The sequence below is a fragment of the Amblyomma maculatum genome, chromosome 8 (genome assembly GCF_055883805.1).
Source record: "Amblyomma maculatum isolate TAMU_Amacu chromosome 8, ASM5588380v1, whole genome shotgun sequence".
NCBI classification, from domain to species: Eukaryota; Metazoa; Arthropoda; class Arachnida; order Ixodida; family Ixodidae; genus Amblyomma; species Amblyomma maculatum.
In genome coordinates, this window is record NC_139351.1 from 96241142 (window position 1) to 96312352 (window position 71211).

At 44.8% G+C, this 71211-nt stretch overlaps 2 protein-coding genes across 3 annotated transcripts; one reads left to right on the forward strand and one right to left on the reverse strand.

Annotated features, from left to right (window-relative positions):
* Positions 1–7238: 7238 nt before the first annotated feature.
* On the forward strand, positions 7239–57542 carry aux (cyclin-G-associated kinase). 2 transcript variants are annotated; one of them, XM_084576895.1, is made up of 26 exons: positions 7239–7656; positions 13814–13875; positions 14122–14181; positions 16176–16290; positions 16619–16758; positions 19943–20068; positions 22167–22256; positions 25494–25629; positions 28377–28571; positions 29642–29837; positions 30149–30201; positions 30784–31055; positions 31488–31621; positions 32879–32995; positions 33661–33741; positions 35122–35224; positions 35376–35455; positions 37108–37292; positions 37888–38009; positions 38823–39077; positions 39465–39701; positions 43308–43560; positions 44202–44522; positions 50086–50237; positions 50695–50868; positions 51461–57542. In XM_084576895.1, exons 1-26 carry the CDS (start codon positions 7512–7514, stop codon positions 51554–51556), a joined length of 3900 nt encoding a protein of 1299 aa, XP_084433021.1. In that variant the 5' UTR covers positions 7239–7511; the 3' UTR covers positions 51557–57542. The 2 variants fall into 2 exon arrangements, with proteins under 2 accessions (XP_084433021.1, XP_084433022.1); XM_084576896.1 differs by lacking the exons at positions 7239–7656; positions 13814–13875; positions 14122–14181; ... (3 more) ...; positions 22167–22256; positions 25494–25629 and adding an exon at positions 26670–26885.
* A 5970-nt stretch (positions 57543–63512) lies between these two features.
* On the reverse strand, positions 63513–67239 carry LOC146181891 (uncharacterized). The gene is made up of 2 exons (XM_084575570.1): positions 66148–67239; positions 63513–65166 (listed from the first exon to the last, which is right to left on the reverse strand). The coding sequence occupies exons 1-2, from the start codon at positions 66492–66494 to the stop codon at positions 65025–65027; spliced, it is 489 nt and encodes a 162-aa protein (XP_084431696.1). The 5' UTR covers positions 66495–67239; the 3' UTR covers positions 63513–65024.
* Between the last annotated feature and the right edge of the window lie 3972 nt (positions 67240–71211).

The window sequence follows — 71211 nt, forward strand, 5'->3', positions numbered from 1 at the left end:
AGTGTCATCTGGAAGAAATTTATTGAGGAAAACTGGCAGCTTCTCTTTAATCTCATCAATGTTCAGCACAGATAACTTAAATTTTATTCTCCCTTCTTTTGCAGGAGGAGGCCAGCCTGCTTTTTCTAGTTTAGACCTGCAAGACTAGTTACGGTTGATCGAGCGAGTGCGCAGGATAGTAGCGGCTCCCGGCATCCCGTCCTGTGGAGGCCACCCGCAGAGGACTCGATCATCTCCTCACCAGCTCCCGAACATTAGTTTTCAATAAATACTTTTTCCTCCTTTACCTCTCCAAGGGAAGAGCTGTCACGGCCAAAGATATTTTGAGAAATTAATTATTGGAGTAGATTCTTATGCTCCAGTTGGCCGGTATTTTATGCCATTCTGTCTATTTTTGCATGCAGTTTTAACGCGGACATTTTTTTTTTTTTGTGTAGACTATATTTTTACAGTAAAGCCTAAAAAGAATCGAAAATGCTGTTTCTACAACCGTGCATGCTAGTTTGGTTATGCACTTTGTATGTTTTCAAGACGGTGTGTTTGTGTAAAGCTCAGCTAGCATGTTGCGCCTCTGATGGAAATTTAAATTCCAACCTGCTGTTCAGTGCTTTGTTGTGTTAATGATAGTACCGCAGAAAACAGGAAACTTAAATACCTGTTGCATATCCGGTTGTTTGCTTCCTTTTATGTAACGGAAATTTCTGTGACACATAACGCTTGCTGAACTTTACACGAATGTTACTGGCAATTTTTACACCGTTTGGGGGGCTGTGCGAGCAAGTTCCGGGAAACGTCCGAATATCTTAAGAACTTCCGGGAAACGTCCGAACTTAAGAGCATATTTACAATGTCATGTCAAAACAGAAGATAGACTCATACTGGCTGGGGATTTTAACTTACCTAATATTGATTGGCAATATTTTTCATCACGCTCTGCCCATAATGCTGATTCTACCATGCTCGACATTGTGTTCACATTTGACTTGTTGCAAGTAGTAAATAATTTTACGAGGGTGTAAGGAGCCATAGGATCCATTCTTGATCTATTTTTTGTAAGTGGTGCTATCCGTAATCTCATAACCTGTGATGTCACAAATGGGATATCTGATCACAAAGCTGTACTTCTGAGCTTGTCAAATGTGTACCCAGATCGCCAGAATAATGTGCATTTCTTTCCCAATTTTTCGCGTGCTGATGATGAGTCTATTCTGGATGTGCTTGATTTATGTTTTGATAGTTTTAGAAACAGTACTGCTAGCGTGAATGACCTATGGCTGTCGTTTAAAAATATTGTCTCCGACTGTATTGACCGTTTTGTTCCCAAAATTGCAAAAAAAAATCTGTTTACCGTAACCCATGGATCTCTCGGGAGAAGTTGCGCTTACAGCGAAGACTTAAAAGGTCAAAAAAGAAATCAAATAGAAACTTATCATTAAAACCAATCGTGGAAGAAATTTCCGAACAACTTAAGCAGAAAGTAATTTGCGACAAAGAAAAATATTACGGAACGTTCCTGCCTTCGTTCATTAGAACGTCTCCTGAGAAGTTCTGGCGCCAAATCACGCCAAAGTCTTCCTCCACGAATGAATTTATTGTAGACGGCAAATGTGTACATAATGAGGCGGTGATTTGTTCTGCGTTCAACAAATTCTTCCAATCGGTATTCACACAAGACAATGGTTGTGTCCCCAACTTTTCAGTATCGCTCCCTGCCATAACTGATGTTGTCATTTCAGAGACCGGTGTTTTTAATTTGCTCCTGGATCTTGACGTGAAAAAATCTTCAGGCCCCGATAAGATACCAAACGCATTTTTGAAACGGTATGCAGAGTGGTGCGCGAAATACTTGTGAATTGTATACACTAGATCTTTACGTGATGGTTCTTTACCGGATGACTGGCGGACAGCCGAGATTAAACCTTTGCACAAAATCGGCAAAAAAGCACACATTGAGAATTATCGGCCTATATCCCTGACGTCCACATCATGTAAAATTTTAGAACACATAATTCATAAACATATATTAGGTTTCTTGGAAGAGCACAAAGTACTTACAAATGTTCAACATGTTTTCAGGCGTGGGTTTTCTACAATTACACAATTAGTTGAGACAGTACACGATTTCGCTCAATCGATTAATCAGGGAAAACAAACCGATGCCATATTCATGGATTTTCGCAAAGCATTTGACAAGGTGTCGCATAACAAACTAATTCATAAACTAAGCTATTATATAAAAAACGACCAGATACTTATATGGATCACAGCCTACCTTTCAAACAGATGTCAATTTGTCACCCTAAACCATACTTCTTCTAACAGTGCCCAGGTTGTGTCCGGCGTCCCCCAGGGATCCGTTTTGGGACCACTTTTATTTTTGCTATTTATTAATGATATTGTGTCTGGCCTTTCTGTCCGCGTGAAGCTTTACGCAGATGATTGTATATTGTACAAAGAGGTTTCTTCAGTTGATGACCAGGTGTGTTTGAATAATGATCTAGGAAAGGTGATTGTGTGGTGCAACGATTGGCAGATGTGTATTAACAGTGAGAAAACCGTTTTCATGAGAATTACACACAAGAAAAGTCCTCTTCATTTTGTGTACGGTACTAACAACACATCATTATTGGAGGTAACAGAATATTAATATTTGGGCTTATGGATTACTAACAACCTTTCATGGACAAAACACATAGACACGGTTGTAGCTAATTCACTGCGCAAACTTTTTTTCTTGAGGCGCTCACTGAAGTCATCTCCGCTGTCCGCCTATTAGCTTACAACTCCCTCATCCGTCCACTGTTAGATTATGCCGTAATTATATGGGACCCTTTCACCTTAACTAACATTCATAAACTTGAGCGCATACAGCATAAGGTCGTTAGGTTTGTATTTAATTCATATGGCCGTGCGTCTGTCAGGAGCTTGTGAAGCGTAGTGGATTACCTTCTGTGACTGAGCGCAATCGTATCTGCCGATTAAAGTTTCTTTTCCAGCTCGTAAAAGGTCATTATAATATTAACACTTCCAATTATATTACTTACTCTTCAGGTTATAATACGAGACAAAAGCATGCACTAACAATAACCCCTGTGAACGCGCGAAATAACTGTTTTAAATATTCTTTTTTTTCCGAGGACAATTACGGAATGGAATAAACTTAATAGCGAGACTGTAACTCAAAGTTCTTTACTAATGTTTGAAAAGTGCCTGCAAATTTTATGAATTTGAGTGCGTTTTTATGCTTGTATTTCTTTTTGTTTTTCCCACCCTGCTATGATCTGTACCAGATCGCAGTACCTATAAATAAATAAATAAATAAAAAAAATCTGCCTCCGGGAGTTCGTCGGATGTCCGTGGGACGTTATCCGGAGTCACAAACGGTAGTACGACGGACATCCGCGGTACGTATGTCGAACATGAACGGATTTCCGTCGGACATCCGAATCTCTGAACAAGGACGTCCGTCGATCATCCGTAGCAAGTATATGGCAGTCTGGGGTTCTTCCATGCATGCGTTACTGGGAAAGCGAGATAAAGCATCTGCGAGGAACATTTTTTTGCGTCACGATGATGGGGTAACGTTGCAACGTCAGTCGCATGCGTTGCAAGCGTAGCGGGCCACGGTGCAATGGTTTACTGAATACGGCCTCCAATGGCGGATGGTCTGTCTCAACTGTTACTCCATGCTGTCCATATAGATAATCATGAAACTTGGTGTAGACGTGCCCTATCGCGACTAGCTTCCTTTTCTATCTCAGCATATCTTTTCTGGGCATCTATGAGTGAGCGTGACGAAAGCGCATTGGGGTGCACGGCCCCGCGTCTGGTCATGCGCATATTTGCTCAGCTCTGCTACAGCACCAAGCTGTCAAGAATTAGGCAGTTGGAAGCGACAGTTGCATTCGTACTTTCCCGGTTCGGGCTGTTTTGAAGCTATATTCACAACCAAACTTAGCTATACTAACAACCAAACTATATTAACCACTTTCAATCTGTACGACATTTATTGCTACGCAATATACGTTCTATAGGCGTGAGTGAACCTTGTTTTGTGCCGAAAAGGCTGATGCCGTAGCGATTTTCCGGTAGAAGCGTACACATTGCAGAAATAAAACAGACCTATAACTCTACTAATGAAGCTGTGTTCAAGAGAACGGTCTGGGCGCGGAGTGCGGGAGCAGCGGCCCGGACATCAAATGCGCTTGCAATTCGTAGGCAAGGTATTACAAAAAAAAAAAAAAAAAAAAAAAAAACTAAACAGCACGGAATCAGCCTGCTGAAGTAATTAATGAGTTCAAACCAGCGTTTCTGGTGGGGCACATATGCATGAGAGCCATATTGTTTTTTACCTGCACCAGCTGATAGCAAAAATGATCAGGAATATAATTTTGCTACACTAAAGTAAATGATGTTGGTACAAAAATAATGACCTTATTCTGAGGCGAGCGAGATAAACACCAATTTCCAGCAGGATTATTGAACCGGAAATCTTTTCCAACTGGAACCTTCTTGTTTTCAGCTAAAAATAAAATCCAACTGGAGGGGTTCCAGCTGGAATCTCATCCACATCCAGCCGAAAAACGGCAATTCAGTGCTTAAAGGGCCACTGTCCAGGGAAGGCCCTTTTAAGCAAAGGATCCCAGTGTTTCGATCAGGTACCGGAGATAGCCTGTGCAAAATGCTACAGTGACACGCGCGCCTTAAAGCATCGAAAATACAATTCAAGGCTCGGTCATGCTCTCCTCCGGGAAGCCAGCCTCCCCGTTTCCTGCGCTGGCCCGACGAGCCACAGTAATGACGTACGTACCGCGAACGATGTCCATTGGTCCGTCTCGCTGACTGACGGGAGCAGGATGGGTGTCTACCGCTCGCAGCGCGCTTTTCCCTCGCCACGGCCCGACTGAATCCAGCGGCGCGCGCTCCCTCGACCGTTTTTTTTTCTTTCGCGCTCGCGGAGAGCCACGCCCCACCTCCCGCCAAACGCGGAGGAGGAAGGGGAATTTGTCTTGCGGAGGCTAGACGACCTCGGGCAGGAGAGTGAAAAACCTTTGCGAGGGAACGGAAGGAGAGAGGCATGACAGAATCGGGTGATTGCGGTGGCTGTAACTGCGTTATTAGTTACTCTTTTCAAAAACATTTTGCGGCCTTGCGTTCTAGGGGCGAAGTTTCACAGTCACCGGAGAAGAAAATATTTTCGACCGGAGGGTGGACAGTGGGCCTTTAAACAGGATAAGTGTTTTTCCAGTCGACATGGCTGCCTGGTAGAAAGCCTACCGAGCTAGTGTCCTTTACCTGCCGAAAATGCTACGAGAATGCTATGAGATATCAATAACATCATACATGCGTGGTTTCAAGCCTACCGAGCTAGTGTCCTTTACCTGCCGAAAATGCTACGAGAATGCTATGAGATATCAATAACATCATACATGCGTGGTTTCTCATACTAAATCGTACAAACCTCATATAATCTTATATAAATGGCATTCAACGTATGAGAAACATGACATTGTATGACATTTGTATGAGTTTGGTATGATAAAATTTGTATGAAGTCATTGTGATTCACTTTTTTCCTCTAGGGTTTTCATATGGGAATTGAGTCTCCCACAAAATGGCTGCAACATTATGAGTCCGCTTACTGGTAAACATGGGCGCTCTTCTTTTGTTGCATGCTAGTGAATCGGCGGAAGATCGACCATCCTCACAGCAACGAATAGAAAAAGCCAACTCCAGCTCTGGGCGAAGTTCGGAAAGCGACCACTAGGAGTAAGGAAGCATTTATGGTCGTATATAGCCCTGCATTACTGCAGGAGCAAAGAGTAGTTGGAAAATTATTTTCTCAAAAAAAAAAAAAAAAAAAAACAGCACTAGCTGACGTTAAGAGCAAATTTCGGAATTAAGAACTGCTTGAACAAAAGCGTCAAAAGAATTTGTAGCATAATAAAAATGGCGAATTTATGGATAATAGGTTTAAATATTTTAACAGATTGGTAAAACGTATAATAAAAGGAACTACGCTACCGAGCATGGTTGCACGTGCGCCGTCAACCGGGTTTCAAAGGGGACGCTTCTAACATACGCCATTAATCATCCACAAGAATCAATGGAGCCATATTTGTCCTGACAAGGCGTCTTTATCACACAGTCACACTCTGATTTTATGCTGTCAAAGCAAAGCGCGCCTGTCACGAAAGTTGAAATAAATTTTTATCTCATCAACAGACATCCTGCGTTTATCAATAAGCATGTTTACTAAGCAGCGATCCATTTCTTCCATTCATCATTCCTTCTTAACCAGTCGTCAGCCTTGAAGTTTCCTTCCATGCGTTATCCCTACCAAAACGGGCACTCTTCACAATGACACAGAAAGGACGAACGCGGAAAATATGCGCAGTCCAAGCCTCGTACTCCGGCCAGAAATTTCCCGAGAAAATGAAATTTGGGGTGTACCTTCCTGGAGAGAGGGGGGGGGGGGGGGGGGGGAGCTCCTTTACATCCTTTCCAAATGAATACAGCTAGCACAGGACCGGGTTATATGGCGCCTCCAGAAAAACAAGGGTTGTGTACGGTCAGAACTCCTCAATGATCCAAAAGCTCTGGTGCACGGTAAGGGTCGTGTACGGATTCAGTTGTGTATCTTTGGTCGGTAATATGGGGCGCGCTTAGATGCGACGGAGTTTACACGCTGTACTTCGTCGTAGGCATTCGTATCTGGCGCTTCTTTTCTTCCGCCATCAAGTTAAACCGACAACTGCACAGCTAATGCCATCTTTTGGTAAAACAAAAAACTAAAATGCATATTGTTTTTCTTTTTTTTTTTTTATAGTACAAAGTAGACACACAGACCTGACGGAACATTTTGTCGCGGTCATTACAAATGTTCAGGCAGTAATTGTTTGCAGCCCGCAAAGTTGTCAAAGCAGCGCCGGACGTGACTGAGTGGCGGACCGCAGTCAGAGCTTTTAAACCCCACCAGTAACAAAACTCCTCAGAAGTTTGAAGCAATATTTGACGCGTTTTCCCAAGAAATATTTTTACCTAAGAGATAGTAGCGGCACCTGTGGGTTCAAAACCAAACTTTTCTTGTCCGTCTTTGTTACTTCCGTGGAAGCATTCTTAGCGTACTGTTCGTCTCATAGTAAGCGCTACAACCATTTAACGGTCAAATCGTGATTTTTAGTTGTTGCTGAGTTTTGAGCATAATTTGTCTTAACTATTTTAATTAGAGGACTCCAGACTGCAGTTGGAGTGACGTCACTGAGTCAACATGGCGCCCAGCCGTGAATGAAAGCGTCCCTCTGTCGCACGGTCCGCGGTCGATATGTGATCCGCCGTCGTTTTCTCGCCGGAGATCCTACGACCAACACCTTCGCCGTTTCTAGAAGGCGCAGACGCGTCATGCTCTGAGACGGACATCTCCGCCAGGGAGAAAGAAGCGTCGTAGCAAGAAGTACAAGCCGAAAAGACGCCGCCGCTCTGCAGCTCCGACGCCCCTTGTCGTCGGGAGCATGACGGACCTCTTCAAGTCGGCGCTCGGCTACTTCGCCAGCGGCGGCTCCTCGTCTTCCAACGCTCGCGAAGACCACGAATTCGTTGGCCAAGTGGTCGAACTCGGTCAGCAGAAGCTGCGAGTCAAGCGAGTGCTCGCCGAAGGTCAGTATATATGGTTTCAAAGCTCTGTCTTTTTCCGTATGTATTCTTTAGAACTATTATCCGTCTTTTCTTTATGTGCCATCGGCTGGCCAGGCTGTGGTGCGCGGTGTCGGTTTTTGTTGTCGTTCTCTTGTCTCGACGTCGCCTCTTTCTCGGTGGCCCGGAGACGAAAGAAAGCCGCGGAGCTCGTTAAGCCCAGGCGCAGCGTTTTGCGCTGTCTCCGGATTCTTTATTGCTCGCTGCTCCCATCCGACAGCCGCGACTTGGAAACGTCAGTACGTCGGGTGCCAAGGAAGCAGCTGTTTACTGCGAGGCGGGCAGGCAGCGCAGCGGTTGTCAAGCGCGAAGCGACGACGTTTCCCCCATCATGATCGGGCACACACGGATAACCCACACCACCACCCCCTTGTCTATTTTTCCTTGGAGCGTTCTCTGTTACGATTTCTCGGTGTCTGCTGCTGGACTTCGCGGGGTTTCTTGTCATCGTTCGCTCGCCGCACCGTTTTCTGGGCGAACGCATTAGATAGAAAGACACGGTCGTGATTCAGCGGCGCGCGGGCTGCGAATATTCAGCTGGCCCGGTAACCAAAGCAGATCGAGGCACAGATCTCGTCGTTGGAAAGGGTGGTCGAGAGTTTCGATTACGAACGCGAGCAGCAACCAGAGGCGTGAGCGGCAGCTTTTTTTTTTTTTCCTCCTCTTTGTTTCGTTTTTCTCCTGTCTGGCATTCGTTTCAGACTGCGCGTAACGCCCCGCTTCGTTAGGGAAAAAAAAAAAAAAAAAGCATGTATGCCGTTCGTCTTGTGGATATATCTATGCGCTATACCTACAGCACGCTTTTGCTTTTGCGTGTATATCATTCGCACCCATCTGTTGCCGTATGGGTGCAAAAAGCGCGGTTCCGCATTCCCACATAATATATTTACATTGGGCTTGCACTGCGTTTGTTGCGGAAACGCAGTTATAGCGAGCGCTGCTTCCCAGCTACTGGAAGGATGAAAGGAACGGAACGTGTGTCAGCTAAATGGATATGTTTGACCTTCGTGGGAGCTTTTATCCTGCCTCTCTCCCTCTCTGTGTGTGTGTGTGTTTTAGAAAGGAAGGGGCCTGCATTCTTTTCATTTTCGTTGTTACAGAAAGGTGTTGTTTGCATCTGCGTTCCTGTGTGCAGCTGAAATGTTCACACAAGATTATGTTGCTTTGAGAGCATGCTTTTTTAGGTGTCCTGTCAGGTGCGTCGTGGAGCACTCTTTGACCGCTGTTGTATGTCGCATGCGGTGATTCGTGGCGCTTGGGCCAACCTCAGTTTGCATGACCTCATATTTGGTGTTGATTCTTGTTACCACAGTATATGCAATGTGGACCAACACAAGTTGCAAGTAAGCAGAAGTTATTGACTGATATACACACAGGGTATATGCTCAGAGTTTTTTCAGAAAACACAACACACTGTGGGTTCTACTTGTGTGTTTCATGATTGCCTTCAGCCCTAAAACGGTATCTTATCATTCATGCACTTTCATGCAGAGAAGGGTTTACATCTTTAGCTTCAAAAAGCTATACTGAGCCCGGTAATGAGAAATGTCGCAACTACATGCCAGTATGCGCTGTTCGAGTGCTGTAGATAAATGTGTGGATGTTTCTTTGCGCGGACAAACCGTCTATTTATGCCATGCATCTCTTGCCTGTGAATTTATTGCAAGAAGAGACTGCAAGAAACAGCGGCATTGCAGTGAATCGCACACTGAACATGAAAAGGTTTGTAAAAAAATGGCATTTGAGATCGTGCCTTTGTTGACGCTTAGTTCTTCTAAGTTGGTTGTGTAGGCTTGGCGTGTGTTTTCTTGCCAACATTATTTATCCCGCACAAAACAGGAGAGACAGCGCAGATTGGTTGGCACATACAGTCTGCATCGCTCTTTTTGCAGACACCGCGGGCAGCGAATTTCTGTTAACAAAGATTGGCAGCTCGAGGCAGCTTCTATCTTTTAGACGCTTGAGGGGGAGTAGATAAGCTTTTTGGCCAGAATTCATTGGCAGCTTTATATCTTTGCTTTTCATTGCGTGTGGAACACTTCTTGAATGCTCTACATAAGGGCGACACAGAAAATACATGCTTAGCATGGTGGTGCCTTGCGTAATTTATTCATGTAGCCTCTAGCAGTGTGATTTGAAGTTGCAAACGTGCAGTCACCACGTTGAAAGCACGCAACAAAACTATATATTTCGGAAGATGCTGCTTCCTAAGTAATCAGTGCTACTACTCGAGTTCAGGGGTTTCCTGCACCTTCCAAATAAGTTTTCATGCACCAGAAGCTCGAGATGGGCCAACCATAAATTACTTTACAAAGAGTACCATCAAGCAGCATCTGAGGTGACGGTCCTATGCGTCGGCTAAGTGGCTTTGATTTTAAGCTGCTGATCTCGAGTTCATAGTATTAATTTCCAGCTTCGGTGGCTGCAAGGTGGTCACAAATGCACAAATGCTAATGTGTTGTATGACGCCAGTGCACGTTTAAGGGACAAGCTACTGCTGGAGACGAGTATAATAATATGAGGATATCCTGGCGGATCTCCCTACTTTGTGGCAGTAACAAGGACAGAACTTGCAATTTAGGCAGGAATTTATATTTTAAATTTATTAAAGTCGGGGGACCGAATTGCGCTCCGATCACATGCCAAGAACTCGCAAATCTGTCACAAACCAGTCGACAAGCTCTGCTGGTATTGCTCTGTTCGGACTGTCGGGGCTATCGACCAATAAGAACGGGGGCCGATTCACAGGTTTTTGAGTTTTTGTGATGTGATTGTAGTGTCATTCGGGCTCAGCTCTGAGTGGATGGGGCTGCCATGCTGTGTCCTTTTGTTGCGGCAAACGTAGCCTCCTGGAGCGTATGTGAAGTCGATATAGTACATTTCATGACTATGCCACCGCGACGTACAGCCAGTTGTTTTCGGTCATATCTACAGAAGGCAACCTGCTTTTCTCTCTTTCAATGAATTACAGCTACTTTTATTATTTAATCTTACTTGGTTCAATTTTAAGATAATTTCAAAAAAAGAAGTAACACAGCCAAGGACTTTGCTATACATGTAGCAGCGCTGCAAATTGCTACAGGAAAAAACACAGTTGTTTGTATCTGTGGTGGTTATTACCGGGATTGTTTAGTTTATTTTTTCTTATTTAGAACTGTCTTATTCCCCAATCACACGGGCACAGGCTGAACTACTTTCAACTGCCTTCACCCATGGCCGTCTATCTTGAGGAAGGTGCGTGCTGTGTCACATGGCAGTAGTTTAGGAAAGGACGTGAGGAAGCTTCTAGTAAAAGGAGATCGGTCGTCTCCCTTGAAGGGTGAAGGGACACTCTTGTTTCCAATGCGTTTTACTTTTGAGTCACTACTGCGTCACTGCATGCACGCTTGCATGTGTAGATGGCGGGCAGAACAGTAGCACGGCATGGTTGTCACTCGTTATACGATCAAACTACACCAAAACATGAGCACGCTGATGACAACTCTGACGGAACGAGGGAAGAGAGTGGTGCCGAGTTGCAAACGCCGCACTGGTGTCTAGCAGAGAACATGGTCGTTGTTTTTAGAAAATGTTTTTTTTTTTTTTAAATGATATGCCTAGATAATTGCATTTTGTGAAGAAAAAGGAAGTTTAAAACTATATCAGTTGTTTTGAACATTATTTATTTGCTTGTACAAAATAAACAGTGCCTAATGGCTCTCTGGCGGCTTCTCTGAGAAGCTTGTTGCAGGCCGTGTGACGTGATGACAACTCTTTTAAAGTGAAACTCCCTATGACTCCCTTTCGTCTTTTAGGCCAAGGAAATTCAAGGTAGTTCTGAGTTGTCCGCATGACGAGGATCTTAGTACTGCCAATTATAGGTTTATCAAAATCAATATCTTAGTGTCCTGCTGTGTGGGCGGCGGCGTGGAGGTCATCAAGTCCGTAGAGTTGCAAAGATTGCGAAAAGTTACTGTACTATTTTTAGATCATGTCCACAATTTCGGGGTTTGCAGACGCTATAGGCCATATAGAAAATGAGGCTACCATATAGGAAAATTCGGTTTTAAATGGTTCTGCTGTGTTTCTCAGCTCCACATCCAGGTATTTGCTAATTTGGGGATGAAGCTTTCGAATAATGCAAAGAAAAAAAAAATGTATGAAAAAGTTTGTAGGCTGTCTTTCTAAAGAACCCCAGGTGGTCTAAATTATTCCGAAGCCCTCCAACACTGCATCCTTCATTGGTCATGTGTCGCTTTGGGATGTTAAGCACTAGTTACCATTGTTTAATTTGTACCTGTATGCCTGTGCTTGGGTGGATTCTAATGAGTAATTACTCCTTGATTACAAATTATATTCTACCTTCGCGGCTTCCCTCAGAACGTTTCTGCATGTACGCATAGTCTCTTTCGGCTTTCCTTTTCACTTTTGCGAGCAGTTGCGATTTTGGGCATGTCTTTCTTGGTTATGTCTTGATGGTTTGTTTGCAGCACAGGAAGTGTTTCACATCTAATTGGCCTGGCTTATCCTGTCTTGGGCTGCTATTATTATCGCACTCTTGTTCATACTTTGAGAGGCTCTTATCAGAAAGCAACATTAGGTCCGTGACCTTCCTTCACGAAGTGCAGGTTTAATAATATCTCATGCTCTGGCTTAGGAATGCAGCTTGGTGAAGCGGGCTTCTTTTGTGATGGCTTTCAATATCTTCAGCACTCCAATATAAACTGCCTCTTTATGCCCCCACCTTTGCAGGAAGCTTGACAGATAAGCGGTTTGGTAATACGTCTCATGGCCACCAACATCCGGTTAGGTGTTGCGTTAGTGCACGCTAGTTTTATGATTTACAGACATGTCTTTCTTACAACTTCTTGTTGCAAGAGGTATTTGGCCTTGAAATATGCTGTAGTGGAGAGCTGCCGACAACTTCGGTGATTTTTTTTTTCTCTAATGGGGCCCAGTGTGCGCGAGAATTAGAATAATATATTATTTGACATTTTTTCTATACCTTGTCTGGCTCCTGATGCTGACAGTGGTTAAATTGCATTTGTAGCTGCCCTGTATTGAATAGTATGGTAGTTTTTATCTGAGTTCCTTAATTTTCTTTTTTTAATACACACAGTTACTTTTAAAATTTTGTGTTGGGGGTGAGAATGAAGAGCACTCTTTTCGATGCATGGCAGTTCTAATTGATGAGGCTACGACCACTACTAAGAATTTTAGGAACCGACGGCTTTTAAACAGATATTTTTTTGCTGCAGTGTAGCAGTTATATTTTGACTGATTAGTGTGGTAATTAGTGTTTTCACGTCCTCATTGGAAACCGAAGAAGAAAAAAAGATATTACTAACATCTGCAGGGGCTCGGTCACTAGTTGCCGCGTCAAAAATGTACCCACAGGACCATTTAAAGTTTGCCAAGACATAGGGGCTACCATTTTGTAATTGCAAAGGAGCAGATTTGACTAAGTGGAGCTTTTTTAAGTTGAAAAGAGTTAAAAGATGCGTGTTGCCATCACCTCAAGTGCACCATGGTGATATCAAGGGAGAGTTCTGAATGGATAGAAAAAAAAAAAGGAGTGAAGGATTGCGCACTGGATATTAGAGATTACTTTTGCATTGTCACTGTTGTGCACATATATGGCTCAAAGCAGACAAACATCAGCCAGACTCGGGAAATGAAGGAAGCAATCCCCGACCCCTTACATCATAACCAACATCATGAGTTTGAAACCGACTTGCAGAGAAGTTATTCCAGGTTTAACCCTTCCTTTCTCAACATTAAAAAAAAGCATTTTTTGTCTTCTGAACTCTCAGATGTAACTGGGTGTTTGGGGGTAACCATCAAAGAAATATAAGTAAAAAGGTAATTCAATAAGTTACTCGAAGGAATGAGTAAAGATAGTATACTTACTCACCCAGCCTTCGAACTTGAGTATTTTATGAAGGCTTGGTTGAAGGCTGTAAAGAGGGATGAAGTTTTACAAGCTTTAGACTGGTGGTAAGTGATTTCTGTACCCTTGCTTCTGTGGAGGAGGACTATAATAAACGTTTACAGTAGTCTTTGGGCAGTGCATGGCTACTTGACCAATTTGTTTTCTGTTTTTTTGTTTAGTCCCTCGTAATACTCCTTTGTGTCCATGCAGGAGGGTTCGGCTTTGTGTTTGCGGCGCAAGACTTGGCGACGAGCAGGGAATATGCACTCAAGGTAATGACCTGGAGTTGTGCTCTCTCTTGACCTTGGCCAATTTACTGCTTCCTGTATGCAACGTCTTCCCCTTCCTGCCCACGTCTACAGACATCACGATTGAGAGGAAGTGGCATGTCACCCTGTTAACTGATGGCGCGAGCTTGCTTCCTGTTGCTTATGTCACATCCGTGTGAGCTTGTTTCCCGTTGCTTATGTCACATTCGTGTGATAGTTTCTTTTCTTTCATAATTTTTCTTTTTGCAGCGAATGTTTGCTGGAGATGAGGAAGCAAGCAGGTCCATCCTACAGGAAGTAAACGTCCTCGTATCCTTTGCTGTATTTGTTCTAGTATCAGGGTTGTGCAGGATGTCTGTGTTGTCGACTAATTGTTTGTGGATGAAGCGGTGGTAATTATAGCATATGTATTCGTGGCCATCATTGCAGTTTTGTCGTAAAATAAGAAAATTATTTGAAAGCAATGGAGGAAGTGCTAAGTTGCATGCTTTTACTTTGGTTACTCAAGCTTGTAACATAGTTCGCAAAGGTCCACATGCTTTTTTGGCTCAGCCTGTGGTATTGCCAGATGTTGTGGTAATTATTGCCTCGAAAAACTTATTGTGTTGTTCTTTCACATGCTATTGAACATTGGGGATCTGTGATGGTGATAATTGATAATGATATAGTAATAATAATAATCTAAATGACCTGCTGGTTATTTTGCAGTGCAATCATGAAGGCCATGCCTCTTGGAAGACTTAGGTTATCACGGCCGCTATTTCTGTTATTTTTTCACCATCGAGAAACTGACATGATTCTTTGTGTCTCTGGATGAGGACCATCACTATGATTAGCTCTCTATGGCTGGCCGGTATTGTTTTTGAGGCGCTACCATAAGGTGTCCTGCAGTGCTTATGGTCTAGAGATTTGAAAGAGTAGAGGACATCACAGTGTGTTTATTGTACATAGCCAATACAGACTCAGAAACAAGGTGACAAACCTTTCAGCACTCATGTCTCCAGAAATGTTTAGGTGGCTCAATTTGGCTGCTTGTATGGCATCATCTCACTCTTGTTGGCAGCGTGTGCAATCAGTTTGCTTTCGGTAATTTCTCCTTGCGGTTTTATATCTGGGACTGTTACAAGTTTGTGGCCATGTTTACAGCTCTTTTTGTTTTCTGTAACGTGGAAATTTGCTGATAGAAGCAGAGGCATAATTGCAAATGAATTTGTAGATGCTTAAACTGATTAGATAAGTTTATATTCCTATGATAATAATGGCGGAGAGTCATTTAGCATTTTTCAGGTTCCTGTTGCTTTGTTTGGACAGGTTATTTGGTGTTTTGTCTTTGAGAGCATTGCGACATCCTTTGGTTTTATTTGGTTAATGGGGTTTAACATCGCAAAGCTACCCATTCTACGAGGGATGCTGTAATGGAGGGTTTCGGATAATTTCGACAACCTTGGGGGCTCTCAGCGTGCATTGACATTGCACGGTACATGAGGGTCTTGGATTTCACCTCCAACGGAACGTAGCCGCCGCAGCCGAGTTCTGGGTGCCCCTGTTCAGTAGTTAAGTTCCCTGACCACTAAGCCACTGCGTAATAGTGAATGTGATGTCTTTCTGCTTAAACGTATGCAAAAATTTAGAGGACGATATTTAGCACATAGGGTTTCATGTTAATGGAAGGTCCATGTTCAAAATAACCATTATGTCCATCATTAGAGTGTGTCTGCTATGGGAGTATTGTACGTTTACGATCAACGTGAATCTCAAGGTCTTGGTACTGAATTCTAGCTGTAGCCACCTTCAGCCACATTTCGATGGGGGCGCAGTGCGAAAGGCGCTCATATGTGGTGTGATACCAGTGCTTATTGAACAGCCCCAGAATGCCCAAATCAGTCCATAGCTCTCGACTGCGGTGTCTCTCATAGTCCATGTGTTGCCTTGGGGCATTAGACACAATGTATACTTTAGGCCACTATTAATATGAATGGGATCAGTTTCATGCCAACCAACTGAAACCATTTGACTTATTTCGGGAATATGAGTGCTTGCTTTTTATAAAATGATAATGCAGTAAAAAAAGAAGCAATGGGTCAACCAATGCTATATATCATTCCAGGCCTTCATGCGGAATAAGCCTCATTAGAACACTTTGTTTTATGTGCGTAAGCCCGAAGTGTTCACTTTCAAACTGATTCTGAGTGTACACACACACGTTAGCTAGTTGACAGTGCTTGCTAGTGGAGCTATTCTGGGAGGTTTGGTTTGTTTGCTGAACCTTTTTGTTCTTGGACCTTGACTATTCGTGTCTCCAGAAAAAGCTTTCAGGTCACCCAAACGTGATAGACTTCATCGCAGCTGCATCCATAGAAAAGGGGCAGTCAGGCCATGGCAAGTCAGAATATCTTCTTCTCACAGAGCTCTGTCCAGGTGAGTGAAAACTGTCTTTTTTTACGCCATGAATTGTTTTAGCATAGAGTTGGTTACCTGAAATTAGGTTCTTATTTCAGGAAAATGGGCAGAGATTGGTTGCCAGTCTACCAGTTGATGCTTTGAAAGAAATTACGTATTTCTTGAAACTCTGTTTCGAGCGTTGGATTGGCAAAAGTTTACATTTCTTATCTGCGCATCCTTTTTCTTCTGGATATTCATTGATAATCATGGTCACTATGTGAAAGATGGTGTAATAATGTCAAAAGCACACATCATGTTATCGAAACTTGTGAATTGAGAAACATTCTCTTCGTCCTGTCTGCAGGTGGCCCTCTGGTAGACATCCTGCAGCAGCGAACAACCCACCTCAGCCTGGCCCAGGTGTTACAGATCTTCTACCAGACGTGCAGTGCGGTCCGCCACATGCACTCGCAGAGTCCACCCATCATCCACCGCGACCTCAAGGTGAGAACACTGTCACACTCTGCTGGGCGAACCTTCCTTTACTAACCACCCACCGTCTCCCACCTCCTCCCTTCAGAAGTCCCACTCACCATTCCACCAATTCCATCCCCTTAACATGGGGACTTCAAGAAGCACCTCCACCACCCTCCTCCGCATACCCTGTGAAAGTAGGCATCAAAGTAACCATTGAAAGCAAATCAAACTGCAGTCACAGCTTTCGCGCATCATGTTTCATGGTCATCCCTCTTGATGCTTTGCGTTTTGTATTATAAATGTATCGATGTTATTTCCACCCTTGAGTTGATCTTCGTGATTTTTCCTGTGTAATTGAAACATCACTGAAGGTTACAGCGGATAGCTTTATATTGAACAGCCCGGAGGATAGCTTTATATTGGATGGCTTTTTATAGGATAGGAATTGTCAAGTCAGGGGATGCCTAATTGATGTCCTGAGGGAGTATGTATGCTTCCCGAAACCACCTCACAGTAGCAACTTGGTTATACATTGGCTTTCCTGAAAAAAAAACTACAGCCGGGCTTTTAGCTGGACTGCTACACTGTACAAGCACAAGGATTCATGTCCTGAGGAAATTGCTGAAGCAATGCTGATTAACCAGAAAAGACAAGTGAAAACCTTTTGTTGTGCTTATACAAAAAAGAAATAGATCATTTCAGCAGCTAAGATGGCACGATGGCATTCTTTTCTGAGTCTTTTTTTGCAATTTGCATTCAATCTACTATATTTTTATACATCATCACTCTTTAACGTAGTGACTAGCGTTATTTTACATTCGTTTTTGATTGTGGGCCAGCAATAAAAGCCCTTAGTTGTGAGTCAGTGCTGTGCTTCACCTTACTGCGGTGATTTTCTGAGGTTCACAGATATCAGTGAAATTTGCATCAGACGTTTTTTTCAATGTCAAGATTACGTGTTCCAAAAAGCACAGTTGAGGACGCTTTAGTTTTCCCGCAAATGAATTTTAAAGATAGCGCTCCGGGACTTGCGACTCGCGCTGCCAGACAGGAAATTGTTACAGCCAACACTGTGCTTGATGATGTCACGGTCGTGCAGGTGTTGTTGAGCAGACGACGGCGACAATGCAGTGGCCCTACTGGGCGTGGCTTGTACGTGCGGTGTCGCCTGTACGATCCTATGAGGTGCTATTGGCGCGGGGCAAAGCGAAAGCGGCGCTACTCAGAAACAGCCTGGCACGACGCAGATACGGCCGACAGTTTGCTTGCAAACAGCACAGATCGTGGAATAATCGTCTTGTAGTTCCAGCCCACACTTCAATGCATTGATGGGTGGTAGCTCGTGTTGTGTTGTTGGCTGCTGGAGTTATTCTATGAAAGGCAACACAGTGATTTACCACCGATTTCCCAAGAAAAGTGAGCTTCGTGACAAATTGAATCCTGCAATCCGTGTCCCCCTCTGCATCTGAGAATGCATGTTGTGCTCGGAACATCTCATGTGGGTCTGCTGCCAGCACAGGATGGTTCTGATACAAGGCTTTGGCTTCGCGAATACTAGGTGATAGTTGAAATCGGGTGCTGTGTCGACAGTCTTTCTGCACAGGCATAAGCTAAGCCGCCTGCCGCAGTCCGCCGGTGCCGACACGGTGGATTGTTTGCGAGCCCCCGTCAGGAAAAAGGCATGCTAAAATCTCTTGATCTCTTAAATAATACGCAAGTGGATAAATGAATGTAAAAAAAAGCCCTTACTGAGGATCACTGATCTGCAACGAGATTCTGGGGATAAGTGCGATACAAGCGAATTTCTGCTCGCGATTTCATACTCTAGCTCCGCTGCTAAGGCGTCGCTGAAATACATCTTTTTTTTTACTCTGAGACTGTTGGGTTGACAGTAAGGCTATTCCAGGAATAGAGCATTTACTATAGCGCTGTCAGTTCTGAAGTGCCATCCGCTGCGAGTTGAGTGTGATGCAGTTTAGGCCTAGTGACAACTGCATTCAGCGCGGCAAAGGTTGCAAATTTGTCGTCTACTTTCTTGATATGGTTGCGGTCGGTTATGGTTATATTTCGGTGTAACGCTTGACATATATTACGCCGAGCAAGCGATCTTGCGAAGACGGAATGGGGCTATACTATACATGCTGTGCCATTGGGCACGTACTCTCCCTAGGTTGTATCCGTCGGACGGCACACTACGCACTGCCTATATGATTCGTTGCTCTTGAAATTTGCTTTAGCATGCGAAGTGTACGTAGTTGAAACTGCATGGTTAGCCTGTGCACTTTAAATGTTTGCACCCAGGCACGGCGCACCTTCCGTACCCTTCCGTAAACAAACGCTGACACCGCCGCTGACCTTCGTAATGAATAGTCGTTACCAGTAGGTTGGTTACATATCTATGACATATAAGATGTCAACATGAATTTGAAAGCTGCTTTCGCTCAGAGTGCAATCATTTCTGCAACATATCGAAGGCCTACAAAATTTTGTGTATGCTTCAATTTTTATCCATCGCAATTACCATATTTGCAAAAGGCATTTAGTTCTGGTCATGTAGCAGCGCATCGAAAAAATGACATTAAATTGAACAAATGCCATTTGGTGAGAATGACGTTAAATTTTCCATGTGGCAGGTGTATTGCTCTGTGGACAATAATCTCACTCATATCAAGGCGGATTTGGGGTCGGTATATATTGAAATAAAAAAATGGGAGTTTTCTAGTAACGATCGCTTTCTTTTTGGGCAGTACATGAACAGCCTGGCCATTCCTCAGCTAGGCATTTTGTGAAACATGATCTGTGATTGGCAGGCAGCAGCAGGGATTTAGAAGTGTAGTGGCCATTTGATTAGTCGGTGCTTGATTAGGTATTTTAGGTGCCTCATTGTTACTTTGGATTATCCACTGTCAGCAGTGCGTTTATGCACACTTAGCATTGCTTTTTCTGCCGCACGGAGCAGCAGGTCACGGAACTGTTATCATTGTGCTGTTGTTGTCGAAACTGTTGCACAACCTGTGTTCATGTGCCTTTGTGCATCACGAAAACAGGCTCCTGCTTCAGGTGGTGTAAAAAATGTCACCTCTTGAAACTGGACTTTACAGGAGTGTTGCCTGTGTCTAAAATCCTACTCCGTCGATTGTAGTTGGAAGAAGGAGCCTTTTGTGGGATTGCCTTTATCTCAGCCGCTGCTGCTGTCATGCATTTCGTACAGATTGAGAATCTCCTGCTGAGCTCCAAGGGCACCATCAAACTGTGCGACTTTGGCAGCTCGACGACCAAGTCTTACAAGCCCGACAGCTACTGGACGGCCATACAGCGGAGCCTCATCGAGGACGAGGTGAGTGTAGACGGAAGAATCCCCATTTCGTGCCCTGCATTCCTTTTATTGGAGTTACCCTTAACATAACCTTAGGGTAAAGGTGGTATACCAGGGTGTCTAGCAACCGGGAATACTGGGAAAACCGGGAATCCGCCTTTTTCACAAGGCCGCTATGCGCATGCGCGCCTATCCCCTGGTTGAAAACGAACCATCGACCCCAGCTGCACATGTGCAGTTCTTAACCTTTGTGATCGGCGCAGCTGTAGGTGATCTCGGAAGCCATGGGTAGTTAATATTCATGATAGGCGTATGCAATAGATGGCGGTAGCTGTCAGGAACACACACCGTGATTTCGCTGGCGGCTGCATCTCCCAAGGACGTTTTCAACCAGTAGCAGACGAATTTTCAACCACTCCCAGAGGGCGCCACATTTTGTGAAAAAAGGCAGATTGTTAGAGAAAATTTATGCACCGGGAAAAATCAGTGAAATGTCAGGGAAACCATCAAAAATTTCGCCAAGGTAACGAAAATGACACTATATATTCTGCAGTTCATTTTTATTTTAAGCTGGTGCACAGCAAGTGTGTTATTCATGCAGATTTTTTTGTGCGATCTCGCCAGCGCACGGCAAGGCAAGGTGCAATATAGTTACTTTGACGCCAGCACACAGCTGAGCTGCTACAATAGAAGAATCAATACGCACGTGAGGTGGGTACTCAATTAATATGTGGAAGCGTTGCGGGGAGGGCGACTCGCGTGCTCTGAGGCTGGCATCAATGCACTTTTAATTTTCAGTAAAGTTTTGACATTCCTAATGACCATTAACACTAATGATAGCCTTTTCATTATTGTAAATTGCAGAATACGATTAATAAATAGCTTTTTTGTTGTTAATTATTTGTCTATGCTCATTATCTTCAGCAGCTACATTTTAGACTCTTCACTCGTCAGGGAATTTGAGCTGAAATAATCAGGGGAAACCTGGAAAAGTCGGGGATTTTGAGAATAGTGGTTTGCTAGACATCCTGTGTACGTGCGAGGAAGGCATTTGAAGCATTGTCCAGGAACAGTGCAGAATGATGCTGAAGGATATATAGAGTAACATAGCTGCAGTTGTCTTTCATGACAAGTGGAAGTTTATTGATAGAATTGGATGGGTGAAGAAGTGAAGTTTCGTTGGGGTCACATTTCGAGCAGGTACATAAAAAAACTGAGCAGTGTCTCCGAAGTCGATCTGGAGCCATCCCTGCCAGTTACTCTCAATCTTCTCTTGCCCCCTCCTCAGTCCCTTCCCTTATGACAAGGTTGAACTGTATGCGTAGAGCGACAGTTACTGCGCGTTTCCTCCACCGATAAAACTTTTTGAGCAAGCATTTGTGTATAATGCTGCATGTAGGACGGCATCTTCTTTTTATTTAAATGTGGCTGCTGGAATTGAATTGTCGGAGTGGGGGAGGTCAACAACTTGTGTGCGCAGTCGACTTTTACTGTTCTAGCACTAAGGCCCCTGTGCACACATTTCACTCATGTTTGTTTCTCTGTTTGGTGCTTCTCATGTCTCATGACCATGCCTCTGGCAAGTGGTAGTTAGCAGTTGACACGGCCAGCCAATATTTGGTGGGTGGTTTGTGTAAAATCGCAACACCACATGGAATGGCCGAATAGGCAGGGGCTGCCTTGTAAGGTGGCACCTTGAGATAGGAATAGAACCCACGGAACCTCTGGATCTCGAGGCAGACGTGCTGCTCCTAGGCTATGCGGGTGTATTCATACTGCTTGGTTATATAGCGAGGTTATATAGTGTATGCTAATGAGCGTTTGCAATGCAAAACTGAAGTTAAAACTGAAGAGCTAGTGCACCTTGTTGTCAGCAGGCTTGGCTTAATAAAGCAGTGGCGTGGTTATTCTCATAGCAGAGAAATGGAGATGGATGGATAGATAGATGCTAAGGGTGCCATGTCGTTGGCTTTGGTTTTCATGACATTTGATCAAGTCAACCCTTTGTGTAAGGAATATGCTGATTCGGTTGATTGCAGTGATTGATCTCATGCGGTCATAGTGGTTGTCTTGCATTCAGTATTCCTTTTTTTTTGCCTCTTTGCTCCTCGCATGCCAGATGTGCAAGAACACAACTCCGATGTATCGGCCGCCGGAAGTGTTGGACACGTACAACAATTACCCCATCAACGAAGCCATGGACATCTGGGTGAGTGACGCGAGCATCTTACATGTGCTGGGACTCTAGTTTACTCTGGCCTAGGTTAATGAACACTTTCTCTGAGAGGACATTGGGGGTATTAGTGTTATTATTTTTTTTTACTAAAAATAATAACCAAAAGGAATGACATTTTTGCCAGCTGCCAAAACTGACGGGATAGAGGTGAAACGAAAAGGCGTCCGTGTGCTGTGCGATGTCAGCGCACGTTAAGGATCCCCAGGTGGTCTAAATTACTCGGTAGCCCTTCACTACGGCACCCCTTTCTTTCCGCTTTCACTGCCACTTTCCTCACCACCCTTATGCCGCAGATCAGATGTCCACAGCACAAGTGTGACAGATACTGTGCCTTTCCTTTCCTGTTAACCAATTATTACTATTATTATCTTGGAAAGCTATTCTGCTGGCTCCCATGGTGGCTTAGTGGTTAGAGCACTTGATTGCTGATCCTGAGGATGGGGGTTGGATCACGACCATGGCGGCTGCAATTCAATCAATTCAATGGAAGCAAAATATTATGTGCTCATGTGCTGTGTAATATCAGCACATGTTGAAGGCCCCTAGGTAGCTGGAAGGGTCTGGAGCCGTCCGATACAGTGTACCTCGTAGCCTATATTGCATACAGACGTTAAACCCTATGCATCAAGCCAAGAAACAGAAAGGATAGGGACGTCGAAAAAATTAAACGGGAGGACAGTAACAGGAGATAATGACTATATTAGAGGCGTTTTACTACTAGAAGACTGCAAGTTCTGTTTTCTGCTTTGCACACTTCATTTTAACAGTGATGAATATCTGTATGTACTTAGTGTCGCAAAGAGTTTGAGCAGGTGTTATAAGACTGAGGTCATCTGGTCCCAGTTCAGTTTAATTAATATTGTTCCACCATGGTAGCTTAGTGGTTAGACCACTCGGCTGCTGAACCTAAGGAGGTTGAATCGAATCCTGGCTACAGCAGCTCCATTTCCATGGAGTCAGAAAGCAATGCACTCGCGTGCTTTGCAATGTCAGTCATGAAATTTCCGGAGCCCTCCACTACGGCATCAGTCATAGCTTTAGTCACATTGGGATGTTAAACTCCACAAACCAAACCAATTAATGCCCTCCATTTTTTTTTTTAAATATCATAGTTTTCATATTTTTTTTCTGTTTAGAATGGTTTGGCTTGTGAGGTTTAACGTCCCAAAGCGACTCAGGCTATGAGAGACGCCGTAGTGGAGGACTCTGGGAATTTCGACCGAGCTGGCTTAATTGAGAAATTGTCTGAGTAAATTTAACTGTTTCCATTTGTCGCACGCAAAGTGACCGACGTAAATATTTGAAATTCCTTCGTTTTGTTTAAAATACTGCCATGCACCTAGCGACCCGAGTTAGGTTTGTTTGGGTTTATATGCTTTGATGTCCAAAAGCAAATTGAAGGCTAGTGGTGGGAAAGTTTTGTTTAAAGCCGCACCCACTAACTTACCTTGAGGGAAGAAATTCTATACACATCTGCTTAGGTTAGTGTCATTAAAGTATGTAGAGTGAAAGTATTAGTTATGGGCCGAAGACTGGGAAGCTTTGCTGAGCAAAAGCACTTTGTCTGAGTTAGGAGTGATGGATGCTTTTTTTGTAATCTTGTCAGGAGTGCTTTCTGCATTGTAATTTCACTGCCTCATTAGATGTGCTGAAGGCCTTGAAAAAGCAAGCAAATCACTCCTGCTTGTACGAGCGTTACAGTTACGCTTGCTTATAGGAGGCCTCTGCAGTAGCAATTTTTTTTTGCCTTCTTGCTGCGGTGGTCAGAGCTAATGCACAAGGAGCTGTGAAAGCATGGATACCATACTGCTTGCATGGGAAGGCTGTGGGAAGTGTAGGTGTCATTTACTTAGTTTTGCGTTTGCGTTGCGTGCTTCGAAATTTGGCATCACCTGTTGAAGTGGGACTGACAGGTGTCGGACAGAGGCATGCATCCTTCGTTCATGCCTCGCTGACTTCTGGGTTTTTTTTTTTTTTTTTTTTTTTTTTCAACTTTAGCAGATGCGAATTGCTCTGCTTCCAAGTGCTGTGGGACCTTTTTCTTTTTAGCGGCATTGAAAAAAAATTATCCAATGGTTCCTGGGGGCTCATTGGCCAACCCTAGTGTTTTGGTGTTAAAGAAACACAGTCATTGTTACATATTAATATGCCAACGTTTTGTACAAGCCTGTATAACTTCTTACGACTGCGGTTCAGTGTTGCAAAACTAGCTAATTGACCTTCTTGAGGCCTATATGAATTTTTCTTCCAGAACTATTTGGGATGTACTTTTTTCTTATCTGATACAGTTTTTATCTGATATGATGAGTGGTGTCTGATAAGGTTACCTGTGCCTGGCAATGTTCGTATTTGTTCATGGGGGTCAGGTACTTTGCTAGTGGGCCTAGCACTCTCGGATGCACGGAAGTCCTGCTTTTAATGACTGCTTCTAAAGAGCGTCTTTTTTTTCTTTTGAGAAGTCATAGCCAAGATACTAAAACATTCTGTGATGTCTGTATGATGTTCTGGAATACTTTGTCAAGATGAGATCATTGGGTTATATAAACCTGTACAATTTTTGCCATATTCAGTGTGTATTTGCTTTGGAATAGACCTCTTATTATGACGTGAGATCGCTTGAAGCCTCTCGTTGCACCATCAAAGTTCAGCCTACTACCGAACTTGTTTTAGCCAATTTGTCCCTGCAAATAACGAGCTTATGGCATAATTTAATCCTTGGCTAAGTGGATATCAGTGAGAGGCGGCTTTCTTTTCCAGTGGATGGGACCTGGTTGATAATTTCGAATAAAGCAGACACTTTGACAAAAGAAATAGCAAAGGAAAGCTGATGGACAACCCAAAGTTGTGAAATTGCTATCGGTCTTGTGTATTTAGTGTCATTTCCATTCCCTGCATAGGCACTTAAATTCATCAGAATGCTGTGGTTACCTTGGGAGATGTAGTTAGGTCATAGTGATATAATTTCAACTGCTAGCTCAAACTCTCATTATCAAGGGTCAAGGGGAAATAAAGTTCGTAAATAAACAGTTTCAAGGGTGCAAACGAAATTACTCCCTCTTTCTGGAACTTCCAGTTCTATTGATGCTCTGATTACCGGACGTTGACTAAAAGATATGCTCGACTGTTCGAGGTTTAATTTTTGATAAAGTTGGTCACTGGGTCGTGGAAGCAACTGCGACCCTCCTCGCATCGTATGGCTGTTGTCGGCAGGCTCTGGGCTGCGTCCTGTTCCTGCTGTGCTTCCGCGAGCACCCGTTCCCGGACTCGTCCAAGCTCCGCATCCTCAACGCCAACTACAGCATTCCGCCCGGGAACACCCACTTCGACATCTTCCACGACCTCATACGTGAGTCTTCCCCGCTTCCGCACATCTCATCGGTCTGCTTTATAGTGAGTGCTGTCTTGAGAAGGTTTTCGTTTTTCGCGGCTTGTAGAAGGGTTATCCGTTTTAAACTGGGCATGCCTTAACTGCAAATTTGTAATCTCACTGCTAACCGTTGAATAGTATCTAGGTCCTCACCTTGTCCAGTGAGGCTGCTGCTGGCCAATGACATGTCCTTGGCAGTACATTCTATAGAAGTCTGGATTGTTTTATGTTTTCTTTTCTTTTTTTTCCAGTTCTGTGTACTCTTGTCTTGGCTACTCTGTGCAGTTGTGTCAAGAACACGTCATAGTGACATGTTTTCACTTCCTTTTTAAAACGTGCACCTTATGCTGTTTGTTGTGGTGGGTTCCTTTCCAAAAGCCACATGTAGTTGTCGGCTGTCCGCATTTCAACCCCGCGTTTCGCACCTGTCGTTGGCTGTTCTTATCCTTCTTTGTGTTGGCTGCCGGATGAGAGTTGCCGAGGTCTGTACTTGCAGATATTTTTTTTTGTCTCTTTTTATAAACCCTGCAGTGGCTTCTTGCCCGCTTGTCAGACCTCTCCCGTTTCTTTTTCATTGTTCTACCGGTTGGGTTGTTGTCGCTCGCTTGGTGCTGTTTAGGCTTGTTCTTCATAATTGAGTGCAGCACCTTTGAACACCGACACTGTGGCTAGTGCAGTTTGGATGACGGTAAACTCTTGAAGAATGCCAGGCAGCTGTCATACAACCACTCTGCCATTTTAGAGATCTATTGCTGCTTTGCGACCTCCGTGTGGTCCATTTCATTTCTGTTCAGTGCTTCGTGCTTCCGTGTTTGAAGATGTCGCCGCAGCGGTTGTTGCGGGGCCATTGGTATGCAGGGTGACTTTTACCGTTTATGCGAACTGGTGAGCTCGGTCACGCAGCCACCTTGTGCAGTGGTGCGTGAAAAAAAAAAAAAAAAAGTGCAGGGGTAAACTGTAGTTTTTGTTGGTCGCTTCTCCGCTACGACGTTCTGTGGCAGTTTGCTGCGCAGTCGTCATCCAGCAACGAGAGTGGTTAGGTGGCGCGGACGAGCTGCTCTGCACTGTGCGTCCTCGGCCGTGCTTCTTTGGTCTTGCCCTAATTTAAATCTCCTTGCACGTCACTATGATTGATAGGATCCTTGAAGAACTTGCCAACATGATCTCCTGGTGTACATGTTGTGCGGGCTGGAATCTGTTCGAAGTCTGCCCAGTGGTCACCAAGGTTTTGTCAGGTGGGGTCTTCTACTAATCGCTTGCTTATCCAGCTTAACCAGTCACGGTGGCTCAGAGGTTGCAAGTGCTTAGCTGCTGAGACAGAGGGTGGGCGATCAGATTTTGGCCGTGGTGGCTGTTTCTTGATGGTAGAAGGCTAAAAGTTGTTTGTGTGCTGCAAGATGTTAGGAACCTCAGCCGGTCAGAATTAATCCACAGCAATTCATTATAGCACTTCTTTTTCTTTTATTTCATTCTTGACTTCTCTTGCTGTGTTTTTGGGTTGTCCACTGACTTCTAGTTACTGCGAGTTAAAATGTGACATTGCGGACGCAGACCAAAAAGCACAGAAGGTCAAAATGTGACAGACGTGTCTGTCACACCTGCGATGTCATGTTTTAAGATCCCCTCTGATCAGACAACTTTTTGTCCAGCTCTTGATTTTTTTTACTGCGGTTTACTGTGCCTTTTGCTTGTGTAACCAGTAGTAAATGTTGACGTTGTTACTCGTTTGCCAGGGCTGGTCATGTAAAGAAAGTAATGTTGGCTGGCGTGACTGGAGATGAACATTGACAAATGTGTCCTTGACATGCCAAGGCTATGAGCTTTTTGAAATGGCCAACTTGGCCTCGATTTTGGACACCTGCCTAGCTTGTTGATTGCCGTGAGCACTTTGATGTTTTGCATGGTAGAATGCTCGGGTGTACGAATTCTTTGGCTGGGTCTAAATTTACATATACGTTGGTCCAATATGATCACAGGTTCTTTGGCAGTTTATTGGAGAAACTGCTTGTGGAGGTTTTGTGTGCCTCTCCTACATAGTTTCTCAGCTGTAAGCTCTTCAGTGCCAATCTCATTCAGTCTTAGTGTTTACTGTGTTTAAATTTGCTGCACTGCGTTCTGAAGCATTGTCGTAACCAGGAACAAAGGCAGTGCCGACCTTTTGTTTGAGTTCTTGTGCTGCCACAAGGGTGCATTTCGCAGCTGTGCTACTTTCGAGGAGGGCTTGAAGGGTTTTAGCTCCTGCCTCCCGTACTTCATTATATTTCGGCTTTGTAGCTTTGTGGCAGAAAAGGGCATTGCTGTGTGCCATGATTGACCAAGCCCCTTTTTCTCAAGATATTTTAAATTCCACTAAGACCAAGGTTTCTCATTTTGCATCATGCTGAATGTGTAGTTTGCATGGAATTCTTGTTTGGTCCCTTGAACCAGAGTCCTTCAATGCTTGAACACTTACCTCAAGGCATGTCTCAGCTTCTTCCTTGCCATTACTCGCTTTATTTGTCATACATCTATTTGGCTTATTTTTCTTTATTTTGAGGAGCTGCTTTTTTTGTAAGCACATCAGCCAGGAAAGACAATAGTTGGAACAGGCACGTTTCTTTGGTTTCATTGGCACCTTTTGAAAGCTGTCGCAGTTCCCTTGAGTCTGAAAAGTCGTGAGAACCCCTGCGTTGGAGAAGCAGGTGCTGCAGAAAGCGTGCTTCTCTCGTGAAACGTTGCGTATGCAGGAGGTATGCTCCAAGTGAACCCGACGTCGCGGCCGACGATCGTCGACGTGGTGGACCGGTTGCAAGAGATGGGCGAGGCCAAGAATGTGCGGCTCGAGGACGCGCCAGGGCTGCGTGGTGCGAACCCAGTGGCGTCCCAGGGCGACGCCAGTGCAGCACAGCAGCAACAGCATGGTGTGCCAAACTCCACTTCCGGTGGGTACTGGCAGCATTGACAGCGGCCTCCCTGCTGATGCACTGTCCGTGAATTTGAATTTCTGAGGAAAATTTCAGAAGGTGGGGGCGATTTGAAAGCTTGGAGGCTTTGCTTCTTTTTAAAGGAATTTTAAGTAAATGGGATGCCTGGTACTGCAATGAAATGATAGTGCACTAACGGGATGATATTCGGTATGTCCTTGGTCTTTTCTTTTGTTCTGCTCCTCTCCTAAGGGCCAGGAATAATAATCTTGCTTGTCGTTTCAGTTTGCTGTTGTTATCTGAAACCTGTTGCCTCGTATTGAACATTTGATGTCTAAGGCCTCAATCACATTCGTTTTTCTTTGCAAACATGTTTTCTTTTCTGCACTCTGTCAGGGCATTCGTGTGCAGAGGTGAGTGGGCTCTTAATCGAGCCAGTTTAGCTCTTGAAAAACATTTTCCCTAATAGCAGTAATTGGTTAACACCTTGTTTGTGGTGGGCTGCTATTTAGGAAGGCATTTGGTAGTGAAAGTTATGGTTAAGAAGTGCAGTGTGCTTTGCACTGTGACCTCTTTCCTCTGTGCTTGAGACTGAAATCTGGATTGATGCGAATCAAAGGAGCTTGTTTAATTTTTCTTTGATGGAGTTTTCACAGACCTAGTAAAGTGCATAAGAGGTGAAATGTGTTCGGATATATAGTACACTTCTTTCTTAAAGATAGTTGAAACGTCACCGTCGCCAAAAGACAAGCAAGAGGGGAGTTTGAATTGCATGGTCTCTAAAAGTTAATGGGACCGTGGTTATCATCCTTGTCAAAAACTGTTGTTTTACAGCAGACTCCTGCCGTGATCCCTGACACCCAGCTTGATCACACCTGTGTCACTAATCAGTAGGAATCACCTGAAATAAATTCTGAACACTTAGGAGGTTCGAATAGTTCGAGTAGTGAGAATGAGACCCGAAGAGAATAGCAAATGCTATTTGAAAACTACTTGAAATTTCGAATATCTATTCTCATGTCCTTAGTATTACGGTGAGTGTCTTTAATTGGTGATCATTAAATCTCTCTTCCCTGTGCGACCTACAGCTCCACCAAGCCGGCCGCCTCCACCTACGCTCAACGTGCACGGGAACATGGGGGTGCCTGCATCGGCGGGTGTTCCTCCGCCCGTGGAAGGGGGCTGGGGCAGTGCAGGCCTCCTGACGTCCCTGCGCGGCGGCGCGGGTAGCCTGCTCAAGCGCCTGGGCGACACCTCCTCCAAGGTCATGCAGATAGCCCAACAGTGAGTAGGGTATCTACTGCTGTCAGAAGTGCGCGGCGAAGTGCTCTTTGAAACTACATGTTAAGACCTTTCCTTTGCACTTCTCTCCCACGTTTATCACTGTCCGGAACAAAAAGTTGGTGATCATTTTGCATGCGGGTGCTTAATATTGTCCCATAGTATCCCTTATAGGTAACCATGGGATTCATTCAGTGTCTTTTTTGTTCAGTTGAAACTCGATGCACAAATTGAGTTGCGCAAAGTGAAGTGCAGTTTGCAATGTCATTATCTCCTGTTTTTATTCATTGCCGTCCTTGCTTTCTCTTTTCCAGAACAATGGGAAAGTCCGATTTGGACTTCAACTACATCACTAGTCGACTCGCAGGTGAGTAACTTAATGCACTGGTGTTGAGCATGCAGTAGTTCACAATGTTACTGACTTACTTTGCTGAAAAAATAGTTAGCATTGCAGCATTACTGGTGCTTCCAGAATGCTTTTATCATTTGGCACATTTTTGCACCGGTCTCCCACACCCACTACTCTTACTACTTGCCGAAAGATCTCATGCATTTACTTTTTTCGTGGAATTTGTTTTCGGGATGCATTGCCTCTGGTTGCTAAAGGGACTATCAAGGGACTTATATTATTTTGTTACATCCATTATTTCATTACAGCTTGTTTCACAATAACAGGATTGAAATGTATTTGTTTCGCAACTGAAATTTTATATTTGCACATCTGTCATCATGTGCATCACATTCTCGTGTTCGGGCTTAACAAGTTTAGTTGTCTAGTGATTGGAAGTACATATCTGCGCCATTATTGTTGATTGCTGACCCTGTTCAAATGACCACTATATTTTTTTGTTGTAGTTAGCTATGCTGCCATTAACAGGGGCATATTTATGCTCTTAGTTACATGCCTGCCCTATGTAATGTCACTTTGTGGTTTCCGCCCCATACACAGTGATGTCGTATCCGGCGGAAGGGTTGGAGTCGGCGTACCGAAACCACGTGGAGGATGTGCGGGCGCTGCTGGACGCCCGGCACCGGGGCCACTACGCCATCTACAACGTGTCGGGGCGCGCCTACTCGTCTGCCAAGTTCGACTGCAAGGTCACGGAGCGGGGCTGGCTGGCACGCAAGGCCCCCCCACTGCACACCCTGTTCAACTTGTGCCGCTCCATGCTGGCCTACCTGAGCCAAGACACTCGCAATCTCTGCGTCGTCCACTGCCTTGTGAGTGGGGGGGAGAAAGCTGAGGGCGCAAGCGTCTTGTTTGCTTGCCTTTTTTTTAGATCCATTCGTGGGGCTTTACTGCAAATTTTTTATCAGTATTTTGAGCTTTTCCTTAAATGGAAAACTGATTGCTTTACGGTTACGGCTAGGCCATAGATGACTCGATAAGGACTCAAGTCGAGCTAAGGCCTTTATTTGTCACAGCATTTCAAGATACCATACTCAAATCATGAAATGCTTCAAAGCAAGATAAATACTAAGTTATAAGCAGATAAATACTAGGTTAAGTAAGCAGGACCACACCTTTAGGTTTGAGCCTTTTATATATCATTGGCCCTTTGTTTGCTGATTTGTTTTTGATGCTGGGTATTGGAAGAAACACTCTGCCGCAAGCTGAGCATCTTGCTGTCCCTTTACATTGGATGGCTGCAGGATGGCAAAGGCTCGTCAGCGGTGCTGGTGTCTGCGTTCTTGGTGTTCTGCCACCTGTTTGACAGCCCCGAGGAGGCCCTGCAGATGTTTGCAGTGCGCCGCTGTCCCGTCACCCTGTGTCCCTCCCAAATCAGGTGCGTTGTTTTTCGTGCACCACTCTGCTGGTTAGCGAGGAACAGGTTTTGGGGAAAACCAGTTAAATTGACAGCGGTAAGATGTACAGGAATGACAGTCCCTGGGTACCTCTCGTTTTAGCTCACTGTGGAAAGAGACACTGTATTCATGGAAGACGGTCCGCGAAGAGTACTGGAAGGGTGAAAGTTACGGTCTCTGTGCAAGCTGAGGGGCTCATTTTGCGGGAACTGCTTTGACTATTTAAATTTTCATTATTTGTGACTTAGTACCTGTGCTTCTTTGGGCCACGGAAGCTACGAAAAAGAAAGAGCATGGAGAAAACACTAAAACACGGCCAAAAAAGCAGGCTCGCATGACTACACATAGTAGCACAGTTTCGTTTGTCTTTGGTTTATGACAGCATCTGTGCTCATCACTGATATCACCTCTGTAGTAAGGAGTAACTGTCTGGTCGTCTTGCAGGGCTTTATGGCAGCATTCAGTGAGTGTCTTTGTCATGCGAGCTTAACGTCACACTATGATGTTGTGATGTTTGACTGTTAGACTTTTTTTTTTTCCTCACTGAAAGCACTTGTGGTTTAAATGATTTCAAACAAGTCATAACCACGGGCTTAGGCTTATAATTTCCGGGAATCTAAAAGCATTTGTTTCTGTTCCCTGCATTGCAGAGATGTAAAGCAGGGTTATCGAGAAAAAAAGAAAAGAAAAGAGATAGTAGCCGATAACCTAGGCTAATTTCTTGGCATTTTAAGGCACTAAATGTGCTTGAATATTTTGGCGGATAGTTGGATCAGTAGCAGAATACAAAAATGATTCGACGACTAGCCAATGTGGCGATTTGCCTGTCGAAGCTTTAAGTTTAAGCTTCATTTCTAAGCTCCTGCACCGTGTGCTCGTGTTGTGGTCTCTGTGAAGCTTGGGCTGAAATGAATTAATAATTACGGTTTGTGTAATACTCTGAGCGTTGTTTGGCTTGCAAGGATGAAAACTGTGGCTGCTAATGATCTGCATCGTATTATGTGTCGTCCTGGGCATTTTCTTTTTTTTTCAGGCTCTGTATCAGGCTGCCTTGCTTTTCAAGGTTTGCAGCTACGCTTATGTGCAGTCTAAATGTATAAAACTTTAAATATAGGTTTAAGTGGGCTGTGTGTGGCTTCCATAGCTTCTTGTCAGCAAAGCTGGTCCTTGAGAGGCGGTAATTTCTTATTCGTACCTCGGGTCTGTCAGTACTAAAGGGGCCTCGGTATTGTTGGCAGGTACATCCACTACATGTCTCAGATGGTCTCCCAGAACCACCAGGTGCTGCCTCACCGGTTTCCGCTGACCATTGTTGCGCTCACCCTCAAGCCTGTGCCTCTGTTTACTAAGCTCAGGTGAGTCTGCATCCATAGCCAAGCTTTCACAGCTTTCAGAGACTGGACGTTGTGAGGGTCATAGGCCTTCTCTCCTTTCTGCGGCTAGTAGTAAAATGGAGATTCGTTAGTTTGATCAATTTTTGGCACACAAGTTTCGTCGGAATCAGCCAGAGTTATCAAGGGAAATTTGCCTTTTAAATTTTCTTTCAAAGCAGAGTGTTATTTTGTTGAAGATATGTTATCTGTGTTGATTTGTGTTTGCACCAGGGAGAGCAAGTGTTTTGGGAAAGAGATATTCATCGTACGAGATTTTCAGTGTTGCATTAGTGCGTGAAGAACCATTCTGTCAATTCAAGTGCAGCTCAGTGAGACAAAATGGGAAGGTATACTTTTCTAGTTCATAGACCAGTCATATCCGCGGGGGTAAGTTCCTTTGAGATGAGACTTAAAACACAAGACATCAGTAGGATCAAAGGCTTTCTTGTGCGACTTACCTGTTGAGCCAGTGACTTTGAGCACATTGCCTTGTTTGGTGCCAAATCTGGCACTAGACAAGTGGTGAAGCTGTGTTGTCTCTTGAAGTTCATTGGGTTGTCAAAGATAGATAAGATATAGATAGGCTGAGTAAGGAAAGTTGTGTGTATGGGCTGACCTTACGTGTCTTTCCTGCGCCTCTTTCCCAGGGATGGGTGTCGGCCATTTGTGGAGATCTACGTTGGCGAAGAGCGGGTGCACAGCACGTGCCAGGAGTATGAACGAATTGCGTGAGTTGATGGTTGCTGATGGGAACCACTTATCCTGGTCATTGCACTTGTTCTATATGTTGGCTGCTTTTTGGAAATGCTGCATTTTAATCGGCTAGTCGGGCTTTGTTAAGTTAGCTTAACCAGCTTTTCTTGCATGCTAACACTTTTGAGGCTCACACTCCTCAAAAAGTAATTGTTTCAAAGGGTAAATTATGAAAAGCCAATGCCCTGAAACAAAGGGTAGTCTCTGCTCAGCTCTGTTTGTTTGCAATGCTGTAAATTCTTGTGATTGGTGTTCGTATTGGTATGTGTGTACAGCACGTATCCCCTTTCTTTGCAAAGCAGCGAGCACTCAAGATGCCACAACTATGGATTCGAGGGGTCCATTTTTCTCATTTCCAGTACTTCTTAAAGATGGCCCTCTCTAAAGTTGAAAAACAATATTCTTTTTTTTTGTGTTTGTGTGACTTATTTGTAACGCACTCATTTCTGCTACAAATGCCATCCCTTGCTTTTATGGCCACCTGTTGCAATAGTTCTACCAAAACTTGTTCCTTTTTCCGCAGGCCAAGCATTTTTTTGCTTTTAGCCTTTAATGATGTGCTGGGGGTTTTGTCGTCAAGCAGCGAAGACGTTCATTCTAGTTATGGCTAGCATCGTTAACTGAGGTCTTTTGGTGTAGTTCGGCGAGGCAAACGATGCTCTCTATCCAAACCTCTCAATTGTTGTTCATGCAGTTTAATTTACCTCAGTGTGAATTCAAGTTTTGTCGCATATTTAATTTTACTATACAATTGGATTTCTTCGACTGGGAGTTTAAAAATTATTTACAAGCATTCAACGCTGCTGCATCAAATATTGAGCGAAAGCATTAGCTGCGGTAGACCGAGTGTTCTTCTTCTTCTCTTTTTCTTCTTCCTCAGCCCAAATATAAAGCCTCGCTTTAACCAAGCCGTATAACCGTGCCTTAGTGGCCTATAGGGGTAACGTGAATTCCAGGGTCCTAGCAGGCTGATTCTGACATAACGGTCCCATGTGAAACGGGAGACCCAAGTTGGCAGCTCCTGCCAACTGAGCCGCGGCTCTGCTTGCGCCAAGCCGACTGCTTGAGTTGGGAGCCCATCTCTCGCTTTTGTGTCGCGTGGGGTGTGACGTCACTGCGTCACGTGGGTAAGACGTATGTGGCTACCGCCGCGCTACGCTGAAGGCTCGAAACATATAGTAGTATTACTTTCGTAATAAAACTGTTAGAAAAAAGCAGTGTGCACTTAAAGCCTGCTAACAAGTAATGAACAATACAGTGGCTGGTTTGGGAATATCCAGCGGTGATTCTCGTCATCAGTAGATAACCGTGCCTGTCTGCCTTTTCTCTTCCATGGCCCGTCCGACATTGCGCAGCCACCACAACTATGCAGAGAAGCAGCTGACCATCCCGCTGAACGTTGCAGCAGCAGGAGACATCACAGTTGCAGTCTACCACGCCCGGTCGTCGTTTGGAAAGGTTAGCCGTGCTGCTACTGTTGTGGTGTGGGGACTTCCTTCTGAAAGGCGGTGTATGTTACACAGTGTTAATGAGTAGCCAAGCCGTTAGTGTATTGCAGCTTCTTTTTTTTTTCTAACGAGTCTCTGAATGGAACCCGTGGTACTTCCAGGTGATGCCAGTCAAGATCTGCCAGGTCCAGCTGTATTCAGGGTTTGTGGCATCTGGAACGACACAGCTGACGTTTTGCAGGTGAGCGCCGAGAGGTAAACGCGGCTTCAAAGAGGCCTTCATGACGTTACCCGCCGGGGTGGAGCAGTGGTTACGGTGCTCGACTACTGTTCCCAAGGATGCGGGATTGAATCCCAGCCTCGGCGGCCGCTTTTTGATGGAGGCGAAAAGCAAGGCGCCCGTGTGCTGTGCAATGTCAATGCACTTTAAAGAACCCTAGGCGGTCGAAATTTCCGGTCCTCCACTACGATGTCTCCCATAGCCTGAGTCGCTTTGGGACATTAAACCCTACAAACAAACCAAGCCTTCATGACGTTAGCATGAAGGAAATGAAAAATTTGTGTATACTGTCAGGAAAAAAAAAAGTGTTTTCATTGAGAAGTTTTCTTAGTACTGCAGGGTTGTGTTTATTGTTTTGTTTCTTTGTTCCTTCTGTTGGTCTGGTGATATAGAGTTTAAGGCTATTTCATGGGGTTGTATGCTGCAGAAACGTGGACCATGAATGAAGTAGTTAAAAGCTTGATGGTGTTTCAGATCACACATGGGAGCCTACAATGTTCTACAATATAACGAATTATAGGGGACCGCCTAAAATCATTCGTTATTTTGAAATGTAATGAAAAACTTGGTTATAAGCCTGTGGTCAAACCTAGTTATGAAAATGAGGTACTATGGCAGTAGACACGTGCACAGACAAGCAAAAGCTCAAATAAAAATGTTGCGCTAACTTCAAAGATGACTTATTTGAAAAAGTAATTTTCTTTCGAAGCGTGCAGCACACACCACCGATTAAAAATTCCACACCTTCTACTTTGCGCAACACCTCATCGTGTATGTCGTTGCACCGAGCGATGAAAGGGCAGACTTCTTGCGCAAAAAAAAGTTAAAAACAACCTCATCTTCAGTGTTCAGTGAAGTTTGACAATCTTGTCGCAGTCTTTCAGAATGATCGCGGTGATCGATGGGACAATACCAAGCTCTCTGCAGAGGCTGATTTACTTTTTTCATGTGTTGATTCATTGCAATATGGCTACCCTTTCCTACAGCGAAAACTGCATTCTTTGTCGGATCTTATACGAACTTCGCAATGAGATTATCTGCAACAAAAATTCCTGCCCGCATGCGCAAATGGCACAAACGACCGACCAGCGAAGGACACACAACACGGAGAAAAAATGAAAGTGGCTAGGCCTGCTGACTGTTGCATATAAAACCACAGCTTTGTGGTGGCGCTAGGTGTTGGCACGAAATATCGTGGTGATAATAGCTATAGCCCTTAGCATACACACAGAAATGGCGGTTTCTGTTTCACGCGAGAGTCTCAGCATTTTTAAAATTGTAAGCTAATTCGTAATACTGATGTTCCTTGATTGTAAAAGAAAAAGTAAACAACATACGTTATTCTGAGCTATGCGCGATATTGAAATTCGTAGTTCTGAAATATTATTACACTGAAAACATTGGAAATCAGTTGGAGATCTTCAAAGAGTTCGTTGATTTGAAGAATTCGTTAATGTGACGTTTGTAGTAACGAGATTTGACTATCAAAGTGAGGGTTATGGTCCTTGGCAGTTCACAGCGACCCCTTTTGCCGCCTGACCAAACCAAACATTCTTCGAGTTCCCACCAGTAGTGGATTGCGGTACTAGTGTGTGTGTGGTTTGTCGTTGCAGGCACGAGTTGGACGGCATCGAGGAGCCGGATCGGTACCCTGAGGGCTTCATGCTGTCCGTGGACGTGCGAGTAGGCGAGACTCCGAGCCAAAGGCTCACCAACGGTCTGTGGGCCGACCTAGAACACCTGGAGACCAGCGCCGCCATTCTCTTCAGCACTGACGAGGAGCTCGAGGCCTGCATCGGTGTGTATCCTTGAAACGTCTTGAAAATGTCTTGAAAATGTCTTGAAATGGTCGGGACATCAAGTATCAGTTGCGTGGTATTATTCTTGAAATGCCTTGAACAATAGGGGCATCAAATATCGGTTGTGTGCGAAATTTCTGATAAATGATATGCAAGGAATTGGTAAAGTTGAGTCATCATGAGGGATCCCCTGTGATCAGTACATTATTTATCATTAAATTTCTTCTGTCATCCTTTTCATTTTCTCAGCAGCTAAACAGAAGCTACGACATAGTTGATGAATTGAAATCACACGAAAGTTATCATTCCACTACTCAGACCAGCTGGAGTGAGAGCTTAGGTGGATTATAATGACGAGCCAGTGATTATATCGATGCTCTTGGATTCCTCATGCTACCCTGCCTACACTCATTTGTATTTCATAGCTGCCGGTTGCTTGTTTACACCAAAACCAAACCAACAGTGTAGAAGAAACTTAGTTTAACTGGTGCACCTGTGTTAACCAGCCTTGTGCGGCTTTTTTTTTGACAATGTGTGCATTACTGTTCACATGTTGTAGAGCTCGGTGTAACAAATGGGTGTCGTTGTTGGCAGGCCATTTTTCAAGAAACGCGCCTCCGAGGCCGCCCCCTCCGCCCACCCCTAGCCTACCCAGTCGGGACACTTCTCCGCAGCACTCGGACGGCGACATTGCGAGTGCTGCGACGTCTGCAGAGGTGAGAGCCCATGGGCCTGCCGCCCTGTATCTCTGGAAGTTATTCCGGTGCAGGGCGGAGTGAAATGGAAGTAGAAGCAACATTTGAATACGTTAGTAAAGGGTTCTGAGCTTGCCAAGTTGTAGCACCAGACACAAAGTATTGAGGGTGTGAGCACACATGTTGGTAAGGTACAGCCACTGCTAAAGTAATACTCGAATTTACATGCCAAAGTTACACTTCAGGCTGTGAGATATTTCCTGAGGAGTGGCCCCCAATTAATCACAGTGACTGAAGTTCATTTACTCTGCACCTAGATGTAGTAAAAAATTGCCCCTGTTCATTATAAAAATTGGATAATTTGAATTAGGAGCACAGTCTTGGCTGACGATCGTATAAGTCTATGGCATTGAATGCTCGTTAATTCGTACATTAATGAGCTGTTCAGGCAATAACTGCCTGTGCCGTCTGCAATCCACGCAGTGACCCCTCGTCAAAATGTGACGGGGCCATTGCTATTGTGTCACGCTGTTGAGAGGATGGCTTCCTTTGCCAATTTGTAGCAACTCTTTGACATTTATGACAGTGTGCACAAAGCATATCGCTTGATGAAACCAGAAAAAAAAAAAAAAAAACTCGTTCTCAATTCAATATTGTCTCAGACATCTATCGACAGTGCTGATGCTCGTTAGATGAACTTAAGTATGGTGGGAGGCTTTAACATTCAACAGCTTTTCACAAGAGAGGAAAATAAACACTGCTCTGGTCGAAGATGCCTTCTTTGTACTGTGACACTTCGAAATACTTTGAGCATGACGTGCCATACTGCTGCAGAATTTGCTGGGCCCTATCCGCAAGCCAGCGGCGGCAGACAGCGGAAGCGTGGCCGCCAACAGCGACACGGCACCACCACCGCGGCCCAAGGCAAAGGAGGTGGACCTGCTCAACCTGGCGAGCTTCTCCGTCGATGACAGCAGCGGGGGTGGCGAGGTGCCGGGTGCACCCACGGACCACTCGGTGGATGACCTGCTCGGCACTTCCCTGGCCAGCCGGCCAACGTCAAATTTTGACCTGCTAGTCAACCATACGGTGAGGGCCAGCTTGCAGAGGGTTTTGTCATGGCAGGCTTTCCTGGACTGCTTCAGTGTACACGTATGCGCTCAAATCGAGTAATTAAACTCTTCGTGGCAAATATGCCTACATGAAAAATAGGCGGCGTGCTCATGAGGGTATTTTTCCGACTTAGGATGCTGACAGGGCTTCATTGGCTACGTGTAGGGTAGTTTCCGTTTCTCCACATACTTACTAGGCATTGCCGACACATCGTTATCATCCTGAGATATGTTTTCCAACACACATATTAGTCTGCCTTGTCAATGACGACTTACCGATGTTATTGGTGATAATCGAAACTTGTACCAAAACTGATAGCAGGAGGGTCACGTGTGTCTGGCCTCTCTTCTCCCCACGTTGTAGTCTGCTGAACCGCCGCTTATTGGAGACCTGTCTTCTTCGGCCACTGCGCCTGGCTTCGACCCGTTTGCCAATGCCGCCCCGGTGTCGTCGGCAGTTCCAACGGTCAACCTGTTGGAGGCTAAGTCTCCGACAGCCGCCAAGGGCGCCGATTTCTTCGACCCGTTTGGCACGGCCACCCCGGCTTCTGCTGGTCCCGGCTGGGCAAACACCAGCGTCAGCGCTGGAAACACCCCGCAGGTGGGCAGATTGGGATTGTATACATTTTTCCCAAAAAGTAATGAGGCCCGGGATTTGCTTCTACGCTGTGTAGTAGTGTCCCCGTTGTATCCGGGGAAAGCCTTAGGTGTTCCAGAGGTGGGAGGTACATGGTTCCCTTGACCTTCGATGCTTAAAGGATAGAGTTGTTTGTGTGAATATCAAAGTTTTCGGTGCAAAGCGAATTGGAATGTTAAAAACTGAGTGCAAATTGAATCAAATTTTTTTCAAATGCTGCCGTGTTAAATTGCAGATCAAATTTGTGAGCCATGGCAAGACAAAAAGTGAATGTATTAAATGTGTGTGAACAACAAATTTTTTTATGCAACGCAAATACAAGAAAATAGAAATTGCTTGGAAACATATTTTCTGATGTTTTGAAAATTAGTGCCGGTAGTTTGAAATAAAGAAAAATGTTCTTCCACAAAAGAAAAAAAAGAAGAGCTCGGTTACAGTGGAACATCGCAGTAATGAAATTGTTGAGAACAGTAAAAATTCTCGGAAAAACGAGAATTTCGTCATATTGAAAAGGTACTCTACAGATGATTATCACTAGCCTATTCCCATCGATAGCCCACAATCGATGGTTTCACGATTCGAATTTTCCCGCTTTCGAAGCGCTTCTTGACAAGTGGCGTCATCCAGTGGGAAATAGAGGAACCCTTCTTTCAGTTATGCTTTTGGTTTTATTTTTTCTGCTGTGCCCTGCTCGTCCAGATGGTTTCCGGATTCAGGTGATCAGCGCTTCTTGTTTACATTATGGCGTCGACGTCACGCGCTCTTGCTGCACGGAAACGGTGTGTTTCCACGGAAGTTGATGCATTGGAAAGCTCGTTTTTGGATGCGAACAGCAGTAGTGATGACTCGGAAGACGAATTCAGCTCTTTAGATTTTCGCACTAACAGCGAAACTACGTCAAACCGACCCTGGACATCAACAGCTGTGCCTCGATAAGTTTCACTTTTGCCCTAAAAAGTTCTAGGTTCTAATTGACGAAAACTGGGGATGATTAAAGTGGAGGCCACGAAAGAAAAGCAACAAGGCACACCAGCTGTTTGCAAACGTCACACCATTTCGCAGCTGGTTTGGATGAACTAGAAATCTATGATTTCTGAACATTTAGGAGTGTAGTTGGTGCACTAGTCTTGAAGAAAACAGAGATGCAGGTTTATTTCTCTGCTTACATGGGAATTCCGCTTGACACTGGCTTGCTCCATCTGTGACCAGATGTGGAGGGGCCTGAGCACCCGAGTAACTGGAGAGCAGCTTTCCTTGATTCATCGTGGCAGGGGTGAGCCTGCGTGTCTGCGTACGAGCTAGAGGGCGGGGCGTCCGTCAGCAGCTGGAGGTTTGAATAATTCGAATAGTGAAAGTGGGCTGCAAATAGAATCAGTTAGTCAATGCTATCGAATAACTAGTATTAGAAAATTTTAATATTGGCCCATATTTTTAATTTTCATGCCGTCCTCAGTGGCAAGAGCAGTTTGTCGTCACTATCTACTCATTAGGAACGCTTGTGAAATTTCCTTGCTGTGGGTGGTGTTCCTCATGGCCACGTACAAAGCACCCTTTCGGCCCTGTAAGCAGTGATGGGGTAGTTCTAATTGAATTCTTGATTTGTAATGGAAGCAGCCAGTGTTTTGATGATGTGACTATCTCAAGCAGAACTACCGTTTAGCCCTTTATAGAAAGCACAAGCTGTATGCCTCTCTCACATGCATGTAGATAATAAAACTACACTCAAATTGACATTTTCTAAAGCCATTTTGACCTAAAAAAAAGGCATCGACTAAAGTACCAATGATTTTGCAAAAAGATACCAGATGAGGTATGCAAGCGTACCTCAGATGCATTAGAATTTAATATTGCTTCGAGCAGTAGATTGATGGAAAAGGCTCGAAAGCACATTTATTTATTAACTTTTTTTTTCTTTTTTTTCAAAAATACTTTTTCGACTTTTTTTCTGCCAAAATGGGTCATTCCAAATGATACATTAGAGCTCGGAAAAACATGCAGCACGCCAAGGAGGCCTTATCAACAAAGGATGGAAACTCTCCAAATGGTTTGTACTATAAGGGTTCTTCAATTGTCATGCAGAAACAGGATATATACAGTTGAACCATGATGTAACGAACCTCCGTGTAGTGAATTCCTCGATATTACGAAGTTTTTCAATTTCTCAACATCGCCCCTATTCAAGTGCGTGTATTTCGAAATTCCATGCAACGAACGTGTCGCGGCAGTTGACCTTGATGTAACGAACTCGCGGCGCCGACTGTCTCTTAGCTAGTGCTGAATTACTGGAAATTTGTCAGAACCCCGCAAGTTTCAGCACTATAAAACACGAACTGTTGTGAGAGGAATGTCTACGATAGCAATGAGCGACCGCAGTTGATACAACACTCCGTGTTTCAGTGCCGACGGCGCATCTACGATAGAAAACGCAGCAGTCTCTGCTGTTTTTGCTTTCGGAACGTGGCACTATGGTAGTTCATGCTTAAAACCAGCGAAAAATAACAGAACAGAGAAAAAAAGACTCTGGACCAGCAGTGTGCGTCCATCGCTGCCACGCGATTGCTCGCGGGCTCCTGCGCATCGGTAGAAGGAATAGCGGAGCGCGAGGCTGAGTAGGTTTCCTGGGGCAACGGTGGCGGGCGAGCGGAAACAGGCATGAAGACGCATGTGCCTCCTCGCGTCGCGACAGCGCGGACACACGCGCTCTTCCCCACACGGATTTCTCCTCTAACGCCCTCTCCCCACTCCCTCTTAGACGCGTTGCGCGAGCCGCAAGGCTGCCACAGTCGCACCGCGCTCTCTCTCATTGCGATCGCGAAACATTTCACTGCTTCTATAACTTCGAATGATTCTGATTTACTTTCAAGATGGTTTCTCTTGTAATGAATTCTTAATCTGGTTATCGCTCTGCATTGTTCTTTTGGGTCTTCAATCAAAAACTGGATATAACGAAAACCTGGATGTAACGTAAAATTGTGGACATTTTACAATATCGTTATAACCAGGTTTAACTGAATAGTTGTATTGTTGTCATTTTGCTGGCACCTGAAGTCATTGGGACAGTACATATCCTCTTCTCCTACAAAGAATCATGCGAGTATGCTTTAATGGGGTTTTACTGTACTTGTACAGAGATGTCAGGAACGTATGGTTAGTTTGGTTTGGTTTGTGAGGATGAACGTCCCCAAGCGACTCAGGCTGTGAGAGACGCCGTTGTGGAGGGCTTCGAAAACAGAGCACACATGTACGGGGTGCTTCCAATGTTTCTCCAAGTACGCATTTTTGAGGGGGAACTGGGTTCAGAAAAAGGATGCAGTGGCATTGTACATAGTATTCTTAACAGGCACATTCCCACAGTGGTGCAGTGGTTACGGCGCTCGACTACTGTTCGATGGAGGTGAAAAGAAGAGCGCTATAACCACAAAGCCAGAGTCGCTGTTAAACCCCACAAACCAAACAAAACAACGTACCCAGGTCCAGATAATCAGTCAGCGCCTATTAATATAGTAGAGGAACACCAGTAATGTTTGTGTGAAAATGATTTTTCATCCTGTACCTCTTCTCCCCTTGCAGCACAAGCAGGGTGGCATCCCAAACAGTGTGTCTGCCTTCAACATGGCCGCCACAGCTACGACGACCGGCGCTGCCAAGCATGACACCATGCCAGGGACATGGGACACCCTGTTTCCTGGCAGCACGTGGGTGCCCCTAGTCCCGTCGCAGGGTGCCGGGGGTGGAGGAGCGCCACCTGTTGGGTTGACGCGGAATGCATCAACACCCAACTTGGAGGCCCTGGGACGCAAGGCTGACCCATTTGCAGACCTCGGTGAGCTGCTCTTCTTTCCTTTCACCACTGCCACCGTTGCAGCAGCGATGGTAACCAACAGATCTGTGTCAAAAAGGGGTTTCATAACTGTGTGCAGGCCTGGTCTCAGAACTAGGGTCATTATTGTGCAGCCAAGTGGACGTATAGGTGAACTGCTTCAAAAATGAGAAGGAAAAAAACAAACTGCACGGCCACACAACGTGATCCCTCTTCTTTTTCTTTTTTGTTATTCACTCATCTTCGTCCATTATCACTGCCTCGTTTGTGCAATAAATCATTTGGTTGCTAGTAAGTGCGATTGTTTATCTCTCTCTCTTGTCCCGTCTTCCTAGTGCTGTTTCATTCCTTTAGTCAGCGTGTACCAACCAGCCTATATTTCCCTCCTTTGTATTTCAAAAAATTGTGTTTGAAATTGGAGGTCATCTGCAACCACTGTTCATCAACATTCTTCAACTTTGGTGCTGATGTTTCGATTTATTTCCGATGACCTTGTGCCGCTTCCTCATTCTAGAGCTTCTCGCCTACCTCTACTAAAGCAAGTTTACCTGTTGATTGATTTATTTTGTTAGCCTTGCATCAGTGTTCAGTGTTCAGAAACCAGCAGCATAAAAGGGCTCCACATCCTTCTCTGTTGCCGACAGGAAACCTGACGGGTGGTTCCACAGGCGCTGGGGCTGCCTCCAAAACTGGAACAGCTTCTACAGGCTTCCCGGCCTGGTCACAGCCGAAGGCGACCGCAGCATCGAGCAGTCCGCAGCCGACTGGCAGTGGAACCCAAGTCGGTGGTGGCGCCAACGCCAATGGAGCCAAGTGGAGGCCTGGCTCTGCGGTGCCTCCACCCGCTGGTACAGCTACAGCAGGGACTGCTCCAAAGCCAAACTACAGCGCGGCAGCCGCGCAAGGGGGTACCAGCGTGTTTGCGGACAAGACTACAGCTTCGGCAGGAGCACCATTCAGCAACGGTGAGCATTGGGCATTGAGAACGGCTCCTGAGATCTTTGCACAAGGACCAGGAAAAAAAAAAAGAAGCAGAAGCGCTGATCGTCATCACTGCTTACTGAGGCATCGCTGAATTTTAACGCGATATCGTTTTTTTATACCCGAGAGTGGTTTCCCATTTTGAAACTGCTAGTGGTGCACTTGCTTGTGTAGTTGAGGGCCAGGTGGCATAAACGGAACTGTGGAATAATTGCTCATTACCAAACTCGAGGGAAGAAAAGTGTGTGCTGGTACTGTCTCTTCTAATGCTGCAGCTGTCGCGAACTATCGCCAAGTGTGAGGCTGCACAGCTCTCCATTGAAGCTTTTTGAGAAGACACGAATGCAAAATGAGACCATCGTAGTGCGACGAGTCAAATTAAAAAGCTAAGCGCGAATATAATTAGCATCCATCAGATAACAAATTTTGTTTCTTACGTACGGGTAGTTGGACGAGACGGTCAATTAGAGGTCACAGTTCACTATTTCATCAATGTTTCAAAGTTCGTCAGTCGATAAATTTTCGTTAGAACTGCGCCTTGCCGAAGTAAACAAATGAGCAACATAAGTCAGTGCTAGTCTGCAGCGCACTCTGCTCTGTTTCATGGCGTAATAAACGCTTATGTCACAGTGACAACCGAATTGCTCATATGCGTGTTCGTAGCAAGTTTTGAGAAACAGTACATGTTTTCTAGGTGCCGCCTACCATTGTGGCAGTAATTTGGTTTGCCTCGATTTTTCATGCTCCTTGCGGTGGCGGTTGTTTGACGCCGGCGCATAAGAGGCACGCCCTGTGCTTGCCGCTATCGGGCCCGTTTCTTGTGCGATGTCCACTTAGCGCTCCTCACTGAAGGGAATAATAACGCATATGTTCTCTTGTTAATTCTTAAAAATGAAGAACTGTAGCTGCGTCAAAGCAGGGGACAAAATAGTGCGCATGAAATGCGTGATGTGCTCCGCTGCAGTGGCTTTGTGGTTAGGTCGCTCCACTGCTGAACCCAGAGAGCAGGATTCAATACCGGTCGCGGAAGCCGCGTTTTGATGGAGGCAAAATGCAAGACGCCCGTATGGAGTCCAGTGCAAGTGCAAGGTAACAGAACCCCAGGCGGTCTAAATTGCCCAGCACCCTGCATTGTGGTGCTCACAGCCTAAGACGCTTTGAGACCCTAGACCCAACAAACTTAAACAAATCTGTGACCTTAATGAAGAAATCTGTGGCATTAACTACTGATAATTTGTATGCACCGCTTGTGTTATCCTATTTTAATCGTGACAATTAATTCGTTCCCAGTGCTGTACATCTGTTGCAAGAAGTTGATGGTAACATTAATCTTTTACTCATCTCGCCTCTGGGGACCTCTCAAGCTGGCGTTGTTCGCGTGATTTGAGCGTGCGTTTCAAGCATTTTTCGAAAGGTGGAGGAGGATGATGAAACGTTTAAGGGGGGACACGGGTCTTTCGGACGAAAAAATCACTTTTCAGAAAATGTGATTTGCGAAATCAGTAGCTCTTTATCTACCTATCTGCTAAGTTTTTCATCTCTAGGGTCGGTATTTTAGTCACAATGCCAATTTATATAATCGATGTCGCCCAAATTTGGGCCGAATACGACCCCCGAAACAACCATTTTCCGCGAGGCGTAGCTCCCATTTTGTGCGCGGCACCGTAGCCATCTTGGTCTCATTCGAAAGAGCCGCCTTTCGTCTTCAAATTGCCGCCTCTGCTGTTTACATTCGCCCATTGGTCGCATAAAAAATAGCAAAAAAGAAAACGTGGCATTTGCAATCCCATTGGCTTTCGGGGTGCACGTGACGATAAGGCGTCCCCGCATTGGTGGAGCTGGCTGACGGCGTCTGCTCGGCGCGCCCGAGCCGCGGGGAGATGGCGGAGACGTGACGCCGGCCGCGCTTGGTTCCGAACCGCGAGGTGCGTTCATGGCAAGAATTTGTGAAAAAAGTGAAAAAAATAGTTGAATAATCATCTCAAGTGATGCCCTGCCCCGGCTGTGCGCGCTCAGGCCGACGAAAATCGTGCGCCGAACGATCGTGTGTATGAGCCTGAAGTAGGCCTAGCGTGTTCCCCAGCACGGGGGACTGCTACTGCCAGCGGTCGCACCCGCCGCGACAGTGATAACGCAGGCCGCAGATGAGCAGAAAGATAAGCTCAAAACAGGAAAAGCTTGAACTCGCGCCAACTCCAGCAACGAAGCGGTAGACGGATCGTGTTCGTAACGATGACGGCAGCGCAGCGGACAGTCCGCTTGGCGATGCGGAGTTCATGATCGTCAGATCTAAACAGTATGCCGAGATTGGCGAAGCGTAAAACATACGGCGGCGATATTGGCATTTAGAAAAGTGAACGGGGATAAGGAATCGCCGTCAAACTTATTCTCCAATGCGTAAACTGCGGGACACGTCGTCTTCGTAGAGCTCGCCGCGCGTTTGCGCCGATCGGACCTCGTTCATAGTCCTTAGAGAATTCACTTGCTTCCAGTGCAATGCAGAGCACTGGGAAGCAGCAAACAGCTCCAAATTACATTTCTTTTCCGCAATAAACGTTCCTCACCGCGGTCTTGATGCGAGGACGTAACAAAACGACGTACGTAAAAAAAAAAAAAAAAAAAAAAGAAAGAAAAAGTGACAACAGAATGTGCTGCAACTGCAAATCAAAATGAAAGAGGCGACACTTGGACGTTGGAAAGCAAAGAGACTACATTCCTGGAGGTTTATAGCCATTTTAAATTGTAAACGTGTGCATTGCACCAGTGAATGTCTGAAAGCAGAGAGGAAGCGTGCTTCCTCTGCAGCTTTTCAGACTGCAGCAAAACGAAAGCAGAAGGGCAAACCCAATGCAGATTACTGTCCAGGAGCGCCTTCTAGGCCACAGTGGCCTCCATTTCTACAGTTTTTGTTTGATTAAATTAGTGTTTGACATTGCAATTCGTTTTTTTCCATTTTTCTCAAAATGAAAATTTTGCCTACCCTTCTATTTGCGGGTGGCATTGTGGCTCTCCTACTCGTTAGATTGCAATGATATTTTTTTTTTTTTACTGGCTCGTGAGTGTTAAAGGAACACAATAAAGCTATTATACAAGGTCTCAACTGCATGAAAAATTTTTAAACATAAGAAGATGTAGAAAGGGGGTGGTTGCACTTGTGAAGCTGAAACTTAAAACTTCCATAACTTTGGCTTGTAGTAAGGCAGGAGCACAAAACTTGTTTTATTGTGTTCCTTAGACATTCAGGAACAGATCCATGTGCATTTTAGCAATTTCCCTTCAGTAGATATTTTTACAAGCTTCCCGCAAGTCTGGAACAGCAAAGTTGCTGTAACTACTCAGCAAATTTATGTAGAAGAAAACTAACAACATATTTGAAACCAGCACAAGAATTTACATAAACCCTGCAAATTTCATACTGACAGGACAAATATTAAAAAAATTTTGCTCAAGACCCATGTGTCCCCCCTAAATTGTGGCCCATTTGGGTTTTTCTCATTTTTCTCACATTGCTAATTTTGGATGCCCATCAGGTTTGGGACATTGATATCTCTGCATCTAGAGCGGATAGAGGTGTAATTTTTTTTGCTAAAGGAAGCTGAAGGTGCAGGTGTAGCAATGTTCAAGGCAGAATTACTCTATCGGGCTTCAAAAATTAATGATTATGCAAACTTTTGAATGCTTCACAAGCACATCTTGAATGTAGATGTTCAGTGTTCCATTAAATTACACAGATAGATAAAATGGAAAAACTGCCTTGAACATTGCATTCTCTACTGATTAGACTATGTAGCCACGCATAAAAAATTTAATTTTTACCTTGCCATTCTCTCTCTAGTGAGGTATTAATTAATGACTAATTAATATTGCCTAACATCGGTGCTAATTAATGTGGAAAAAAAATAAAGGCATATTTGAAATCTGCACAAAAAACTGAGCAAGATGGTGCAATTTCATTTTAATTGGCTCAGATTTAAGGAAAATAGCTTTAAGACCAGTGTCCCCCCTTAATTGAAAGGAAAAGGGGATAAAATAGCGCGACAGGAAGCCACGCAGGCTCTTGAAATTTAATTTCAGGAGAGTTAAAAATTAAATCATAGGACGCTTAGTCTTTCCACCCCCCTATTCGAGTGTCTTCTCGCCGTGCATATGCTTAGGTAGCAATAAAATTGAGGTAGATTCGTCTACGATGCATATGAGACTATACTTTATTTCTGTTGGAACCTTCTTACAAACGTGACGTTAAGAAATCAAACGGCGGAAACCGTAGGCGCCGCGCTGTTCACATTTATTTCTATCGCGATAGTAGCTAAAATATTCTCGGCAGCATGAGAGAAGCGTCCGCTTCTAAGGCACCGAACATATGATGGTTTTGAGTCTTTTCCACGGCCGAAAATCTTGCTGAGAACATCAACAGATATGAAGCCGCATTATGAATCCGCGACGTCGCTGGTAGTTCGCGCTTTCTGCCCGTATGCTGCCAAGTGAAAAAAAAAAAAGAACCCCCCCCCCCCCCGAAGAAAAAAACGTTCCGAACAAATGCACTCACGGTTCAGCATTAAAAAGGGTTGTAATATCGCTAGCACAGCCCAGAGGAGCGATCGAAAGACGTGCTAGAACGGCGCCGACGCTCGATGGAGCGCCTGCGTGATTGGTGGCACCTCCGTTGGTGGCTCGGATGTCAGTGCGCTGGTGGCACCGCCCGACGATTGCAGGTGCCCTATGGCCACAGCTGAGTCAGATAGTTTTAGTTTTGCATTCCTTCACGCCATCCCGCTGCTTCGATCAAGCACGGGTGGCGGTCAGTCGCGCAGTTTGGTATGCTGCTTGCTGGATCACTGTTCTTTTACTTTTTTTTGGAATGGTGCCGCGCTTTTCTAACGCTTACGCGTGTATCCTTTGCGTGTACCCATGTACTGTTTCTGGTATGCTGGGCCTGTGTGCTTAACACGTACAGGTTCACCGCACTGCGAACTTCACCGCAGTTCTTTGCCGCATCGGCTGTTTCGGAGCACTTTTCTAGTCTGCCTAAAGTAAAACACTAGGTTAAACCGGAAGAAACTGTTGGTCTTAGTTGTGTTTTACCTCAAGTGCAGGCAACTATCATACAGCTGAGATAACTGTGATGCAAGTGGTATTTGCCAGTTTTTTCTGGGCCATTCGATAATTTGAATTTTTCGTAAATTCAAACGTTTTTCCTGTTCCCTTGAACGCTGAATTGACAAGTTTACTGTACCATGCTGGCTCTGTCTATGCTGCCAATTGTAGCCAATTGTGCACAATATTAGTGTCCGTTGCATCAAGGTTTGACTGGACGATGGGACGCCCAATAATTCAAACTTCTGGGATATTTGCACTTAACTCGGTATTTAAACTCTGCACTGTACAAATTTTCGGGCCTGTTGAGTTGAATTATGTGTGTTCAAATATATTTAGTTTTGTGGCCATACAAGGTTGTCTGCACGAGGTTATCCAAGACTTCTTAGCCCGCAGACACTGTTACATTTGAACTTAAGAAAGTAATGCTCCCCATTGGCGTTGCACGTGCAGGCCAGAAAGCAAAGCTGACGGAGGACACGTTTGAGGACCTCCTTGGCAAGCAAGGGTTCACGGGATTTGGCAAGAAGGACACTGGGCCCAAGACAATGGCCGAGCTCCGCCGGGAGGAGATGGCCAAGGAGATGGACCCCATCAAGCTTATGGTGGGTCCCTCTTAGGTGGCGCCTGAGCATGAAGTTGTCCATTTAGCCTAGCTGAAGTGCGATGTGGCCAGCCACGTAGATGCTGCTTTTACACTACACGGGGAGAACAGGATCGATCATGGGGCATAGATTAGCGACACTGATGGACGCAGAAGCAGAGATGCTTCTCATGATATGCAATATGAAGCCTTCTTGGAAGTTGTAAGTAATCTTTTTGACATCACTATGGCCTGGTGAGAAAAGGACGCAGTTGAGCTAGTTCTGTCTTGTAGTGCACTAAACCATTCTCTTGACACGCTAGTGTGATTAAAAGGGGATGTGCCCTTAGGAATATTGGCTGTCTTTTCATCTCTCTCTACGCAATGCACTTTTGCTTTCTTGAAGGCTTATTATAAGAGAGAAGTTGTGTTGCAGTTTTGTCATTGATGGCACAATGTGCTCATCGTGCCATCCGCAGATCATGGACTGGACAACGAAGAAAGAGCGTAACATCCGAGCATTGCTGTGCTCCTTGCACACGGTCATCTGGGAGGGCTGCCGCTGGACTGAGGTAGGCATGCATCAGCTGGTATCGCCCGCAGACGTCAAGCGCTGCTATCGCAAGGCCTGCCTCGCCGTGCACCCAGACAAGGTGGGTGCCACTGCCAATCACTACACAGAGGAGCTGCTACCATAGCACATTTGCTACTGAAGCATGGGGGGCACATCTGCTTCTGAAGCATGGGGCCACAAAGTGGTCACAATGTTGGCTTTCAGTTTGAACGATGGCTTAGAAGTACAGGTGATCTTTGATAACAGACTTGAAGGGGTTGAAGGAGGGCTGACCGCCACTGTGGTGCAGTGTTTGGGTGCTTAACTGCTGTTCCTAAGGATGCGGGATCAAATACCAGCTGGGGTGGCATCTTTTTGGTGGAGGCGAAAAGCAAGGCGCCCGTGTGCTGTGCGATGTTGGTGTACATTAAAGAACCCCAGATGGTCCAAATTTCTGGAGCCCTCCACTACGGCATCTCTTAGCCTAAGCCGTTTTGAGACATTAAAACCCAAAAACCAAACCAAACCTTGAAGTTGGGCTGAGCTTACTCATACACAGCATTCCAATGAAAGTGAGTGGAACGTTAGAGTGCATTGACTAGTTTGGGGCTTTGTAGTGCCTGGACTTAATGTTAGGCTGCAAAAAGTGCAGTTTAGACTTCCTTCCTTCTTTTCTCACTTTTCTTGGACAGCTCGTCGGCACGGAGCATGAAGAATTAGCCAAGCTCATCTTCATGGAGCTCAATGATGCCTGGAGCGAGTTTGAAAAGCAGCAAGGACTTGCCTAGTCTGGAAAACAGCCTGTCGTCAACCTTCTCTTCCCCCTCGCACAGTCTCGAAGTGGCGGCGGCAGAAGACAGTGCACGGATGAGAATGCGCGAGAAGAAAAAGGAGTAGACCCACAACAACCAAGCGACGCGCATGCCAAAGCAGACGTGGCTTTGACAGTGGGAGGAGCAGCAGTGTTTGCTACGCAACCACTGCGCACGGTTTTTTTTTTTTGTCAGTGTGGCTGCGGACCATTATTACTATTATTTTTCCGGTACTCGTCATTGTTTTACCATCGTCAGAGAAAATGGCTTTCTTATCATGACCTCGCATACACCAGCTTTGTTACCTCCGGTTAACAAATTATGTGAGGCTTGTTTTTTGTGTGGCAAGCTCGCGTTTTGTTCAGAGCTTATGAGTGCTGGAAACTGTTCTGAACTAGTCCAAAGGCTGATGTGGCTCAATTTTAATCGACGCAAATAGACAGGCAAAGCCTTGGTTTCTGGTATTTAGCCGTTTTTGAAATGTGGAGTTTATTTCTCCAACAGTTCAAAGCTTGTAGGGGGCAGGGTAGAGTCTTGGGGGTTTAAAACGGTTAGGAAAACTATGGCAGAGGTGTAAACCGGTGAACAGCTGTGGCTTAAACAGAATGTCAGTTAATGTACAAAACGGATTGCAGAGGTTCAATTGCATTTTCGGGAATACACTGGATAGCTTGGTTTCTAGTTAGTGCAGCTTAGCATAATCAAAGATTTCACTGATTAAAACTAGTGGAAGGCCAAGCATCAGAAACCATTGTTTGGTGAGTAGCAAGTATCACGATGCAAACGTATAGAATTGGACTGCATAAAACGGAATGCGTTGTCAGTCTGTTTTTTGTCTTTTGTTGTCATTGTTTTGAGTTAACTCGTGCATATTGCACGCACAGTTTTGGTGAATCTCATATTGCAGAAAGCCTAATTGACATGAGCGCACTGACCTGTAACAGGCTTGATGACAGCATAGCTTCAGTCACGTCAGGTCAGTGTAAAATGTTCCAAGTGTTGTTGTGGCTGGGTTCAGTGTTCAGGACATGAGCTCAACTGTTTGTTTACGTTTTTGATTGTAAATAAGTGGTTTCTGTTGATCCCTTTTGTGTTAAAGGGTCACATAATTTTTATTTCCACTCTTTATTTTCCCGGCCCGCTTCTGAGCAGCACATAGCACATCTGGGCTGTTGATTACGTCGTTTTAATTAAGTCCTCGTGGCTTCTTGGTTTGTTGTTACTTTCGAAATTTCTTTCCTTTCCTTTTGTTGAGGTTGTGTAAGTCGTTACAGCAATCAAATTGCAGATGGGGTTGCGTAGCTAATGTTTGCTTATCATTCCAGCGCTTTTGTAATTCGCATATCATTTTCATACCTACTTTTTGGTTTTAGAGGGAACAAGGAAAAAAAATGCACATTTTGCTATTTCTTGGTTTGGTAACAGAGCCAAGTCGAAAGGCTTAGGTAATATTGTGAAAATGGGAAATGTCTTGCCACTCTGTTGCTTTATTATTCATGCTTCTTTTTGCTGCATAGTGTTTAAAAATGAATTAAGTCAGCGCTACTTTTCTTTCTGTTTCTTTTATCCACTAACCATTTTTTAGTCAGCTTTTGCAGGTTGCCTGCTTACTGCTCACTAACCAGCGCTTTCCTGGTATTTAAGCAAGTGCTAATAACTTTACTTTCGTTAGCTCTGACAACACGCACTAAGATTTCTGTGCAGTTCATTTTACGCCTCTTTGTTTTAAACTAACCGGGGTGTAACACGTCAGTGCTCCAAAGATTTTATGGTTAAGTGTATTATTCAAAGTTATTCTGATTTGTACAAAGTCATTCTTGTGCTGTTAGCTCTATGGGAGTGCGTCGAACAATGGGTTGCATTGGAATTGTCTCCACGTTTCTTGGAGACTCATTGCGTTGTTGATATGTGTGGATTGCTGTTCAAGTAATTCGCCATGTTCCTGGCCCAGTTGATTTTTTTTCTCTTTTCTGTCCTGATTTACTTCAACAAGCTTAGCATTTTGGACATGACAATATCAATATCTACTTCTTTTTGCGCTGCGTAAAGAGAGGATCAAACTGAATAATTAGTGCAAAGCATTGACCTAGCTTTGTTGTCACAAGCAGTTGATTTATGTTTAAGCTTTAAAACTTTTTACGTTTGTGAATTTGTTCCAAAGAGTTGGTTGCGAAGCACCTAGCTGGCCTTTGACCTGTAACAACTAAGGGACAATGCAGAAATTTAGACTGGTAAATAATGTATTGGCTGATTTTTTTTTTTTTTTTTTTTGCATTTTAATGACATGTTGCGTTATTTTAAATGTACTTTATGCAACTACCAACTGCTCTTGAGCATGTACAGTCTGGTCCAGTATTAAAGGGAACACCTCACAACAGTATGCAAGCAGCTATCATTTTTACCTTTGAATGTTAGCCACAATGTTTGTTGTTTCTGAATAGCATTTTTGGTGGGGACAGATAGTCCCTGTAGTTAGCTTTTCAAATGTGAATTATTTCCTTTCTTACTGGACTCTACTGTGCTATTTCAGCTTGCGTGATTAGTCATGATGTTTACTATAGGCATGTCGCTGAGCATGAAGGCGCAAGAGCACCTCGACATTGTGTGATGGGGGTCGATGCCACTAAGACGGCGCTAATATCAGCATTCACTCCTTTCTGCAGGCAGATCACCATTAACCACTGCTGTAGCGGTGACTTCACAAGATAGCCAGTTTAGGCTACAAGACAGGTTAACTAGAATATGCTATGTCCTTTGTCCCTTTAGAGACAGCACAGTCACCTCACTGGATTCTGAGAGGTTTGTGGGGCGCAGGCTTGTGACAGTTTGACAAATGCAGTTGAGACTGGCTGCGGCCTGTCAGGTAACTGGAACCTTAGTTCGGCCTGTTGTCATTAGGTGGCATTGGCTACCTTAGTTTGCCTTGTTGTCAAAAGGAGGTGCTAGCAGCATTCTTTGTGTGTCCAGCTGCACATATATTTCTTTGGCCATGTCACTGACAATTGGTTTTAAGTAGGTGATAGTTGTTTAGTTGTTCAACTTACATTGATAGAGTCTGTTCTACTTGGGCTTGCTGTTCATAAATGGCAGCAGCAGTAACATTTGTTTGGCTGGCTGTCATGAGATGGTGCTGTCGGAAACCTTACCATGTCCATCTGTCAATTGATGGTGTTAGCCTGCACATCGATGTGGTTGTCGTGGGGATCATTTTAAACTGGCGTAGCAGCTAGTAGATGGGGTGAATGTTTGATGCTTGCATGTATTATTTGATCGGTCGCAGTTTGATGAAAATTTGCACCCCACACCTCTATCATTATTCAGAGGGGTGACTTCTGGTGTTTTCTTTTTTTTGATGGCGTACACTGCTGCCTCTTGTCTTTCCTGCCATATGCTGGTTAGCATCTCGAGACTGTAAAAAAAAAAAAAAAAACTTGAGTGAGCTCGTGAGTAATAAGCAACTATTTTCGTGTGTGTGAAACTGCACAATGAGTGTATATAAGGCAGAGGTGAGAACTTCTTGTTTTGTCTGTGATAGTTGGGAAAAGCTTGTCTGTTCCTGCTGTCGAGTTTCCTACAATCATCTCGATGCTGACCGTAGTCCCTGCTAATTAAGGTGATGCTTGAGAATAGTGAGGAAGGCAGAATTTTATTTCTCCTTGTAGTGAGTGGCATCATTCTGCATGATGTGCTGTTTTGATGCACGAAGTCTCGCCAGTGTTTAATTCAAAGTTCTCAGTTCATTTAGTTGGCACTTTCGATGCTTAAGAGAAACCTTTTCTAGGCTGTAGTGTTGGACGGCTTTAGTATTCGTGGCGCACAACCAATCCTTTTGTTTCATTAGTGTGATGTAAGTGGATTTATTTGGTCAATAGACTGTAACTGCATAAGCAGTTAGTTTTGTGCCTGGCATCTGAGATTTTAATGCTGAATCAAAGATGCACGTTTTCTTAGTGTTAATCGATGAAAGAAATGACTCGGAAAATTTGAAATGTGTGCCCATATTTTAGACAGAGTAGTGAAACTTGGTGGTGCAGATGTCACTTGATTTATCATCCAAGCGGTCATATCAAAACTGATGCTTTTTGGTGTTCTGCACGGTGATGAAAGCTGGCGGCACTGCGTCATGCCATGACACCTTTATATGTGATGCCAAACGCGAAGTTTGATCTTTATTTGGGGCTGCTTGTAGGAAGCTCGATGGCTACTAGGATTTCATTCCACAAGCCGCTCTCGGACACGGAGGCTCTTTGTGTGCAATCAGCCCTGCTGCTTCTTGCTGTCTCTATTTCCTGGTCTTATTGTTTGCTTTATTCTTGCCAGCTTTTTTTGTGTCGACGTATCGTTTCTAGAGAAAGGTGTTGCCGACCGAAGGTGTGTCTCTTCGTTGATGTACATATTATAAATATATACATACGTAAGTGCTGTTAAAAAGTGATGAAACAATGCAAGATGTTCCAGCATGTGTATTTTTTCCTGGTGTGGTGTAATGCTTCAGTGGCAGTGGCTGCCTCTGGAATGCACAGCTAGGGTTGTATTTTGTAATGGCTCATATACCGATTCTTTTTCAGATTGTAACATGTAAATTTAGGCTTAACTGACAGCCAAACAGGAAGCGTTATTTACTGAGCTTGCTTTGTGGTGCAGGGCTGATCACTCCTTTGCCATGAAGCAAAAGAAGAATCATAAAATGAGCCATTGCAAAATACTTTGGCCCCTGGCTTTCTCTCGAGTAAAACAGCACGTGTACTGAATGCGTTCATGCAACGATGCCTTGGTTTCAAAGAAATATGTTTACGTTTAATCAGTTTTATGTAGTGTGTGTAGTTTGTAAGGCACGCAAATGATGTTGCTTGCTCAAGTTCAAGAACAATGACTGGAAGTCTGGTAACACTGAGAGGCTTCCCTGCGCCCCATTTAAAGGACAACCATAGAGCCCTAGTCAGGCGGTGGTGGCAAGATAGCTGCATTGCCTTTGTATGCACGTCGGGTTTTGACGTCCTTGGAATGGCAAACAAGGACTGTGGGTTTGAATAACTTTCCTTTTTCTCCTAGTTTCTATGTTACACATTTTTAGTTCACAGTGCCAACAATGTGCTTGTCCTTGGCAATAATGGCAGGGGCCGGCCCAGTGTTGCTTGCCTTTTGTCATTGGTACTGTGCAGTATGTGGAGGGTTTGCACGCTGCATCTGCGATGCGCTCATTGGCATATGTTCGGTAGGGGCAATATTGATCGTGCATTTCATTGGCAGCGTTAGTATGAAGGAAAATGCACAGTCTGTTTTCATCCGAGCCCTCCAAACCGTGTGTCGTTGCTTTCTTTGCCCAAGAATATTTAATACTCAAATCCTGAAATGCACTCTACTGCGCACTTTCATTCTGAGTGCTTATTGTATTTTTTGCTAGGTCTTTAGCATTGTAGAATTATCTTTACAGAGGAGGACCGAAACTTACTGACGTTTCTCCTAGTATCAGTCAGCTATTTCATGTGTGTCCTGAAGCCTTAAAACAATTATATTGCTGCAATAATGGTTTGCTTTAATGAAAACCACAGGCTGCTGAATTCATTCCAGTATTGAAGCATCTGTGCACCGGAGACTGAATCTAGTGGCAGCCCTGAATGCTTTTGGCCTAGTGGTGTGGACAAGCCTTGTAGTATATTTTTTGTGTGAGCGAGCAGTTGCAAGTTGTACTTACATTGGCAGGGGTGGAAGTGCTGCTCCATTTGTTTTATTCTGCTTCAAACTGCTTTCCCTGCTCCATCCTGCTCCAAAATGCATGCTGCTCCAAAACTGCTCCAAACTGACTGCCTCGATGTTCTGCAATCAAATTTAGCAGAACACGGGAACAATATCATAGCACTGGGGGTAAAGATATAATGCATCTTGCACTGGACTTAATGGAAATAAAATTTTTGTAATGGTGGGAAGCATGGAGTATAATAAATACTCATTCGCAAGTAAATTTAGTATGAACCACCGGTAATTGAAGGGAATTAATTCTGAAAAAAAATGCACTGTGCGTGTGATATAACACCACCTCTCAGCCTTTTGAATCGCCAGTGAAGAGAGAAGCGAGATCAGCAAGCGAAGTAAATAGTAGTTCAAACTACTGCGAGTCATTAGGAAACTTGTGTGACTGCAAGAACTGCATGAGGTATTTTAATGGTTCTGCTGTGAGAACAAGCAGGCACTCATCAAGCCTCTTTGTCAGTGACAAGCTTGTCAGGCCTACGGCAGACAAAAATCATACTTGAATCGTCATGTGTTGATACTCCAAAGGTGTCAATCACTAGGAAGCTTCTGAAGAATGTTAGAAAGCCTTACAGGCCTATTGCCAAGATAAAAAATGAGCCCCAGCATTGCTCAAGCAAAGAATGATAGTACTACTGTAGGAGGCAGTGAAGTAAAAATGCTGAAGGACAATAAGGCTACCCTTCAGTGCTATCTGTTTCCTGAAGGCACTACTGCTCAGGAATTTATCAGCACAGGCATAGGATCAAAAAGGATATGCACAAGACAGCTGAAATTCCATGCCCATTAATCTGAGCTCCAAATTAGTGGCACTGCTTGAGTGCATTGAAGTGATAAACTCAACACTTGAATCTGTCATTAGGCAAATGCTTTAGGTCACACTAGGTGTTCAGTTATGAAGTGCACCAGCAAGCGTGCACGCTGCTGGTCTGTTCGAAGTATTTGGCTGTTTGTCTTGGCAGAGATGAGTGCGAAGTTGTAGAGGCATTGAATTTGCATAAAAAGGAATCAAATTGGAGATTTCATTATTTTCTGTCAGAAAGAGAAAACCAATTATCAGAGGCATTTGACCTTAGAAACTTGCTCCAAAACATAATTCAAATGCTCTAAAACTCTTGTTTCATTGCTCCAAAGCGGCTCCAAAACGGCTTTATTACTGCTCCCAAAGCTGCTCCAAAATGCTTGAGCCTGCTTCCACCCCTGCATTGGGTATGATAGCCAACATAGCAATGTGCAGACGCGATGCTTGTGTAATGCAGGCTGTGACAGCGTACCTCATTTGAGCAATTCACACGGCAGCTGTAACAGCTGTACAAACAGCATAACACAATTCGCCTATTGCTGACTCAATGCTCCAGTGATAAAGCTGCGAATGATATTCCAAGCTAACCATTAACTCACAGTAGCCGTCCTATGTTGTCATTTAAGTACCATTCAAGTGAGGCTGCTAGAGAGAGTAGTGAAGTTGCTTGCAGAAGGTGCCCTCTCTCTAGTCCAGAAAGCTAGTGGCTGGACGATGGCATGGTGTCTGTGGTATGCGTGTCCAATTGGTAGCGGAGGTGTCGGCAAAGTTCTTTTTGTTCAAACGCCGCAAATTCGGTTCCTTACAATTTGCTGCTGTCCAAGGGTAGAGAAGGGAGGGAGCATCTAGCCTATATTGGGCTTAAGTGAAATCCCATGACTGCTGCTTGATTTTATTTTCAAATGAGTTTTGGATATGTGCTCTGTTTGGGGACCTGTCGGTGTAGCCGGTGTATTGCTCCGCTTGTGTCCGCCCGTTCCGAAAGAATCATCTGCATGTGCATATGGGGCTTCCTGTTTGCTTGCACGACATGTTATGCATGCAGCATGTACTGTGTCGCAAGAGTTTTGAAGCCCGGTATTTTCCCACAGTTGGTCACGCCTTCGGCAAATTTTGGTTCTGTTTCCGCCCGACGCATATCAGTCAATGCAGAGATAACCTAGATACATTCTACTAGTGCACTGCAGGCCAAAGTGAGAGGTTTGTTTTGTGGGCGTGAACTTGTTTTCTGATTTTCAAGCACTAGGGTTGCATTCATTGGACACCGAAGTGTGGAAATGAGTGGTGCCGCATTTTTAGGCTAGATGACTGCACCGTGCATATAGCTCATATTTTTCGCAATGAGTGAAATGCTTGTACTGGCGTGTTTGTTTTACTTGAATTTGACCCTGAACTAATTAATTGCATGTACAAAAAAAAAAGGAAAAACTTTACACTAAGGAGAATGGCACAACATTGCACGCAGCATTGATGCTCCATTTTCTAGAGGTTATGCAAGCATAATGAGTGCAGTTCTTTTTATCCGAGTGTTTTGCCTTCATGGCAGTGGCTGAGGTCACATGATTAAATACAAGACCCCTAGCATGCAATGGCGAAGGAAATTTGACTACTTGGCTACAGGACCGTTGTCCTCATAATCTTATGCATTTGGCAGTTTTCAGCATGATTACAAGCTTAACGAGTGCACAGAATTATTCGGTTGATAATTATTTTGAGCAAACCTATACTTGGTATAGTAACCAGAAAGGATTTGTAACGTGGGCAGAAACTGCAGGAAAATAAGGTGTGCAAGGGGTACACATAGTCATGCTAGCAGATTGCCTGAATTTTTCGTGATGCGAAGGGCACATGCTCCATCGGTATCTGTACCAGGTGAACTTGAGGTAGCTGGTGAATGTTCTTAAATTATGCGTATCTGTACCAGGTGAACTTGAGGTAGCTGGTGAATGTTCTTAAATTATGCATAGAAAATTTTGGTAATCGTGAAGCTTGGTGGCTGTTTGCCCTCTGTTTGGGCCCCTAAATCTTTTTTGTACCACATCAGCATTGCGCACCTTTCGAGTGCAGAGTAGATGGCGCTGCTCGAATCAATACGACCTGACACAACAACCATACTACACTCGCAGTAAAGTGGCTGCTACCACATTCGAGGTTAGACTTGATTTGGGCCTCTGACGTCATATGTGCGCCGAGACACTATTCGTCCAAAGACGCTTCTGTGAAAAACATCCAGCCAGTGGATTTTTTCGGTTAGCACACCCCATCTAGCGGACGCTAGGCGAACTAAAGGTTTCTTCGTTTTGGCTTGCACTGGCTGCACTAGTTCTGAAAAGTGCTGCAGCGAATTAATCTGCAAACATTAACTTGGAACAAAACGATGTGAAGGCATCAACAGCTAATGTTATCACATTGCGAAGGTAGTAGTGCAATTAGTGGCTTCTCTCGATCGAGCTGTCACTAGAGCGTTCATCGCATCGAGTTACGCAAACAAAATGCATAAGACACCACTCGACAACAGTTTCAACGCGTTTATTTCCTCTGTCTGCATATGTATATATGTACACATCTGCAGTCATGATATGTATATTGTGCTCTTTGTGGGCTCTGCCAAAATATGCCGTAAATTCAATAGACTTGTTCCAGCATGCACGCGTATCGAGCGATCGAGATTGGTATACAATATAGACGAGATTTCGCGCACAGCAGGTGATATATTGTTCATGCTCACGCCGTAACTATTTCGGCTATTTGATGACGTCACCTCTTGGCACAGCCAATGAGACAACGGCAGTGCCCAGCTATCACGATTATCATATTTATCAATCCTATCTGATACTTTTTTTTTGTTGCGTGTCGTATGTTTCACACAGCCCACTGACTGAACTCTTGGTACATATTTGAGGCTGATAAACGTTCGATAAACAATGATAAACATGAACCATTACGAAATGCTCTCGCGTCATGACGTACAGTGTTCCCGTTCACTCCTCTGTGGTCTTATTGGTCGTTAGAAATGCGTGGATACAACCTTTCGTGTACTCTGCGGGTTGCTCCGGTAATCGTTCATCACTCACCTAAATATACGCGCGGTATAGTAATTTTACGCAGCATACCCACATGCACGCATAAAAAGGGCCTATGGGGGACCGCTTGCAACAAGCACATGTCAGCGGTTATATATTAACTTCCGTTCTAAAACTCCTGAACGGCTTTGAGGGTAAAGATGCGATACTCCATGGCTTCGTGGAAGTGGCCCCCGTTTGCTTCTCTCTAAATAGGCAAAGTTTCAATCATGGTGTGGTGTAAATAGACATATGTGGGGAAACATTGAAGAGGGAATCCCGAATGAAACTGACTTGCAAGACGCACTAATACAGAGGATGGCTTTACGTTCTTAAAATACAGCTTAATCTTATTTGGTGCCATGAAAACTAAACGAAAGGTGCAATGAAAAGAGTCTGTATGGGGCGCCACGTCGTGAAAATACTCTTTGCACAGACGATCGGCAGCGGGGTGCGAGTGCGTTCTGGGTCCTGAGCCTTTAACATTAACAGACATTTCTTTATGATTTGTAAAGCGGCTAGCTTATTTGAGGGAAACGAGCCTAAACTCCTTACGCCTATGGCATGCAACCCAAATATAACTGGCCCTTGGATTCTACTGAGTTGGTGTTAGTCAGGCGCCGCAACTTTGACTTTATGGCCTGGCTATGCAGGGATGTGCAGAGTGGACATTGCAAGAAGGTAGGCCTATAATGTTGATGAATTTTTATGGCTCGTGAAAATCTGTTCCCAAAGAGCGCCAACAGGCTTAATGGTGTCGCAAAGGTCTAAGAGTTTTGAACGGGTTTTAAGAAATATGTACTTACAAGCTCGAATTTCTGAGTAAGGAAGTTTTGAGCTTTCGGAAGCATACGCGCAAAAGAGCTGAGGTAACTTTTGAGCCTAGTAAGGCGTAGTTGCTGAGCCACGACTGTCACTTTTCATGTAGGCTATTTCCGTGTCTGCCAACGAGCGCAGTCATCGTGAAACATTGGGCTACTAAGAAAAATTAGCGGATGCTTATACAATTCCTAGCTTGATTTGCGACAGCGCACGAAGCCCGAGGCGTTTTAAGGCGCGCCTTCATGACATCGCTTCAGGTCAGGTGAGGTCCCCCCCCCCCAATTTATGTGACGTAACTTCCGACTTCGTGACCTGAGTCATGCCCGGATTTTTTAAAACTACTTAAAGGCCCACTGTCCACCCTCCGGTCGAAAATATTTTCTTCCCCGGTGACTGGGAGACTTCGCCCCTGGAACGCAAGGCCGCAAAATGTTTTTGAAAAGAGTAACTAATAACGCAGTTACAGCCACCGCAATCACCCGATTCTATCCTGCCTCTCTCCTTCCGTTCCCTCGGAAAGGTTTTTCGCTCTCCTGCCCGAGGTCGTCTAGCCTCCGCAATACAAATTCCCCTTCCTCCTCCGCGTTTGGCGGGAGGTGGGGCGTGGCTCTCCGCGAGCGCGAAAAAAAAAAAAAAAAACGGTCGAGGGAGCGCGCGCCGCTGGATTCAGTCTGGCCGTGGCGAGGGAAAAGCGCGCTGCGAGCGGTAGACGCCCATCCTTCTCCCGTCAGTAAGCGAGACGGACCAATGGACGTCGTTCCCGGTACGTACGTCATTATCGGGGCCCGTCGGGCCAGCGCAGGAAGCGGTGAAGCTGGCTTCTCAAAGGAGAGCATGAGGGAGCTTTGAATTGTATTTTCGATGCTTTGCGGCGCGCGTGTCGCTGTAGAATTTTGCACAGACTATCTCCAGTACCTGATCGAAACACTGGGCTTCTTTTCTTAAAAGGGCCTTCCCTGGACAGTGGCCCTTTAAGGTCTGGTTACTTACATGACTAGTCATGACTGGTGACATGACAGGTACAATATCTGCTACATGGCTTCTGCATAGCATTCCTTGTCAAATTAGTCATGAGTCATGTTATGATATGCGTTTCCCAACCACTCATCTCGGGTCTTGCTTAGTCGCACGCCTCACCTTATCACATACACAAGGCATTGCTATTCTTGCTGCATTGCTATACACAAGGCAGCAAGCACCGACCTAGTGTGACAGCGACTTCGCTGAGAAACGTCCTCAAAGAATTCCTTACGTTGTCGCATAAAATATGTCTTAACTTCTGTGAACGGCCCCTCCTTGACGCTTTTCCACACATCACGCAAGCCCGCGAGGAAAATGTGTTGTTTTTGTGTAAGTGTTCTAAGCACCGCATGCTAAGTGGTTATGGCCCCGTTACAAACCGTTAGCTCTGATGGCCCGAGGTTTCTATGCCTGCTGCGGACCACGACCAGAGATTAGCACAGCGGGGACATATTAGCGTTTAACGTGTGGGTCTACGGTAATACGTCCCCGATTAGTGAAAACGCAAAAATGGTCTACGGCTGGTGATGGACACATCATCTGAGGTACGAACTACTTAACTGAAGCTGCTAAACATAGTAAGGACAGAGGGCTTATGGTAGTGCATTAACAATGCTTACTTTCGGTCAAGTGGACAAAATACAATATATGCAACATACAGAAGCACGTGAGACGAAAGTATCTATATTAAACGTTCGTCGGGTATCCTGAACAAATGCAACAGCATACTCTTCAAAATATACCGATCGGAGCATGCCGAAAAGAAATTTTCTCCAGGTCTAACCATTTTCTTGCTCAGGTTCTAGTTTCATACAAAATTGGCTTCTCAGTAGTAACTTCTGGTTAATGCTATGTTATTTGGCGTATTTGCCTGACTCGGTCAGAGTTAATTTTAAATATTGGTCTTGTGTAATGGCGAACCCAAACAGTGTTCTCAGCTACGGTAAGTGTAGCGCCATTCGGGCTAATCTTAGGAACGAACAAAATACCATAGATGATGCGGAGATGAGCGCTTGTTCGCCTGATGAGCGTAAGATGTCGCTACTAGTATGCCTGTCGTCGCTGTAGACAAGGATTTATGGAATAGCTCTGGCCGTATCAGGGAAGTACCGCAACGAAACACAGCATTAAACAATAATTACCACTAAATAACTCCGTGTGAAATCTTTGCCAAAACAAGCAAACGGTTAGTCTGAAGGAATTGTTTTCGGTGTACTCCGAGCGAAGCAACTGTCGAGATTGGGGGCACTATGACACAAGAGCTTTTTTGGCAACAGTATATGTATGCAGTGCACAAAGAACTTCAGTGCAAGGGGTCATTTTCTCATTACAAAGAATGCAGTAACTTCAACGAGGTTTTCCGTGTGCGAGGATACATGAAGAAAGATGAGACGGCGGCAGAATAGAACATACATGCGCCGTTGGAAAGTTCCGAGTGTCTGGGATCGAGTTCGTGCGTAGCCATGCAGGGCACCGAAGTCCAGGCCGAATTCGGTGTAGGGAACTGTACACAGCGCTGGCGTCCACGTCGTTGATCGCATCTCGCGCACATCACATACCACAAAAACACCCGGCGAAAGGATAGGTGCGATAGCCTGCCGTTTTCAAGTGCTGCGTTTGTCCCAGACTTTGTAGACAAGACGTGATCTTCACTCTAAAGGCGGAGTGGTCCGTGAATAATACTGGGGCGGGGCGTGTAACTTCCATCATAGGTCGAGCCGTCTGTCCGAATATGGTGACAGTTGACAAACGACTGAGGATGCTTGACGCATCCGGGAGTCCTTGGAAAATACCAGCCAGGCAGGAGTATATAGCCGACGACAAAATCACAGAGGCCTTCTTCTAACTTCTCGGCAATAAGCTGTAGGCTCCGGCGCGTTTGCTAGTCCACCAGACAGCATCGTCTGCTTCTGGTCTTGCAGAAGAACAGCGGTCCATATGTCCAGTGACGCCGGGAAGTCTTCTAGAAGAAGGCCCTGGCCGGCCGTCATACGAATGTCACCTTTGATCCGACGTGTGTCGTCTGCGGTATGGCGTTGACAGTGTTCAGGGCCTGGAGAGCCAGTCGGTTTGCCAGGCGCGCTCGGTTCGTGGCGTTCAGGTACTGCTCGTGGGCTGCGTTTATGTACCTGTGCACAGAAAATAACCGAATGCATTCAAGTTTTACCTACGTTTCCAAGTTGTAAGAATCTAAAAAGTGGCATGGGATCTAGATGCTCTGGGCACTACGGTCTGAAGGCAGTTCACACTTGCATATTACATCTTGTTAACGCTTGCTCTAAAAAGAGGTGCACAATCCTAAGAACTTGGTACAAAGCTAGAACCACATTATTTAGCTTCGTGATGTGGCGCGCATGGAGAATGCAAGGCCAGATTCACACTGTGTCGTCAGCATCTGGACCATATGCCACCTTCTCTTGCCGCCTGACGGTATACGATACGTCGGACGATACGACAAGCCGTGTTCTCTATGGCAACTCCAGACTACACCTTAAAGAGTTCTCATTGACACTCATATTGTGGTAAAGCCATTTGCCGTGTTCGCTAGGCAAATGCGTACATGGGCATTTCATGGGTATTCCATAAGCTTCCGCTGTTCATTTTATCTGGTCTTATTTAGTATGAGGAAACATCAGACGAAAACAGTGAGCGCTCAATCGCAGAAATCAAGAGACAGCGGGTCCTGACTCCTGCCGCAGGCGGTAACCGTCGCCACTGCCAGCACCTGCCGGACAGCTACTGGTTGCGTCATGCAGCCAATGCCAAAGTGCGGATCCCGACGAGCTAATAGTCCGGTCGCTTCCAGCAGGCTCTCGAAAGCCACGTCTTCGTCATACAAGCACTGCCAGATCACCAATCGCATCCGAAATGAAAATTAGAACCTTATGGAATACGACCACAGGAGGGCCAAAATATGGACAAGTCAGAGACTAGGCCTTCTCATGAGCTTCACTTAATTCTGGTCAGTTTTTTGCACTCTTACGTGGTCAAAAGCGACGGAAGCAATTATCCTGTGTGCTTAGATGGACTACGACAGTCAATGTGAACACCCTGAGTAGCAATAGCCTCGGTACGTTTAGAGCTGCGTGCAAGGAGAGGGGCGAACTGACCTTCGGTACATCTTGCACTCCTCCTGTTCCTTGGCCTCCTGTCGCATGTAGCGTATCATCATGAACCCGATGCCGAACGAGTAGAAGAACAGCACCACCACGATGTAGAGCAGGGCCTGGCGCTGGCTCGCCTCGGACTCCCGGTCGTCGACCACTGGTGATCCCGTGGCCGAGGCATTGGACCACAGGTCGTCCTCCGGGCCACGTGATCCGTTCGACGAGGGCGAGGAGGAAGACGACGAGAGGTTGGCCGTTAGCGAGAGCAGCAGCCGGGTCATGTTATGGCAGTGCACGTCTATGGCTGATGATGGTCCGCGCTGGACGTTGCGTGGTTGCACCGGAGCCATTCGACGGCGTCTCCGTGCGTCCAGACCAGAGACCCGACACTTGCTCCACTCGATGTTTATCTGTAGTTGGCTTCCTTTCTAGTCACTTTGCCCCCTTATTTTGGAAGCGGGACTGATCCCCATCTGGTTCGAAACGTGAATATCTATCCTTGAAAAAAGGTACAACTCAGCCTAGTCGTTACATCTGTGTTCCAAAATCTCGCTTCAAATAAATGTCTGTTCTGCTTTGTGCGCGTGGCACTACGAATTCTTACAAAACTTGACAGATCTTGAACAAAGTACTCGCGGACTTGTTGCCTTTTTAGACCGAGTCTTGAGGCATGCCAAAAATTATGATGTTAAAGCAAAATAGTTCATTTTTCTTCAGCGACCCCACTCTGGAACTCGGTACTTTTCATACCTTGTTCAAACGTTATCAGCGGTTCTCTAGCATATGATGTACATTACTGCTACGTTGTTCATCACTTCTTGGTACAAAGGTGATGCACTACAGGCGTCTGGAGAGGCTAGCCTTGTATTGTCAGGTAACTGAATCTAGAATTGGGGTTGGTCTCCTTGCAAAGTGTATTCAACAGCTAGAAGTGGCTTTGTAAGGTGCGGTCAGCACGGTGCTGTTCACGTCGTACGTAACGGCTTGTCGGTAGGCCATGTTCGTCATCTTGCATTGGTGAATTGGCAGTGCTGTTTGAGCAGCCCGACTTCTAGCCACCCATATGAAGTGTTCTGAGCTTTTACGTGCTGAAGACTCGTCCGGTTATTAGAAAACTAACCTCTATACTTCGCGTGCCTGGTAGCGTTTCACGACTGTTAGGGTGCCCAGCTAAGCTTGACGAACCCTAAACCGCATTATTTTGTATTTTTTGATCTTCGTAAGCTCAAACTACCGTTGTCTGTAGCCGATACAAAACACGATCTGTGGTTACGGAAATAATCTTACAGGATTTCTTGTGCACTTTCACGAGCTCTAGGAAGAGTGTCACTACCTGCTACGTAAAAGATTGTAAAAGTTTCCTGTGGTCTGTTTCTTGAGCTTTGCTCGTAGGTTTTCGTCTTTATTCCACGAAAGCTTCCTGAGCTAATCCACATATGTGGTTTTCTCTAATAGTTCAGTGCATTTGATGTGCGATGAACTTAGCTTATGGTCACCGAAAAGTTCCTGCTGTCACTATGTTCGTGGTCCCCGAGATAGAAGACCTTTATGCTTGATGCTGAGGCTTAAAAAGCAATTCTTGTTTGTTTTATTAAGCATATAAATTTTTTACTTCTTTCGTATGCGAGTCTTGTTAAGCATTTGAGTGGGCATTTATCGCTTCTTCTTGAAATGCCTGTAGCCGGCCAAGCACAAGGAGGCGTCCGGAAACAAGATTGGTGATAACGAAACGAGCTCGCCTTGAATATGAAGTATGTCACATGTTGTCTTTGTCGTGAACTATGCTAGATAGCACTTATTTTGACTCAGTAAATAAAAAAAAAATATCAGTCTCTTTCCAAAATACTCACATAGACTGCCTTTTCTAGCAATATGGAAGGCCGAGTCAGTGCGCTAGTGGTTTGAGCGCTGAACTATTATAAAGCCTACTGCTGTTCTTCCTGGTGGGCTTGAATACCTTAATCCTTGCACTGCGACAACGCGCCTGATTTCTACTTGTTGGTAGCGGGTCTTGTTTGACGTTGATTGTTTCCCGGCTGCCGACGATACGAGCCGTCTTGTTGAGCTCTTGTGGTCCGGTGATTATCGTCTGAGACTCCCCGACGAGGTTACGTAATAAGATTGTCGATACTCAGAAACGGTTCTCGTTGTTTTGATTGGTTACTGGGCTAGCAGTGCATGTCTCCAGAGCAGCTAAGAAATCAACAGTTGAAAGCTTTGCTGAGCGGATAAGAGAAGGTCTGGTGTGCTGTCGCGAGAACCAAAACAAAGTTCTTCGCTTGAAGTCTGCTTCTTTGGGCAGGAGCGCTTGCTCGAACTGATTCCTGCAAAGAGAGAGAGAGAGAAAAAGAAGTGCGCCAGGCATTAAATACGTGGAAATAACTGTCAAAATGAACAGTGTTCTTTTTTTTTTTTTTTTTTGTTCAGTCGATCCGCGAATGGATCAGTTTGCCACCTGAAGGTGTTTTCATTACCGATAGCGGCGGATTTTCGTAAATTGTGCTCTGCAGTGATTTTTTTTTACGCTTTGTGTACCCCTCCCCCTTCTGTAGTGCTGGCAGGAGATGCAGGTGTTTAATAAAGAAGGGGCAGCCTTATTCTTTTCCCACTTCATTCCTGGGAATTTTGTGCTAACTCTGCCGAGGCACTTTTAGCCACGAAACCCGCGGACAAAAAACAAACAAACAGAAATTTGTACGAAAGGCAAGAAGAGAAAAGAAACAAGAGTGCAATAGCTTTGCGCAGTTAATGCGAGGAAGCCAGATTACTAATGGCAGTTGCTTTCACAATAAATAGCTATACAAAATGACACCTAATAAAGAAACAAAGTTGTTTGCTTGATAATCAGCTAGGCCTTGCCTTTATGAGGTTTTAGCACTTCAGCAACGAGACCGAGCAAAACTGGTAATCAATTTTTGCGAGTCGATAAACATCAGTCATAATGCTATCAAAAGGCAGCAGGAAACACACAGGTTGTTGTTGCGGACATTTTAAAACGCTGGTAAAAATATCCAAAGCTGGCTGAACGGATAATGACAACTTAATTTGAAAGTGAAGAACGATGACCGTCACTTAACAGCAGACCTTTGCGAATTTAATGTAGAACAATCACACCAAAAAATCGTTACATCAGGTCTCGACCATACAGCGAAGAGAGTACAAAACGTAGCTCAAGAGGAACACGTGTCGACTATTCCTTTTTCTTCATTTAAGATCTAATAATAGTGCTAAGACTGCTGTTATAACCTCAAATGCTAGCTCATGTATGCCAAAGTTATAGCCAATTAAAAATGTTTCAATTAAAAATGTTTTTAACATAAAATGTTTAATTTCGTTTCAGTATTTAGGATCATAATCATCCTTTCATTGCCGGCAATATTGTTTTCAAACTGCGACTTTACAGCCACCTTAAAACGTACGTATATAAGACACTAAATGGTCAAATACACGCGTGGTAAATCTAAATATTTGATATCGACTGTAATGACAAATTTTTCATCGCGCGTGGTTTTCTCATGGTAATGCGAGCATTTTGTTCGCCCTTCATATGGAATCCCAATAAGCCGATGCAGCCGAATCTGCTATATCCTATCCTCCTCAGATTGGAAGAGGCTATGAGCTTCGAAAAGAATATATCGTCTTCTTCTGATTAGATGCGATTAGTCAGCTTCGAGACGGATACCTTACCTTCTATTGATTAGATTAGAGGGGACTAGTCAGCTTCTAATGGGTACTTGACTGGCTTCTAGATGGACATCCTACCCTCGGTTGAATAGAGGGAACTAGTGATATTTGACATGGATTCCTGACCCTCTGTTGATTAGAGATGACTAGTCAGCTTACAGATGTATACCTTACCCTCTATTGATTAGAAGGGACAAGTCAACTTCTAGATGAATACATTACCCTTCATTGATTGGAGGTGACTATAGTCAGCTTCGAGATGGATACCTGACCCTATATTGATTGGAGGGGACTAGTCAACTTCTAGATAGATACATTACCCTTCATTGATTGGAGGTGACTAGTCAGCTTCCAGATGTATACCTTACCCTCTACTGATTAGAAGCGACTAGTCAGCTTCTAGACGGATATCCTATCCTCCTCTGCTCGGCGGTGACTAGCGAGATTCGAGGTTCTCTTTGATCAGAGTGGACTAGGTAGCTTTGAAAAGGGGATCCTATCTTCATCTGACTGGAGGATAATAGTAAGCTTCGGGAAGGATAGGCTATCTTCGAAGCTTATTAGTCTCTTGGAATCACTCGCCATTCTAAAAAATGTTTATTGTTTTTTAATTCTCTTTTTGGCCGCGATGTGCTGAACGCTAGGTTTGTGCCCAATACGTTAGAGATTACTGAATATACGTATTTATAGAGGTATGGTATGAGAAATTACGATGCATATGTGAGTTTGATGCATGGGCATACAAAATCAAGATAATGAACAGGGATCGTAGTTTTTACAGATTTAGCCGCATCGCAGCACCTATCTTTCTTTAACTGGCTCCAAGATCGGCGCACAGCATGTTTCGTTGTCTTGCCTCAGTAACACATATGTACGAAGGCGAATCAACTGGAACCGAAGCATAAGCACCGTGTGCTCAACAGAAACACGCAAGAAGCTTGCGTCGACGGTGCTTGTCCAAGGGATTGCCCATAGTTTTGGCTCACAGGTCGTACGCCAACGCCGACTGCTCGCATTTAACGCACCCCTCAACGCAGTCGGCGAATGAGATCGTAAAGGCAAACTCCTGTATCGAGAGACGCAAAAGTGCTTCCGAACTTGTTCGGTGGTTGCGGTGAGTCGTTAAGCGCTCCCGTGCTCTCCTAATGAGGTGGAGGTGCTGCGGAAGGGGTGCAAGAGAAGTAAAAGTTTGCTCTATGCGCTAATTGTAATTGGAGGTTTATTCACAAAAAGTGAAAAGGGCGTGATACAGGAGACCTGCAGAGGAAACAATAGCGCTAAAGACTACTTGACGTCGACAAAGCCACACGCCTCCTACTTGGAGTCTGTGCAATGCCAGAACCGGCATGTATGCAACATGATGCCATAATAAAACTATGCTTC

Excerpts from the sequence above, each read along its gene's own strand:
- aux (XM_084576895.1), top strand. The coding sequence starts at position 7,512 with ATGACGGACCTCTTCAAGTCGGCGCTCGGCTACTTCGCCAGCGGCGGC. Across the intron at positions 31,622-32,878 it reads CTGTGTCCCTCCCAAATCAG|GTACATCCACTACATGTCTC; the intron begins GTGCGTTGTTTT and ends TATTGTTGGCAG. Across the intron at positions 32,996-33,660 it reads CCTCTGTTTACTAAGCTCAG|GGATGGGTGTCGGCCATTTG; the intron begins GTGAGTCTGCAT and ends CCTCTTTCCCAG.
- LOC146181891 (XM_084575570.1), bottom strand. The coding sequence starts at position 66,494 with ATGGCTCCGGTGCAACCACGCAACGTCCAGCGCGGACCATCATCAGCC. Across the intron at positions 65,167-66,147 it reads GAGTGCAAGATGTACCGAAG|GTACATAAACGCAGCCCACG; the intron begins GTCAGTTCGCCC and ends TTCTGTGCACAG.